The following is a 72,089-nucleotide window of genomic DNA, read 5'->3' on the forward strand; positions in this document are numbered from 1 at the left end:
AAATTCTTAGGAATCATTGTTGATGAAAAATTATCCTGGCTTCCACATATAATATATATCCAGTCAAAAATCACCAAAATAATAGGTTTGATGTATCGAGTTCGCTCCTACGTCAATAAAAATAGTCTTAAATTAATCTACTTTGGGCTAATTCATAGCTTCATCAGCTATGCAAACATTTCATGGGCAAGTACTCAAGCGGCAAAGATTAAAAAAATTTATAGTCTACAAAAACATGCCTGCAGAATCATTTACTCAAAAAATAAGCGTGAACACGCTAAGCCCTTAATGAAAGATATGAAAATGATGAATGTGTTTGAAATTAATATCTACCAGCATTTAATTTTCATGTATCGTTATAATCACAATATCTCTCCTATAAGCTTTAATAACAAGTTTAAAATAAATAAAAATGATAGCTATAATCTTAGAGCGAATATGTCCAACACATATAAACTGCCTCGGATAATAAACAAATATTCAGAGTACAGCATTCTATATCGAGGTCCAAAAGTATGGAATACTTTTCAAAAAGGATTCAAAGGCACGGTAAATTCGTTAAGTTCCTTCAAGTTTTTAACAAAAAAAGAAATTTTTAAAATATAAGAAATGTTTTTGGTTAATCATACTTTGAATAATTTCTCATAAATCTGTTTTTGTTTTATTTCTACTTTTGTTGGTTGCTTATCAATTTTATTAGCGAATTACGCGTTTTATTACGATATTTTATTGAAATTTTATTACGCATTAACATATTACGATATTTTTTTGAAATCTTGTTATAGGGGCTCTATGAAAAGATTGCGATAACGTACTGTCATCCTCATCTTCTTTGAGCCCCTATCTGTTTTACTTATTTTATTTATTGAAATTTTATATTACGAAGTTGTAAAATCTTATATTATATTAAAACAGAGAAAGAAAAAAAAAAAAAAAAAAAAAAAAAAAAAAAAAAAAAAAAGTCACGGGGCAGCAGATATGCTTTATCTTGTCAAAAAGACAGAGATGCACGGCATCAACATCACTGGTTGACGAGGGCACTTGTATGATAACGTCTCCAATATGTCTGAGGTTTACACTGAGTTGCAAACCCGTATCAAGGAGTTAATTCCACTAAATGAAAACGAAAAAGTGTACACAAAAGTCAATATGACGGATTGACTTCTATTGAGGCATAAAAGATTGCTGGAAGAGGAAAAATAATAACTGAGTTTAATATCATCATGGATTTACATTTAGCTGAGCTTAATAGGTAAAAGAAAGCTTATCTCTCGTTTTAGATTTCTTGTCTGTCTTCCAAATATGGATGTTGTTGCAATCACATCGCACACCCAAGAACTTTTAAAAATCTACCCAAACGATGCGGACATTTATTTTCCAAATGAATGTCTGCATTTTAACAAGCTCATTCCCAATTCAATTGAAATTGGTACCGGTGAAACTAAAAAACTAAATCATTTAGATTTACTTTCATTTATTCAAGGAATCTTGTATCCACATTCCCTAATGCCGACGTTGTTCTAAGGGTGTTTTTTTCTGATGCTGTTACAAATTGTACCGGAGATTTTTTTCAATTTTAAAAAGGGTAAAAAATTGCTACAGAGTAATAGTAGACAGAAACACTCGTCAGCCCTGTACGTTCTTCAAATTAAAATTGTCAATCAAAAAGATATCAACGTCGAAGGTGCGATTGATCATTTTGTTGATTTAAAAAGCCTCCGCAAAACATAAAAATAGTTTATCAACTTATAAGTGTAAAAATGCGACGCAAATAAAAATTAAGTATAATTTAGAAATGTTTCATTTTACTTTGCTGAAGTGATTTAATTATATGCAGAAAACAAAGATCAAATTATCCAATGCTTAATCATTGATTACCTTATTGAAACTCCCGCATTGACAATCGATCTTATAGGAGTATTTATTACGCAAAGCATAAAAAAATGCTAAAGTACGGATTTATATATATATATATATATATATATATATATATATATATAAATCTTATATATATATATATATATATATATATATATATATATATATAAGATATATATATATATATATATATATATATATATATATATATATATATATATATATATATATATATATATATATATATATATATATATATATACACACACACTTGCTATACGTCTATGCGTTCCATATATCAACTTCGATATTTATTTCTAATTAAAACAACATTTTTTTTAGTTTTATAATTTATTTGTAGCCGTTGCATCTACATATATAAATAAAAAAAAACGGTAAAATTTTTAAAATTTATAAAAATATGACACAAAAACTTTAAACAGGATAAAATATGTATAAGTCTAACCGTTATTGTTAATAAAAAAATATATACAATGAACGAAATCTTTTTATTTCTGTGATAGTGACGTGAGGATTTTTTCAAAATTTTTTTTACAATAATTTTGAAATTTTTTTACTGTTATAAAATACGAATAAAAAGTTTTTTTTTTTAAGAAAAAATAATATTTATATATATATATAAAATGATAGAGCTAAGAATTTATCAATTACAATAAAGCTAAAAAAGTTGAAAAACTATTTTGTGCGATCGCCGAATGTGTTTAAATATTCCTGTACAACCAAGTAGATAAACCTATATTGATCCTAAACAAAATAATGTTATGTGTATATAAAATGTTAAAAATGACAACTGCAACTTTTTCTTAAAAGAAGTTTTTATTTACAAAACCATTTTGCTGTAACTTCTACAAAATAATTTTATAAATAAAACAATTAAATATTTTTTTCTTAGGAAACACATTGCAGGTTTTTTTACGACGTAAAAACGATGACGTAAATAAGATTTTTACGACACATAAATAAATGAATTTATAAAAGACTGTTACCATATACTTTACGAGATGTGGACGATGCATTCTCATTCTTTTTACTGCTTGAAATACATCAACTACTTGCTCTACTTTCAGTTGCTCCAATGTATACAGTATAGCTGCAAGAGTACCACTGCGACCAACACCATCACTACATAAAATAATGATGGGACTGTCCTTACTCTGTTGTATCCATTTCTGAATAATAACAAGAAGACTGATCATTGTTTTATAATTTGTTGGAACTCGAGTCTCTGTCCAACCGGTATACTGCAACAATTTTACGGTTAACAACATGTTGGATTGCTAAAATAAATTAAAATAAAATTTGATGTAGAAAATTGTTTAATAGTCTAAAAAATTATACTATTAAACAATTTGAGTAAAATCATATCAAAAAAGCACTTTGTTTTTTATGTAAATTTAAAATCTACTTTTCCTAACATAATTTTTCCGGTTTTGTACAGAAAAATTGTCAAATGCTTTTCATCATGTAGATTTTTAGTTTTTTAATAAAAATGTAAAACAATCTTTTACTGAAAATATTTAAATTTATTCAAAATGTATCTAATTGAATATGATTTGACTCTATATACCAGGTCTATAAGCATGAAGTGAGCGTCGAGTTACAAATGTATCAATAAAGAACATTTGTTGTGAACGAGCCTTAATTTTTTTTAATTTTGTTGCTATGACATCTGTTAAACATATTTAGTAAACATCAAGTCATTGTATAAACAACATCATATTTTTTAATGTTGTTAAAAATGTCAAATTTTGTACCAGAAAATGATAATTTGCGAACAGCACTAATTTTTTGTTTTCATTTGAAGAAAAGTGCTGCAGAACCGCATCAAATGCTTGTCGAAGCTTATGGTGATCATGCTCTATCGGAAGCAACATGCAAAAGATGGTTTCAACGGTTCAGAGATAATGATTTTGATATGCGAAATGAAAAACGTGGAAGACCATCAAAAAAGTTTGAAGACACAGAATTGCAAGCAATACTGGGTGAAGATGACACTTCAAGTCAAAAACAAATGGCAGAAATGTTAAATGTTTCACAACCAGCAATTTCTGACCGTTTAAAAGCTATGGGAAAGATCCAAAAGTGCGGAAATGGGTGCCACATGAATTGAATGACAGGCAGATGGAAAAGCGAAAAACCACATGTGAAATGTTGCTGTTACGACACGAAAGGAAGTCAGTATTGCATCGAATTGTGACTGGTGATGAAAAATAGATTTATTTTAAGAATCCCAAACGCAAAAAATCATGGGTAAATCCAGGAGAAGCATCAACATCGACTGCAAAGCCTAATCGGTTCGGAAAAAAGACAATACTCTGTGTTTGGTGGGACCAGAAGGGAGTGGTGTATCATGAACTTCTAAAACCTGGCAAAACTGTTGATATGCAGGCTACCGATAACAAATGATCAAATTGAACCATGCATTGATCAAAAAACGACCAGAATGGGCCAGAAGACACAGAAAGGTAATTTTGTTGCATGATAATGCTCTGAGTCATACAGCAAAAGCGGTCAAGGAAACAATAACATCACTTGGCTGGGAAGAGTTACATCACCCGCCGTATTCACCAGACTTGGCTCCTTCCGACTACCATTTGTTTTCATCGATAAGACACGAATTGAATGAGCAACACTTCAATTCATATAAAGAAGTTAAAAAATGGGTCTCCGAATGGTTTGCCTCAAAAAACGATCAGTTTTATTGGTGTGGTATCCATAAATTGCCAGAAAAGTGGTCAAAATGTGTAGAAAGCAATGGCAAATACTTTGAATAAAATATTTTTTACTTTTCCATTAGAAAATAGTGTTTTATTTTGAAAAAAAAAACGCTCATTTCATATATATAGACCTGGTATTATATATGTGTATGTATATATATATATATATATATATATATATATATATATATATATATATATATATATATATATATATATATATATCAGGGTGTCTGCCAATATTTTAAGGTGGATTTTCCTGACTTCTGCCTGTTTCCCTGATTTAATTTAAAGTTACCTAAACTCAACTTCACAAAAATTGACTTAGATTCGTTTAGAAAAATGCTCTTTACCTGCAAAAATATAAACAATAATACAACCTCCATTAAATGTATCAAAAAGAAGTTAAATGTATCAAGAAAAAGTTCATAAAATTATCTGCCAAATATACTTTTATATTACATGTACCATATAAAACTTATTTAAGTCATGCAAGTTTGATGAACAGCCATTTTCCCTGATTTCTCTTTGATTTTTCTAAAATTTAACTTAATTTCCCTGATAATCCCCTGATTTTTTGCAGATATTTGAATTCCCTGACTTTTCCTGTTTTCCCTGATCTGGCAGACACCCAGTATATTATATATAGCTTTTTATAAATAATTTTTGTTGTTATAAACAATTTAAATTATAATCAAGTCGAAATTTAAAATAATTTGAAAATATAAATATAATGATTGGCTTCATAATCAAAAAACACGAATTTAAGTACATATTTAAAGCAAATTTAAAAAATGGTGTTGCGCAAAATGAAAATTTTTATACTTTGATACTTACCCGAACGTCTGATACTTTGAAGTTTCTAACATTCAACTCAACAGGTAGTTTTAAAACGCCATTTAAATTTATATCATCACTTTTAGAAGATTCAAGACTTGCTACAGTGATCTTTCCATAGTTAAAAGAACCTTTTTCTGGCCAGAAATTTGCATAATCCTAATAAAAGTTAGTTTATATTTGAAAAAAAATAAAATAAAGTAAATACACAAAAACAAACAAACAAAACAACAACAAAAAAAGACACTCACATCACCCTCATCAAGAGTATTTAGCATAACTATGGTTGATGAACCATGTTCACAAACCATTCTCCAAAAATCTGCCACTGTTTTAGGTAATGGGCATTGTGAAAGTATAAAAGCATTTTTTTGCTTATAACTATCTATATACACTGCATTAATATATGTGGTTTCTTCACTTCCATCAATTGGCAACAGTAAAACTCGACTACTATCTGTGGGAAGGATTGTTGAAAATCTATTTTTAGAGTTGTTTTGTAATGCCATTGCTACTTCAGATGCGGGTTGAATTGGATTACCATGATTTAAAATCTAAAAAGAATATTGAAAATAATATTGAAAAAGATGACTTTCTTAAAAAAACTCTCCTTAATAACTTCAGATATGAATTATAATATTTAAAAAGATGACTCTCACAAGCAAAACGCTATTTAAAAAGATGACTCTCACAAGTAAAAAGTCATTTAAAAAGATGACTCTCACAAGCAAAAAGCCATTTAAAAAGATGACTCTCACAAACAAAACCGCTTTGTGTTTATTATTGTGAACATAACTTTATAATAACCAAATCAAATACCTTCCATTGTTTTTCAAAACCAGATACTTTAGAATCATTATCTATTTGATTAAGCTTTTTAATAGTGTTTCTAAGTGAAGCAATTGGTATGGCTGTATCTGCAGATAATATTTCTTCAACAATAGCATCATGTAGAAATATGTATTGGTCCTAAAAAGAATTAAAAAAAAAAAAAAAAAATCTATTATTACATTAGGATACCATCCAAATTAATTTAAACTGATTTTAATGATTCTATCTTCAATAGCATGGGTTCTTTTTATTGCTACTTGAGTCCAAATTTCTATAATTTACAGAAATTTGCTTTCTTCTTTAAATTCAGAACATTTTTTGCTACTTCATAACTCTACCCACACAATTGCTACAGTGTGAATAAAGTTATTTTCATAACTCTACCCACACAATTGCTACAGTGTGAATAAAGTTATTTTCAAATCTAAAGCATTTGTTCTGCGGGTAGAAACTTGTAAAATTTTGAAAATTATTTTATAATAAATAAGATACTTACAATTAAATAATTTATACAAATATTAATTATATATGAATATATATTAAAAAATATTAGGGTTTTTTAAAAAAAAGAGATTTTATATAAAAAGAAATTTTTGATAAAAAACAAACCTCAGTTTGTACCATTGCAATTCTTCTCATTCTCATAGCTGTTATGAAATTAAATGTGTCTACAGTTCCCTCTTCGTTTATTCTGTCTAACATTGCATCTAGTGCAATATAAACACCTGTCCTTCCTACTCCAGCACTTAAAAAAAATTTTTTTTTACTTATGTTTGCAAGTCATATAAAAGAGTGAGCGTAGAACAAAATCAAATAAAAAATTAAAAAACCTACACCCCAAAAACTACAACCTAAGACCCACATCATATAAAAAACATTCTAAAACATTACACCCTAGAACCTACATTATAGAACTTAAACCCAACGTTCTGTAATCATAACTTTAAACAAATTTGAAATTTAAAAATTACTAAAATGTTTTCATATTATAAATTCAAAAATTAGTGTATAAATATTTATCTATTTTTATGTTAGTGTAGTCTATGAAACCTATATCATTTATTTGAATCCAAAATTTTCAAGACAATTCATATTACCATTGAATTTAATGCAAAAAAGTTTTCTCATTCATGTGTCAATAAAAAGACAAGTATTATTTAAATACTCTAAATATTTTATTTTTATAAAAACAAAATTTACTCATTAAAGTAATTCTGTCAGAAAAAAAAAAAAAAAAAAAATTCATTAAATAAAAAAAAAAAATCTAAGATATTCAATAAACATGAATTTTAAATAATTTAACAAAAACATTTTTCAGTAGCTGGCAACATGTTAATTTTTCCTTTTTTTTTTTAAGTATTAACACACAAAGACATTCAGTCAGAATGCTAATGTTTATTTAAACATTTCTTAAAGTTCTGTTACTCTTGTGACTAAAATTAGAAGAGACATACCCTACTGACTTATGAACATTTACTAATAATAGACAAACAAAAATTACAAATTTCATCTAAGTTCACAACAAACACAAAAATTAGATTTAAAAAAAATACTCACGAACAATGAACAATAATTGGGCCACTTTTAGGTCTCTCATATGCTCGGACTTTCCTCCAAAATGATAATAAAGCAGTTGGTTGAGTAGGGACGCCATGATCTGGCCAGGAAGTAAAATGAAACTGTTTAACCTCATGAAACTCTTGTGCAAAGTTCTGTTTTATAAAAATATTTTGTAAAACCATTTTAAAATCAAAATAACTAATACGAAACTTAAAACTTCAACATGGTGTCATATAAACATGGTATTATATATAAAAATAGATACAATATTGTGTTCCTAAATAGTTAGCTATTCTATTTCCGATAAATACAATTTTGTAAAAAATAGAACAATTATGTAACAGATTTCAGAAAGTTGGTTTGCGGTAGCGATAAACAATATTTTATATTCGTTCATCAAAAAGAATTTGAATTTTACCTTGTGCGCAATTTTGAATGATCTTATTGTATAGTCAGCAAATATTTCTTCAGCCAGTAAACTAACAATCACTTGCCCATATTCGTTGCTAGTATCAGGCCAGTACTTGTGACATTTAAGCTAATGTTATGATATATTATACAAATAATATAATAAAATATTATATCAACAAAGTAAAACATTAGGAAAAAAAATTGTGTATGAAAAAACAAACAAAAATAATAATAAATAAAAAGAAACAGAAAAAGTATGAAAAATAATAACTTTGTTTTTCTCTTGCAGATTTGTTAGCATTACAATACAAGTTGAGGTTACTTCCCAAACCATTCGCCAAAAATCATTGAATGTGTTAGGCAATGGCCCTTAAAAAAATATTGAAGAGTATGTTTATAAAATCTTATAACTTGCTATGTTTAAATTAGGCTTGTTTATACTTTCACAGAATTCTGATTCCTGTCTGCTTATGGTGTTAGCTATTTATGCGCATTGCTTCTAATATTTAAATCAAAAATTGAAAGAAAAAATTAATGAAACTATCAAAAAAGTTAACAATTACTATTCTAACAACAACAAGAAAATGATCCAACGTTATTTATTTCAAGATTTCATTTTATATGAAAATAAAAAGTTCAAATTAATTTGTTTTTCATTTTAAAGCAAACTATTTAAAAACTAAATAAAGTTACAAAACAATTTCAAAACTATTGCTAATAACTTATCTGTATCAATTTTTATTATGTGAGGTGATTTCAAAAAAAAAAAAAATTTTATTTTAGTTATGCTTGGTCTTAGGAATAATCAGTAATTCTATACTTAACTCTGACCCAGCTCTGCAGGTTTAAAGGTTTTATGTTATATAAATGTAATACTAACTTAAAAATATTTGTTAAGATTTCTCACTTTAACTAAAATATTATTCTTTGTCTCATTTTTTTTTTAATTTAATTTTTACTTCTAATTATTTTAACATCATTTTATTATTATAACTTTTAATAATACTAAAAACAATTTTTAACACAAACTTTTTTATATAAGGTTTTAACATAGTGAAAATTATTTTTTTGTTGTGCTTTTTATGTCAAATTACACATAAATCTTTTTTACTTTCATGTTTAAAAGCATTGAAAACAATTTTTACATAACAATATTGTTTCTTTTTTAAAAAAATTTTATAATATAATGTTTCTTTTAACAAAAGTCAGAATACCTTGAGTAGCAATCGCAGAGTTAGCTTTTTTATAGGTCTATAAAGAAAAACAAATGTTTATATTTATGTTCAGAAGTATATGTCTTTACATATACATCTGAACATAATTATATATAATAAACACACATATATTTATATATATACACACATATATACCACCCTTAATTAAGAATTAGGGTTGGCATTTGGCATTTCTATGGTTTATGATAAAACCTTTCTACCAAATTTTTTGCCAATCTAATGCTGACCTCTAAAAGATTAAGGTTGGCAAATTATTGCAGACCTCATTTTTACTAAGTATGAGGGCTCCATATATATTCACATATATATATATACGCATATATATATATATGTATATATACATATGTATACATATCTAAATATATATATATATATATATATATATATATATATATATATATATATATATATATATATATATATATATAAATATACATATATATATATATATATATATATATATAAAATGTTTGAACTTACATCCAAGTATGAAGCATTAATATAGTCTGAACCAGGCTCATTTTCAATCTTCGATAATATAACACGAGAATGATCATCTAAAAGAAGTTACACCATATGAATATAGCTGCACCAGAAATATTAACATATAAATGATTATTTCCCTTCAAAACTCTAACAAATCTTTATTTATTGTTTAATTACACCAAAAACACTTAATTTTTACAAGTTTTCTCACCAATAAAAGTATAATAAGATTTAAATAAGAATGAAATCCAAAAAATTTAATGAACAATGAAATGTTACAAAAGATATTTTAAAACAGTTTTAATAGTTACAAAATTTTTCTAAACTTTTTGTTTGTTTGTCGCAAAATCAATAATAAGACAGAAATACTCTTTTTTTTAAAAAATTACTTTTAGATGGATGAATGAAACTTAGATCAAAGTACTTCAGCAACAGCTTGATATGAGAAAAAAATTTTGTTTCGTTTTTTTTAACAGCTAAGTGCTTCTCTGTTATGATATAATCAGTAATGATTGATTGAAGCAACAGTTTGAATTGTGACATGATTTATATTGTTAATTTTTTTTTAATGATTTCCTGTTGTTTTAAATTTTTTTTTTAATTCACACTTCTTTTTTATAAAAACTAATTTACTTCTTACAAGGCCATAAGCAAATCTATTTATGTTGGGAGCTATCAGAAAGAAACTGGAAAATTGCAAATTGTATGAGTCGAGAAAACATGTAGATGGGAGAGAGCTCCAAAGCATTGATGTGCAAGGAAAAATACAGTAAAAGGGTGTGAAGTTGCTGAATGAGGAGTAATGTAAGTTGATGAAACAAGAGATAAAAGCTCATTTGAGCAGCGACCATGATAGCAATATACCTTGTCTAGCAGAGAACAGTATTCCACACAGGGACAAATAATAGAAAGAGGTAGAAAATGTAACTAAGAATAAAGAAATGGGAGCCCTATTAAGCAACCTTAGCAAATGATAACTTAGCAATCAATTGTATATATAGTTACCATGGTTTCCATGAAAGGTCAGTAGTAATCAGGTTTCAATGAAAGGTCAGTAGTATTCAGGTTTCTATGAAAGGTCAGTAGTAATCAGGTTTCCATGAAAGGTCAGTGATAATCAGAGTAGACTCGAATATAATTCTGCAATATTTGTTAACAGCAAACAGCTGAGCTTTGTATGGATTAAAATTCACAGGCTACAGCAAGCCCTAAGCAGTCACAGAAGAGAGATCACATTTAACATTGACTGCTTGTTCTAAGCATTCAAAAATTAATAACTTTTCATAAAAGCCATTATTTTTATTTTCTCGCTTCCATGCCAGCTTGAACCCTTGAGATTATGTAAGAGGCACAATTAGGCAGAGAGACAAAAGATATCAGTCCAATGAACATCACAAAGAAAACCACAAAAGTTAACTATAAGTTAGTAGTATGATGAACTATGAGAGTTTTAGTGAGATCAAGGTCCAATTAAAGGAAAACAAGGAGAAGCTGAGCACAAGTTAAGGTCAGAAACAAATCAAGGAGTGAATGTAAGTGATTAGGTCTGGAAAATGAGTTAATAAGTTAAATATTTGAGTAAGAGGTTAAGAAAGTCAAAAATTTTTTGTGAATAGAGTCAAGAAGAGTGTTTATCATAGGAAACAATTTAACATAGGTTAACATCTATGCCAGCCTATTAGATAAAGAGGGGATGTGAGGCTGGTGGATAAAACTTTTAGTAGTATGTTTTTGTATGTAACTACAAAACATGTCAAGATTAATAGATATCATGTTTTTCTTAAATAGAAATTAGAAACATATTAATGATTAGAACTAAAAACAAAATTAGTACACTTTAATACATTGGAAATTTCTACCAACTGGTAATGAAATAAAAATTCTTGATATTTAGAAAACTGTTTCATTTAGCTATGAATATTTAGCTAGTGCAAATATTCATTGCTAAAGAAACATTAACAGCAGCTTCTTTACCTTTTGGAGCTAAATATAACTTAACGAGCTACACCAGGAAAACTAGGAGCTAAAAAAACTTGCAAAATTAAAAGATAATGAAAAAATTATATATATATATAAGGGTGGTCCAGATTTTTTTTTTTTTTTTTTTTAATAATTCACCTTCCCAAGGCCGAGAAGGCCACTACAGATGAAGAGGCTACTTGTGGTTTTAACCCTCTCTCCACCCTTTAACTCCGAAACACGAACCTTGACGAACAAGGCCGCTGCGCAGAGAAACAAGTTAAGCGCGGTACTACCAGGGACGTGGCGGGAATTGAACTCGGAACCTCTCGCTCATGAAGCGAGCGCTCTACCACTACACCACTACCGCATTTTACCGCACTACACCACTACCGCATTTGTGTGGTAAAAATTCAAAATAAGTCTACATTCTCTCCACAAGCCTAATTTTGTTCGACTATGCTTAGAGAAGAACCATACAAAAAATTGGACCAATCTGAACAGTTTTAGAGGTATGTGATTTCATCATTTTTTTGATAATACTCAATTTTTAAGAATTTATACAAACTTTTGTGTAATTTTTGCATAATTGAACATCTATCTCAACACTGGTAAATAAATTTATGCTTGCTAAAAAGCAGAAGCTATATGAATTCACTTAAATATCTAATATTTTTTAGTTGTCTATAATTTGGTGCCCAATTTGTAATAGGCACATATCTGCAGTATTTCAATAAACAATTTATAATGATTATATTTTTATTTCCGGTAACAAATATTTTTATTTTCTTATACTTAATATTCTTATATCAACAGATTCATCACCACTCATGGCAGTTACTAGAAGAAGCTCTGCAGAGGTATGACTCATTGGGAAGGCATTTAAGCAGCTTTCATCATCAAGATTGGCAACAGATGGAGATGTCCTCCGTTGCCTCCTCTTTCATCATCTGGAAGAGCATCTCACAATAAAGGAGAGCATTCATCATACTATTCAAGAGCTGATTGTTGTGTGGAATAAGGCAAGAATCCCAACACAAAGAATTGATTCTGGAGAAAGAAAACTTCGGAAATAATAAGATTCCTATCAGCTTCTAAAAAAGAATCGAGCTACAGACCTAGAAAGCTGTAGAATTAAAGAACAGATGTTCAAGGACACACTTTGTGAGCTTTTTGACTTAGCAACTAAAACCGCAATGGAGACAATAACCATTGCTGAAGATAGGCAATTTCTTGCAATGCAGCGAGAAGATTTTACCAGCTGCAGCATGGCCGGAGTTGATATGAACCTACTGGCAAAGGAAACCAGAAAGAGAGCTTGAGATCAAGCATTTGATGCAAGGTTATCAAAACAGCAACACTCCAGTGGTCCTGTCTCAGCCAACATCAGCAGCTCAGAAGACAGTCTAGACAGCGATGATGACCCGAGTTTTGAGATTCTGTCTTCTGCATTGCAATCTATTTCTTCTACACCAATGCCAAAGCGTCTGAAAAGTATTGTGTCAAGCCCAGAAGTTGCTGGAGCTTTGGACAGAATTAACCTTCCAGATCGCAAAGCTATGTTTGTTATTGCTTCAGTGGTTAAAGTACTAGGACATCCTCTTGCAAACTTAAGTCTGTCTCGAAGTACAATCAGGAGATCTCGAATGTCTACTCGTAAACACATTACTCAGAATGAGAACTTTTCCATTGAATTTCCGTTGCTTCTACACTGGGATGGGAAACTACTTCCAGATATTACTGGTTCAAAAGAAACTGTGGACTGCGTTGCAGTGATTGTAAACTGGAAATGGTTTGGAGAAATTGCTAGCGGTTCCAAAAATTGGAAGAGAAACAGGAGTGGAACAAGCAGCAACTTGCTTAAAGATCTTGAATTATTGGAAAATTCGAGACAAACTTTAGGGTTTAGTCTTTGACACAATATCATCCAACACAGGTATTCACAAAGGAGCATGTGTTCTAATCAAGGAAGCAGTTGGTCGTGAGCTTGTAAGTATTGGATGCTGCCACCATGTTCTGGAGGTTGTTCTGAGCAATGTCTTTACAGCTCTCTTTGGTGAAACAGGGGGACCTGTGGTTGGCTTGTTCAAACAGTTTCAAAAAAAGTGGCCATATATTCAGCAAGCCAGATTCTCTCCGGCTAAAGATGAGCTCTTTATTGGAGATATGGAAGTCTTTTGAAAGGAAATGGTAGCATTCTACACCAAAGCCATCGACGAAAAGCAACCTAGGGAAGATTACCTTGAACTACTTTGGTTATGTCTGGTCTTCCTTGGGGGAGGCTCTGTTGGTGCTGAGATAGCATTTCGCGCTCCAGGAGTAATGCATCATGCTTGATGGATGTCAAAGGCCATCTATGCTCTGAAAATGGTACTATTTCAAGATCAGCTTACTCTGACTGTTCAAGAGAAAAAAGATCTAGTAAAGCTTGTATTGTTTGTGGCATTAATTTATGGACGTTTTTGGTATGAAGCTCCTCTGGCTGCAAATGCTCCGTTTAATGATGTTCAAATGCTGAAACAGTTCCAAAAGCATCCAAACCGCACAATCGCTGTTGCAGCTTTTACTGCATTTTCTTGACACCTTTGGTTCTTCTCAGAACATCTTATAGGTCTGGCATTTTTTGATAGTCGGGTTGATCTGGATGTGAAGAGGGCCATGGTAGTTAACCTCCAACTGCCCAAAACAACTTTAGCACTGAAGAGAGTAGATTCCAAGAATACCGACTTCAACAGACTAGAGACAATTGTGACATGAGAACGTTTAGTTTATTCGAGTTGTTGAGCAGTACAGGTAGAGAAGAGGCCAAAAACTTCATTTCAAAAGATCCAAAATATTGGGAAGACAATGAATCATATCAGAAGTTGGCACAAAGAGTCCAAAGAATGAAAGTTGTTAATGACCGCACGGAACGTGGAATTGCATTAATTCGACAGTACAACAAATCGATTACAAAGGATGAAGAATAAAATCAGTTCCTACTTCGTTTTGTTCAACGTCACCGCCAGCTATACCCTATTTCATCCAAGGCAGCCATGTTGGCGAAAGATGACAAAATTGTTGATTAATAAACATACATTTTTCAACATATTCACAATATTCTTGCTTGATATTACATTTTTGTTTAAAAATTACGAAACATTGAAATACTTTAATGAAAATTGATCAGTTGATCTATATTCATTAGATACTTTGCAAGCATTTATATTTACCTGATTTAAATTGTTAGTTTCTTTAATTTTTAAATTTGATATTAAATAATAGTGAAAACTTAAACTTTTTGATTTTTTATCATAGTGTTCAAAAAGTCAAAATTTATAGCAACCCTTAAATATTATCAGATTTGCTTCAAATTTGGCTACAATATTGCGAATATTAATAGGAACAAAGGCAGCCTTGTGGAGAAATGAATTTCAATAATTTATAATTTTGTACCACCCTAATATATATATATATATATATATATATATATATATATATATATATATATATATATATATATATATATATATATATATATATATATATGTATATATATATATCACTGATCTCAAAATATAACTGGATAGCGTATGCGGCAAATTTTTTGAAGCCAGCTTTGGCCTCCCAAGATGGCGATGGTTTCGGTTGATTACAAATGAAGAAATTTTTGTTACGAACTTATATGTCAATTACATATATAAATATTATGAAATGTACATGCCTCAAATATAATTTTTATTTTTACATAACAATAATTAAAAAAAAAAGGCAATATTACATATTTACGTAAATTTCTCTATTGTTTAACAAAATATATTCTAAACAATAAGTTTGTATAATATCTTGCTTTTTAAAAGATAAATAAAAGTTATTAAATAAGATAAAAAATTTTAGTTTTTTTTAATTAAGAATTAGTTTATTTAACATTAGTAAAGAACAAATAAGGAACTAGTAGTTATACAAGTTAACAATTTCCAAACAACTTTCGAATAATTATTTTAAGTTTGAAAAACTGAAATAATTTTATTCATATTTTGTTTATTTTTCATTTAACTACTTTCTTTTAATTTTAGTTTTACTATAAATTATTTGTTTAATATTGTTTATAATACAATTTATGCACCTTTTAGTTCTTGACTACCCAATGCTGTGTGGTAGAAGGTTAATAACATAACTGCATGGTAGGCAGCTAAATATCTATTCAAAATAAACTATTATGAAATTAGTTTTTCAAATAGATATCACAAATTTACAAATGCTGCATGAACTATTAGCTGAGCTCTGTGAGTACACACAACTCAGGGGTTCCTTCTAGAATTTTTTTATATAGTTATTTGTGTCATTTTATTATATATATATATATATATATATATATATATATATTATATATATATATATATATATATATATATATATATGTATATATATATATATCCTTATTTATTTTTCTAGTTAATTTGGCAGCCAAACTGCCAAATGAACTAAAACAAGGAAAATATATTGTTATCACTTATAGTTGAGTCAAACATGAGGAGCTAGATCAATTATTATTTTCAAGAAATCGACTGATCTCAAAGCAGCACTTGCTAATGCATTTTGAATTCCAATTTCGTTTGGAAAGAGGCAATCTATTAAAACAACCAATTAATTTGGAAACACCTTTCTGTTTCTTTGCATATAACACTTATGGTCAGTTTAATCAAACCTCCTGTCTTTGAATTTTAAAAAGCTATTTTGTTTTAAATGAAAAGGGAGTACTAGTGCATTCTGACATTTAATGAGGATATTTTTTTTTGAAGTCATTTTATCTATGTATCCAGCAATATATGGGATCAAAGTTTTTTTGTATTCAAATAGATTGTTGCAATTTGGAATATCTGCATTATCGCGATCACTAACTGTTGGTTCTCTCTCCAACAAATCATATTTTCTTATTAATTCAATTTCAGTAAAAGATATTTTAGTACTAAAATCACCAAAAGAATCGTCTAAAACATATATATGAGTTTTATCTCTGATAATGCAGTTTTCATTTGAAAATTGAACGGTACTTTGCATAAAAAGTTATTTATATGTGAATTGTTGGCAATTGATATTGCTGTTAAACATTTCTGCAGATCTCACAGCACCAAAAAAGAGCTCTAGATGGTTTTGAATGAGTTTATATGATAATAAATAATTTAATGGTGAACCTTCTTTTTCAACCCAGTCAAGAAATACCTTGAGCAGATTTAATTGATGCCAAATATCCAATGAAATCAGTTTTTCGATTATACAAGATCATTTGTGTAGCAGTAATCTCTTTAAGACTAATGATATTCTTTAGCAAATCATTTTCTTGAATTTAATGTCATATAATCAATCTATTATGCAAATAAACTCAACAACATATTTATAAAATTATTTAACAGCTATTTACAGTTCATTAATATAAAAAAAAGTCAGCAAGCTGTAATATATAACCATAATACTTAACAGCAGGTTAGCAGGATATTTAATTAAAGTTAAGGAAATATTTCAAAGAGGAGGAAATGTTTTGAACATTTCTATATAAAGATACAAATAAATTTTTTTCAAACAAATGTATTTTTATATACATTTGTTTCTTCAATTGTATTGAGTGATTATCCTTCAAACTATAAGAAACTATTATTTACTTTTTATTTGTTTTAAAAGTTGTTATAAATAACTATAATTCAGACCTGGTTTTTTTTTACCAGTATAAGTGACACTTAATAATATTTTACTCAAATAATTTATGCAATAATAGAATTCAAGTATAATATAATTCTAGAAGGAACCCATAAGTTTTTGTATACTCACAGCACTCAGTTAACAAATTATGTAGAATTTGTACAAAATGGCATCTTACTACAAAAAAATAGAGAATATAGAGGGTAGAAATGATTGCTGTTTATCATACTGTTATGTTATTAACCTTCTAGCATACAGCATTGGGAACTAAAAACTATAAGACTTATAGTTTTTAGTTCCCAATACTTATACATAAGACTTAACTAAATTTGTAAATGCCATTTAATAATAAATTCAATTATACAAAAAATAATTTCTTTTTTTCTCTAATATTTATAAAAATTCATTTGTTTTCTTTTATTTTTAACAAATTTATAAGCTTATTTAATTATTTTTTTTAGTAATTTGATATAGCCATTTAAATTGTATATCGGCTTCACCGCTAGGAACTAAAATCGCCGTCATCTTGGGAGGCCAATTTTAGCTTCAACTTTTTTTCGGAAAAAACAATAGAACCAGCTATCCAGTTATATTTTGAGATCAGTTATATATATATATATATATATATATATATATATATATATATATATATATATATATATAAAATAGAACTGCAGACTAAAAAGAAAAAATGTACTATTTACTTCACAGATGCATTTATGTAGAAGTAGATGAAAATAAAATATTTGACTTGATTGTAGTTATTATTAACAATAAAACCTATTTATCAACTGGTTCAAATTTCATTCATTTGAAGATTTATTTGAGTAATTTTAGGATTTTGCATCTTGAAGATTCATTTTTAGTAATTTTAGCATCTTAAATTAATATAATTGGATTCATTTCTAATAGCAAACTTTTTAAAAATACCATACCCCACCAAAACCTTTTACATATTATTAAAAATATACATTATTACAATCTATAAAAATAAAACATTTAAATAGATTAATAAAATAAAAACACTCACATGCTACAATGTTAGCATACCGATTTTTTGGCTTGTTTTCTGGCAGATGAGCAACATCATAAGGAAACTCTTTTCCAATTTTTAGTTCCTGAATATATTTTATAAAAAATAAATTATTTAGCAATATAAAAATTTAAAACAGAACTTATATTTATAAAAACAAAACAAAATATAAAAAAACAAACAAAAAAAAAACCTTGTAATCTTCCTTAAATCCAATGTTATCATTTTTATGTAACTTAGCAACGACCTTTGGAAAAGCAGTGACTTCTATTGGAGGATAATTTGGATTTATGTTGTTGACATTTACTGATGTACCATCCTTGTCTAAATAAACCAAAATTTGAATGAGAAGAAAATTTTGAAAATAAAAATAATAGATAATATTAAACATACTATCTGATCCTTGTCTTTGAATTGGAACAAGACTGATTTTTACAGGGTCATTGTAGTTTTTACGATGACGCCTTTTCCAAAACCTTGATAATACAAGTCTGAAACTTATTATAGCAGCAAATTAATAAAAATAAAAAAAAGCAAACACAAAAAGTACACGATACTTTACATAATGTTTCATCATTTGATAACTTCACACTTTATTATATATGTAAAAAAAAAAAAGAAAACTGGTTAAATTAAGAAAATGTTTGAGGTAATTTATTAAATTGTTATTATTTGAAAAAATTTGTTAGAAAAAATAAATATATAAAGTTTTGAATTTTTTTAACTTTTATTTCTTTATTATCAACCATTACATTTATTTAAAATTTTTTAAATATAAACATTTATGGTATTTATATATTTAATATTAGCTATTTTTAGTATTTATAAGCTACATGCTTTTTTAATATATAAACCAGTACTGTATTCTCTTGTTATATTTAGCATTGGTGTAAGCCAAAAAAAAGTTCTTTTTTGCTTTGTTAAATTGACTGAGGGTTTAAGAGAGTTGCTGCTCCATTAACTGAGTGTTTGAGTTGGGGCAGCAATTGTTATTTTCAACATACTTCATTTTTTTTGTTTTGTTAGGTAAGCAAAAAATGTCACCAAATGTATATTTATATAGAATATAGTAGATATATATATCTTATATAATCTAATAAGAAAAATGTCTTTCAGCCTTTTTTTATAAGAAAGTTTAAAAGTAAATGTACCTAAATCTAACTTATGCAAATTTAAAATAATGTAAATGTTAAAGTATATTTTAAGTTTTACATTTTTACTTTTTAAGTTTTTTACTCATTTTAAGTTACAAAATTTTCACAGTTAAGTTAGCGTAAGGAAAAAGGGTATATAGGTATGTATATAATATAGTATAATATAACTATAGAATTATTTTGAATTTAAAAAAATTGGCAAGATTTTAAAAAAAAAAAAACTATTGAGCAAGCGGAGTATTTGAGCCCTCTGATGCACCTGCCTTATCAGCAGTGGCATAGTGAGCTAACCAATTAGGTTTTAATAGAGTTTCTTCTGAATCTGCAGCAAAAGCAGCATTTAAAAAACAGACATAAATAGATTAACTATAAGCAGAATAAGAGTAACATTAAATGCATGGCCTTACATTCAAAGCCTTTTTTAACCTCGCAGAAATGTATTTCAACAAGATTTTATTTTATGTATGTAAAATAAGTTTTTAAATCTAAACCTGTTTATATTATAATACATTTTTATATAAAGATGAATCAATGTATCAGATAAACTGTTAACCTAAATTTAATAAATACATAAAAATTTTAAAATCTTTTTTTAGAATTCTAACATACACTGGAAAATGTCAAGTAATACATTACTTTAATCCTTTTTGTATATATTTGTATTGAATATTAAAAATATACTAACCCATCTGTTAAATTTTTAGAACACGATAATAATATTCTCTTAAAGTAGGAAGTTGCACTCTATTTTAGTAAAATTTTATGTTATGTTATTCTAAGTAATAGTCAATTATGTTATAAATTGATTAAACTATATAGTTCATTATATAATTTAGATAAAAAACTTAAAGAAAACATAGGTTAGTTTTTCACGCTAATTTTTACTTTATTATAACTTGATAAACTTGATATTTGTTTATATTTAAACAAATAATCATTTATTTAAAACATAAAGAGTTTAAAAACAATGTTTTTATCTGTTCGTATAATTTATGTAGCACAGGCAGTTAAAGATTCAATTATTTTTAAATTTTGTATATATATATATATATATATATATATATATATTATATATATATATATATATATATATATATGTATATATATATACATATACAAACTAGATTAGAATAAAAAAAAGTAATAAAACATACCATATGCAAAGAATAATAAATCCAATCAAGAAAAGAATACAACAGATAAGGATTATTAAAGTATTTTTTGGGAAAGGGAATTTTGAATGCTCTGCATCTTCTCCTAAAAATTTATTAAAACTTAATTTTTAAAAAGTTAAAAATATATGCTAAAAATTTAAAAAAAAATTTTTTATTTTAAACACAAATGAGTGAGAATAATTATATAATATAAAAGAAAAAAAGGTAAAATTATTTATTAAAACAAGTCATTTTTGTAACTAAAAATTAACATTCTAAAATCTGAAAAAATAATATAAAATAGTTATTTTTAAATAAATAAATGGTTATAAATATAATTAATTAATTTTTCTTTTTTTATTTTATACCTGTTTTAACAAGTACAAAATAAATAAAAGAATTATAATATTAGTTTCAATAAAACTAAAACACGTTTTAAAAATCTAAATATTTAAATATTTTATACAAATGGTTATACAAATGGTTTTTACACACATTTTAAAACACATTTTAAAAATCTATATATTTAAATATTTTATACAAATGGTATCTATAAACAACTATTACAACAACTCTATTTAAAGATGACTCCAATTATAGGAGATAAATTTTTTATTATGAAATACAAAGACATAAGCATTTTTTAAAACTTTAGGTTTAAATTATTTAGAATATTTATAAGTATTATTTAGACTATTTATAGTCTCTTGATGGAGACTTATACAAGATAAAATAAATAAAATCTTAAGTATTTTTCTATTAGCATGAATTGTGCTTGTATAATAACTTAAATTATGGCTTTACTTTTAACTAAAGATTTAAGTGATTCATATTGTTACTCTGTGAAAAGTAATTTTAAAATTCAAAGGTCATATTTTGATTCTATTTGCAAACATAAAATAGAAATGTTACAGTAATGGTGGAGGCTCCTCACTAAAATCTAATTTGAGCAAAGAAAGATTTTGAAAACTTTGCTTTGAGTTAACTTAATCATAAAAAAATCAGGAAAAAACTTATAAAGATTTCACAAATCATTTGCATGAAGAAGTTTCTGTTTATAATTGTTGTGGTATACTGTTAAAATTTTACTTTGGTACCCTTCCTCATACTCATTATAAATTTTGATTTCATCTGTAATTTTTTCCTTGCCTTGGACAATTATGGCCAGGGTTACCCTGGTCATACATCGTTTAAACATGTCAAATTTCCAAATTATCTTTTCTCTAAATCATTATACACTAAGTCTAAAAAATTATTTTATTAGTATTCTATATTCCTTTTTTTTCTTTTTTTCTTTTCCCCTTCAATTTTTTATTACTTGGCCATAAGCAACAACCACTAAAAAGTAAAGAAATAAAATTATGATAAGTGAATGGATAAAATTATGATAAGCGATCAAATAAAATTATGATAGGTGAATGGAATTACACCATAACACTATTATGAGTATTCCTAGGTATGACTTACGTTGCCATACTTGTCTCAACATACTGAAAGCACTTGATAAAGAGATCAATAAAGAAATACCATGTATTAGACATAAGACAAAAAGAATTAAAGTTGCCATTATATTCAGAAGTACATATTATATATATTTATATTCCAATAATAAGCTTTCATAAAACTATTCACATACAAGATGTAGTGCGTTACAAGGTGTATACAGTATCGTACAAGGTGTTATTGTATGTTAACACAAGACAAATACAATATGCAATATCATTACATACTAAGGTCTGCACAAGTTGTCACTGATGATAGCCATTGTATGGGACTTCAGTAAAGAAGGTGATCATGGTAAAATAGGGATTTTAGTAAAGAAGGTGGTCATGACAAAAAAAAGGCTTTAGTACGTACAAAGTGCAAGCCTAATTTATTACAAAAAAAATTTTTTTAAAATTCTTTTACTTCTCAAAAAAAATGTAAGGATTTTATGCACATTTGCTTTGGTTAATGTTAAATAAATTGATCAATATATGAACAGCCCCACAGTTTTACTTTAAAAGTATAATAAGGAAGTACACATTACATAGTTTGACTTTGATGATTGATTGTAAAATTAACTTTAATTTGCTCCTGTAATTCTGAATAAAAACTTTGTAACATCAAAATTAAAAGTTAAAAAACTTACTTGTTAAAGGAAGACTCAATGTAGTTGCTGGTCCATAAAGATCTAGTCCCTTTAAATATAAATAAAAAAAATAAAAAAAATTAAATAAATGAAAATAAATTTTTTTTAAAAAAACATCCTAGAATTAAATTTTCCATTAATTGTTCTCAAAATAACTGGATTTTACTTTTTTTAAATTAACTGAATATAGGGAGTTCAGTCACATGATTTTTCAAAAAAAGAAATCTGATGTTATCACATAAATAAATGTTCTTTTTGAAAAAGTTATTCTCTTTTAAATGAATTAATTTTTTGTAAATATAAATAAATTTAGATAATTCATCTGTCATCTCATACAAATAAGTTCTGCAGCTATTTATTTGTTATGTACATGAGTTTTTCAATTTTTTTGTCAAGTTTATATAGGGTGGGTTTTTTGTTTTGTTTAAAGTGATTTGTAGAATTTCCCCTATTTTATTTACATAAGTAAGCGTAGAGAAAACAATCTGAAGATTTCTTTTCAAGTCTAAACTCACTCTTCTATATGGAAAAAAAAATCTGCTATTTTTATTGAACATTATTATTGAACAAGCACATTTTTATTTTTTTATTTTAATATTGATATAGTATGACTTTAGTTAATATATCTAGCTAAATTTTTTTGATTTCTTTTAATAACATTTAAAACAAAATTTACTAAAGATATTTATTTCTAATTTAATATTTAGATATAAACTTGGAGTTAGTAAATATATAAAACTATTTTAAATACAAAAGTAAATAAATAGTTTTACATAGTTGTTAATTAAATCATCTGTATATTTATCATTAAGTTTTATTATTTTGTAACTTCACTGTAAGTTTCATATATAACATTCATACGTAACATTGCATATATAACATTCATACATAACATTGTATATATAACATTCATACATAACATTGTATATAGAGATTGTTAGAGAGGTTAAGATTGATTTAAATTTATAAATTTTCTTGACTTGATTTATTAAAATTTTTTTTAGATAAAATGTTTAATGAAGCAAGTTATGATTGGTATTTAACATTACCTCTTACAATTAAAGATACCTCTTACAATGCAGTATATTTTAGATTTTGTGTTGGTATTAATGTTCAGCTCCATCTGCTATAAAAAACAACTAGCCATAAAGATAACTAGATTAGTTGATGTCAGAAAATTAGAAAAAAAGTTAAGAAATAACGCAAAAATAAAAAGTTGGTTTTGTTATTAGATGAAGCCTTTGTTCCACCTGTGGCAATTATTCCTAATAACACATCAAATAGTTCTGAAGTTCCTAAAGAAACAATCCCTATCAAAGAAAACAAAATGCTCAAAAAAGAAAACAAAAATTTAAAAAGAAACTTGAATTGATGATGAATCTAAAATTGGATTATTTTAAGCATCTAAAGGATCTTGAAATTATGTCAAACAATATGCAAATACTTATTTCAAAAAACCCTCTAATCAAAAGTGAATTAAACCATATTAAAAAACTTTATTGTGAAAAAGAAGAAAGCCATTATTGAGAGTAAATTAGAGTTAGATCCAAAAACATAGAAAAATAATAAATAAAATACCATAATATTCAGTTGGAAATAAAAAAGACTAAAATTATTCCTTACAAAATGAAACAAATTGTAAAACATCACAATTAAAAAAAGAAATAGTATTTATTATTTAAATTCTTGAAACTTCTGATATAAACATTTCTAAATTAGAAAAAAAGTAATTTAAAAATTGTTTAATATAATAAAAACAGCTACATTAATGAAAAAAACATGAAGTCTTAAGTTTAGAAGAAAAAGTTGCAGCATTATATACTAAAACAAATGTTTTGAAAGAAGATAACCAAAAACTCCAAGTTGGTTTCTTTGTTAGATGATGAAGAAATAATAACTTTTGAAGATGGCAGATTTTGTGACATTCGGGAAACCATCATGAAATTGCTTTCAATAAATGTAAGTATGAATAGTGTCAACAATATCATTAAAGTAGTAATAAAAAAACAAGCAAAAAAGAATCTAGACTGCCATCAGTTGCTATAAAATGCAGGTTAATGCAGGAAGCTGCAATTTTAGGTCAGTTTCAAGTTGCTTTACAAACAATTTATTAAAGGCTATAAAGGAAGATATTACAAATCTTGTAATTGAAGTTCATGCATTAGGAATCATTGATAAACTACTTACAGCCCCTTTGTGGTGAATTATCAATTCACTTGATAGCATTTTGCTAATGAATCCCTACCTACTCTGTTTAAAAATCAGATTTTCAACTCTTTGTAAGGATGCTTATTTATTGTTTGAAATGGAAGAATTTTCGAGGATGCTAATCTTTTTCATCAAGATATGGTTTACTGCAAGCTGTTTGAAAACATACAAAATGATGAGATTGATTCTTTGACTGTGCAATCACTTGAAGTGATTTTTCATGCTATTCTTGTTATTTTGGAAGGTCAGTGTGCTGATCAGTTACCTGGTGATAAATATTGGAATCCATCTGATTCAGTTGCTGAGACAGCTTCTAATGTCCTTGTTACTAATAAAGCATCAGAAAAAGACTTTGCTATTTTGGATTTAATGATATGTACAAAACCAAATGCAAATGATGAAATACAAGTATGATAAAAGCAAAGAAGCTCTTAAAAAAGTTGAAGCTATCTGCCTTCTATATTTTTTTCTTCTTTCTAACAAAGCAAGAAGAAAAAAATATAGAAGAAATCAAGCCACACCAAAAAAAAATTGTAGCTAGTAATAACTTAATAAATTTAAATGCAAAAGCATGGATTTCATTGCAAGAAGCAGAAGAATGTGTTAGAAATATTGAAGAATCATTAAAATCAAAAGTACTCCTTGCTCAACTTGACTTTTATCGTGTCAAACTTTTTTGTAAAACAAAGGTAGAAGGAACCAAAAGAAGAAATTTCCCGGAAAAAATTATATTTATGAATTGTTCAAATAATTTTGATTTATGATTTAATATCAATAAAATTTTATCTAAACTTTGTCAACGCAACTTTTTACACAACAAAAACAAAAAAGATATAAAAGTATTTTTTTTTTAATTTTCGGTGCCAAAAATTTAACAAGATACTTTAAGAAAATATTTCATAAAAAGTCGATGTATTGATAACATTAAACCTCTTGGTTGTTCATACAGTAGTGCCAGTGGTTTAGGGCGCTGCATCACACTCCAGCAATTCAAGATTTGCCATGTATATGGATTAAATTTCAGCATAGGAATTTTTCTTCATTTTTTTCTTCATCATTCTTTATAATTGCTAAGTGTTCTACCACTAGAAGTGCTGCATTCATTTTAAAAAGCATCAACAAAAAAAGTATTTTTTGAGCAAACAAAAAAGAAAATTATTAGTAATTAATTTGTAAACTTTTTTTACGTATGCCACGACTATTTTGTAATGACTACTATGTTCTTTGCTTCTTGTGTTATAGTAAGATAAACTTAAGTATGAATATTCCTCATATTTTAAATCCTGCATCAAGAATGAGAAAATATCAATCTATATTAAATTCTGAATATATAACATTAAATACTCAATAGCAAAACAATATTTCAATTTACTTGTGTTTTTTAATAATGTATATTAGGAAATACTTTTTGGAAATTATATAACTTTTTGTGACATTTTTAATGACTGTTACTTCAAATTAAATTGTAAGTTAATATGTTTGTAATAACAGTGTTTTCTTTATTTTGTTTTTTATTTACATACTATCTAAACATTTTAAGTGAATGAATTTTAGTTTCACCAATCATTGAAAGCACACATTTTTTGACAACCAAGAGAAAGTTTTAAAAAATTTCATAAGCATGTATAAAAATAAAACTTTTCATGTATTCATATATATTAAGAATTCTTTGAATTTACAAGTTTAATTCAAAATAAACATTTTGTGTAAGAAATTTTTTTGCGAGAAGAAGCAGAAACCGAAACTCCAGCTTCTTAATCTGTATATATTTTTTGTTGATATAGAAACTTCCATTATATTCAATTCATTACAGTAATAATATAATAGTAATAACATAATTACCTAACTTCAATAATTCAATTTTTAGTAAATATTTTTTAATTAAATTTCTTTTTTTTTAATTTTTAGTTTATTCAATTTACTATATTTTCAAACATGTTTCTATATCAAACTATTATATTTTTTGTATTTTTACTATTTTATATGAATATAGATTTATATATTTACTATAAATGTATATACATACTATATATAAATTATTATACTACAATATATACTATAATTAACTTTATTTTTAACTTAACACTTCTCCTTAAAAATTTTTTGCCTCTAGTGTATCTGCTTTTGCCTCAAATGCCTCAAAAAATTGATCATTACTTTTATCTTTTCCAAAAAAATAGTTAACACCCCAAAAAAATCAATTGAAACTGGTAAAAAAAAGTTTTGTTAATTACTGTTATTCTCGGATAATCTTGAATAACATCTCAGATTAAACCAAAATTAGTTTATATAGATTGGAAAGAAAGAAAAATGTATTGTTGAAGAGGCAACTTCTCTTTTAATTTATTTAATAGTTATAATAACAACTCTAACATCTCTGCCGAACAGTAAATCTATTGCTTGATTTGTTAATTGAAAGAAACTTCAAAGACCCATTGCTTGATTTCTTATTGCAAATAAAATTTTTTTTTTTTTTTTTTTTTTTTTTTAGATTATTCACCTCCCCAAGGCCTGAAGGGGGCCACTACAGTCGAGGAGGCTACTCATTTTTTTGTGTTTTTTTTTTTTTTAATTTTTTTTTAGATATTATTCGTGGTGCAACCCTCTCTCAACTCTTTAACTCCGAAACACGAACCTTGCCGAGCAAGGCCGCTGCGCGCAGAAACTAAGGCCGCTGCGCGGAGAAACTAAGTAATCCTAAAAAAAAATTAATAATACTTATTAATGACCTCTCTGGCAACTTTATCTCTGAAGCCCAAGGTTTTTTTTTTTGTGCGACTTGTTATTAAGTTTCTAACTTTTATAGTTGATCCTCCTACTTATCATATGCTTAAATAAATTTTTTAAAATTATTTTATCATAGTAATTTTAAATAATTAATTTTAGTGGTTGTCTGCATTTGGGGTGAATATTTTTTTTTACATATTTTGTTTAACTATTTAAAAAAACACTTCCTATATATTTCACTAAATAAAAAAATATATCACTTATGAAACAAATAATTTTTTAAACAATTTTATTTTAAACAGTTACTTTATTACTTTACAATTATTAATAACAATTATTATTACAATTATCAATTAAAATGTTACTTTAAGTTAAACAAAAATGGCATTACCTCAGGTGATTTAATTTTCCCTCTAACATGAAGCTGGTACTTTGTTTTTGGCTGCAACGGGGCATTTAAATAACCATTGTAAATAACACCATCACCAACTTCAAACTTAGACGGTACTTGATTTGCATTAATCTCAGCTGTAATATAAAGCTTGTGTCCCAGACTCTTTGCAGTCTGATAGTCATGTAATTCTTGAGGAAGTTCCTGACTTCTACGTTTTCTTGATACTCTATTCAATAAACTATTCTCTGATTCTTCAATAATAACTTGATATGCACTACATTAAAAAATTTTTAATTACATTTCTTATATTATAATTATATTATAATATAAAAATAATATATTTCATTTATAATATAAAAACATTCTAATACTTTATTTATAATATACTTATACTATTAAAAAAAAAAACGTTCAAAAGTTATTAAATATACAAAAAATAAAAAAATTGAAACAAACAACCTGATTGGTCCATTAACATCAGCAGATGGTGATAAATGAATAACTATTGAGCTCGAAGATACTTTTTCAGTAATTGGTATGGGAGGTGGAGGAGGCGCTATATAAAAAAATGTTTTTAAAATTTATATAAAAAAAGTTAAATAAATTTATGATCTAATAAAACTAATAAACTGTCACCTTTTACAGGAGTATTAATATAACGAGATAAACTTGCTTCACCATATCCTTTAATAGTTCTTGCTAAAACTTGTACTTTATATGTAGTACCTGGTTGTAACATGCTTATTCTAACAACATTAATATTAAAATCAACCTCTACTGCATTGTTGGAAGTAAAAGAAGGATTGTAGCTCTTTGTGCCAATATAAATAACCTATAATTAGTAATAAAAAATAAATAATAATCATAACCCACTATAACCAGAACTTAATGAAAATTTTTTTAATTCAACATTTGATTTGATTTTTTAACAAAAAAATAAATGTTAAACTATTATTATAAATTAGTTATTTGGTATTTAAGTGATTATACAACCTTTAAAAAAGTATCAAAACAATGAAATATTGAAATAATGAAGTATTGAAGAAAAAAAGTATTGAAGTATTTAATTCCAATAAAAAAAAAGCAGAAGAACATTAGCAACATATAATAATCTTTAACATTCTCAAAAATTTTTAAAAAGCATGAACATGAACTTATTGCTTTATATTTAACCAGCAATAGTAAATGTGTATGAACTAGCTTTATTTTCCTGTTTAGCGAAATCAAATACACCTTCATGACTTTATAGTCCTTCGCCTTATGACTTTATACTCCTTTACCTTATGACTTTATAGTCCTTCGCCTTATGAAAATTTTTCTTTAATTTCCTAATATTTTACACAAAAATGTGTCACATAAAATCTGATATCTGTAAAACCCAGAAACTCAGACCTCAACTTCTGCCAACAGTTTTCCTGATAGATCTCACTTGATTGTATGCCACAATGTTTAAACTTTCAAGAACTTTAAATACAATTTTATTCAGTAAGTTTTAAGGTCACCTTACACAATATAAGTTTTAAATTCATATAACACACTGCTTTAAGTTTAACTTACTTTTGCTTTCTATGCAAATTGTATATTATAAACTTGAGTAGGATTTATAGTTTATTTACTTTTTTATTAATAGCTTCATATTTAGTTTATTTAAGCATGCACAAGTTACATCTATTTCATTATGTGAAAAACAAAGATGTATAATAAATATAACAAATGTATAATAAATAGCTAGACATCTAACTCCAGCTTTTTTATTGTCTGTAAGTGAAGTAAAATTTTTCTTTACTATTTGAATATTATTATTATTATTGTTGTTATTATTATATCAGATAAAAACAGTCAATATCATATAATACAAATAAACTGCTAAAAATATTTACTTTACTGGGCTGAAGCTTTCACTTAAGTTAGCTTTTTCCTTTGTTAGCTTTTTCTATAAAATGATTAATTCTTGTGTTGCATATGTTCTACAATCATGTAAAAGGAAACACAAAATCCCTCCATTAAGTCTGAATTATATAAAAGACAAACCATTTCTTTAAATTAGGAACATTTTTTTTATTAAAACACACATGTATATGTAGCAACCATTTTTTAGAATTAGACTACAATAACTGCATTCCAGATTTTAAAAAATGCAAGTGCTGATCATACCAAAAAGAAAAAACTTTGAACAATCCAAACACTACCCTACCAGTGAACCCACTACCATTGTTTGATCCTTTATCAAACTAAACTTAACTTTTTTGTTTTGTTTCTGTCACAACATCGAATTTTGCACTGTAAATGAAGATTATACTTCGGTATATATTTCTGTCAATACAGTTTGAAATTAATTTATCAAAAATGATATTGAGCATTTATTGAAAGCAAAACACATTAAAACAATTAATAAATTATTATTTAAAGTTTAATATAATTGATATACTAAAATATTATATACTAAATATATTGTTATTTTATTTAATCAATTGATTTTATTATAAAATATTTAATCATATACTGCAATTAAATAACTTTTCAATTAAGTAACTCCAAAATTGCAAGTAAATAACTCCAGGTGAGAGAGCAACTAACTATAAAGGGTTTTGTAGTTAAAACTTAGCAAGTTCAATACTTTTAATTAATTTTTGTTTTTTTGCTATGTAACTTAAATTTTAGGAAATAAGTTTTATGACTGTTTATTACAAACAGATTTTATTCAAATTATTAAATAAATGTGTATTTATTATTTTTGTTTTGGTTAGTTCCATTATTTTAATTCTAAAATGAATTGCAACTCTAACGATTTGGTGTTTTTGTCATTGTTTGAATTATCTATGTCTAGATGTAAGTAGCCATGTTAAATGTAAGCAGCCATTTAAAAGACTGTGTGGAAAATATATCATAAATGTTTACAATTTCTTATCAAAAAATATATCATAAATAAAAATATATATAAGAAAGTATATCATAAATAAATGTGAACAATTTCTTATCATAATCTAAAAGTTTTTTTAAAAGCATTTTTAAAATTATTTGAAAAATTTTTTTCTCACTTTAAATTTTGTTATCACTCCATTGGGCTTGAGTGGAGAATTCCACGTAGCAGACATTAGATCATCCTTTAAAAGAATTGCTTTAAAATTTAATGGTGCAGTTGGCACACCCTCAGGACTTCTAAATGTTTTGTTCACAGCAGGACCAACAAGTGCAGTCATTGCTTTTACTCTAACAATAAAGTCAGTATAATAGGGTAAATCATGATACTTCATTGTGCTAGTAGTGTTGTCTGGGAAATCTGTAGAGATTATTTTGTTTGTTAGTGGATCAATTAATTCAACCATGTAACCTCGTAGTATACCTTTAACATGCATTGGCGGCTCCCAGCTAACATATATATCATCTAGTGTTTCTTGAACATGAAGATTTAAAACATGTGAAGGTGCATCTTCCATAGTTGTAATAAACATCTCATCGGAAGCAGGACTACAAGTATCACGAATGCAAGACTTAAGAGTAATAGCAAATGATGTAAATGGAGGCACAGCAATTAGTCGTGAAAAACTTCTTTGATCATAAGCATCACTATCAGTATAATGGAAAGTAGTGTTTTCTTGAAGACTTTTTCTGTCTCTTAAAGTTATAATAAATAAAGAAATTGGAACTCTGGAATTTGAGCGAGACTCCCAGTTTATCTTGATTTTTCCAGGCTTTTTCTCTACTTCTGTAATTATAGGTGATAATGGAGCTTTTACTAAAAAAATAATACAAAAAAAATTAAAAAATGTTAAGAGATTTTTTTTACAAGATTATTTTAAATTTTAAACATTTTTATTGTAACATACTTGGCAATGTTGAAAGAGAAAGAACTTCAGAAAAAGGACCAAACTGCTTATTAGAGATAGCTGTGACTTTAAACTTGTATGATGATGCTGGTGCAAGATTTCGTACTGTATATTGTGTACTCATTATAAACTCACTTGCAGAATAAAAAGATTCATTATCCAATGCAGCCCATACTTGATACCCGTTAAATACTTTTGGAATGAAAACAGGTTCAACACTCTCCCAGACTAAGCTTATTGTTGATTCTTCAACTGATGTTGCATACAAGTTCTTAGGAGCAGAACCAGGTGCTAAAAAAAGAGCACTTTTATATATTATTATAAAAAATAATCCATTTGCTGTAGGTTTTTTTTTTAATACCAAATTTTGACAAACTACAATTTTAGTATTAATTATTCTGCTACTTATAATTTAACTTGTTAAATAAATGAAATGAGTATTGTAAATTTGAAAATTTTCAGCTTGTAAAATCATAGAATAGCAAAAGAATATGTTCAAATTTATCTTTAAAAGGTACTACACTTAATAAAAACTATAATACAAATAAGCTATTATAGAATTCAAAAAAGCATTTAGCAAGAACTGTTTAAAAGGTAAAAAATTTTACTAAAATTTACCTTCTCCAATAACTAAGACCTTTTTTATATCAGAAGTTGCTTTTCTTCCAAAGCTGTCGAGTTCAACTTGAACTTCGTATTCTACCCATGACTCAAGTTGAGCAATGGTGTTGTTTTTACCATTCAAAATAACTTTGGAAGACCAAACATCTGAGCCAAGAATTTTATAACTAACTGTTAAACTAGACATAAAAACATCTTCAGCCTAGGCAAAACAAATAATTAAATGTTTAAAAAGAAACTACACTTTATACTTAATTTATAATATTTTATGATAAACTTTTTAAAGAAACCATTTAACAAAAATCTTCTATAAAGTATTTAAAAAAACAATCTTGACTCACAAGAAACCACTCCACAAAAATGGTGTTTGCATAATTTGAGATGGCATTAATTTTTGGAGGGCTTAATTGTCCTACTAAAAAAAAAGTATAAAATAAAAATAATATAATAAGAATAATGAAACAAAAAACTACTTTTAGATTCTTATTAAATTGCTTTATTGCAAGATTAAAATCTTATTGAAATATTTGAATAATAAAAACTGAAAAATATATACTCCACCACCCCACCAGATCAGCATTGGTGTTTAACCAACTACTATCAATATTTTTTTGTAGTTAAAAATATATTTTTGTGGTTAAAAGAGAACTAAAGTTTAAAAATGCCTAATAAAGTCAAGGTTACATGATATAGAGGCTAAAAGAGATAAATAAAAAAAAAAAAAAAAGAATTCACATGAGGTAGAAAATAAAAAGTAGAAAATCAGGTAGAGATCATAGAGAAGATAAAGATCCAATAAAATAAAAGCTACATAAAGGTAGAGGTCACATGATAAGGTTAGATAAGGTAAAGACTTAAACAAAAAAAAACTACATAATTTTCTCATAAAATCACTTTATAACAACACTTAATAGTAGTAGTAGTAGTTGTAATAGTTGTAATAGTAGTAATAGTAGTAGTAGTAGTAGTAGTAGTAGTAGTAGTAGTAGTAGTAGTAGTAGTAGTAGTAGTAGTAGTAGTAGTAGTAGTAGTAGTAGTGCATGCTTGACATAGGACTCTATGTAGCCATTAAAACTGAGGTAATGTCAAAAAAAAGTTTCTCAGCATGTTGTTATAAGGAAGTATATGAAATTTATAAACAGATATGTAAATATATATCGTCGGAGATAGTACAAATTCATGTAACTAGCATTCGATAATAACGTGTATATCTTTTTATTTTAACAGATTTTGGACTCATTTCAGCATAGAGAGTTTTATTTATGTTCTTTGTAATGGACTATATATATTGTTTTGCTATATATACACCAAGATTGAAAAAATTGAAAAATGTATCATGCTTTGAACACTCAAAAATAACCACTGAACTATTGAAGATATAGGTTTAAGAAAAAAATAAATCGTTTTATAAATTTTTTATTAATGAAAATCAATATACCTTAACCAGCTCTAAACAGACTAACCAGAAGAGCATCAAAAAAGTCAAGGGAGTAGCATTTATCAAAGCAATTTCCATTAACAATAAACATTTTATGACTTAAACAAATAATAAATTTTAGACTCACGTTAAATTTTTTGTTTCTCATAACACAAACTCCTTTAAAAAATATTTTTGGTTAGGACTACCACATTAGGATTGGATGCACATAAAACGTTAACAATTATTGTCTAACATATGTGCTTTTTGATAAGAAAATATTTTTACATTTAATTAATTATACAATTTATTTTGTATAAACAAAGCAAACTTTTTTCAAATAAAACTATTAAAAATAACATGCAAAAAATAATGACTACCATGATTAGTTCGAACTTCTAAAATATCTGAATATGGCCCAAGTAAATTGTTAGAAACAGCTGCAACTGCAAAACGATATAATGTACCAGGTTTTAAATTTTGCATGACACGCTGTGTTTCCATAGATGGATATACATGCGCTTTGATTAAAGTTTCATTTCCTTCAGCATAAAACATTTGGTAACCTTGAAATATTTCTGGTAGATACTCCATTGAAACAGATTCCCAACGCAAACTGATTTTTGTTTCTAATTTAATATCAGCCACCAGATTTAATGGTGCAAGCCCAGGAGCTAAAAATATTATTTATAATATCAATATATAATAAATTGTTTCTAATTTATTTATACAGACAAAAAATATGTTAATATGTTGAAAACAAAATCTTGCAACCTTTTCCCTTAACTAAGACCTCTTCAATTGTTGAGTCAAGCTTATGACGAATATTGTACAAGGATATATACACCTGATATGTCTTCCATGGTTCTAACATTTTTGCTGTCGGCGAAATACGTATGGAGGTTGCTGTGCTTGGAAGTCCAATATGTTCCCATTCAAGTGGAGGAACACTTTTGACACGAAAGTATACTGAATAACCATTTACTTTTTCAACAGGTGGATTCTAAAATAGTTAGCATTATTTACCAGATAAAACTAATTTTTATTAAAAATGTTATAAGTTTGTTAATTTGATTTAAATGTTTTATTTACAGCTTAAATTACTAATAACAGCTGAAATATGGTAACCTAACAACATGATAGTCCGAGTTGTAACCTAACAACATGATAGACTGGGTATGTAATGAAGTAGCAAAAATATCAATATTCTTGTAATAATGATTGGTACAGATTTATTTGGATTAATGTTCATAATATTCATAATTATGTGGTATTAGACCAGCAGTAGAATGTTCAGTACATTCAAGAGGTTTGAGGTTCAAATATATCCTCACCTCTGGTAGTTCTGTTCTCAATCTTTTTCTCTGCGCAGAGGCCTTTTTTAACAAGATTCGATATGTTTCAATATGTTTCGATAGTATTTCTGCACTTTACCGTTACAAAAAGAGCTCAATCTTAAAGCCCTAAAATCAGCTTATTTAAAAATATAGTGTAATTAAAGTCTTTATCATTTAGATTTACTCAATAAAATATATTATAAAAAATAAAACATTTAAAAACCTTTAATTTAATCCTTTTAAATTTGCTTTCTTTATTTACACCATTTAATAGGTCAAAATTTAACTTTTATTTGAAATTAATTAAATTGAAAAAAATGCTTCTATTCAATGTAGTTAAAGAAGAGGCAAGATGATTGACTATAATAAAACATCACAAAACCAACCTGCCACTTAACAAGTATAGTTCGAGGTTCTTCAGAAACTAAAGTTGTTATAATAATTTGCTGATCAGGAACTAAAAAATATAACAAAAAAGAAAATCATCAAAAGATGTAGACAGTTAAACAACATAAAATGCATATTTTATTGTTTAATGTTTTATTTTCTTATACAAACCTTTTCCTTCAACACTTATAGTGTATGTGATATATTCACTTTCACCGTAAGTTCCAATGGATTGAATGCGGATATCATACTTCTGCCATCCCTGCAATCCAGTGAGATTATAAAAACTTGCTGAACCAGGAACCTGTACAATAGCATATGAACTGCTGGTTGAATGCAGCCGATACTCAATTTTAAAATTAGTTATAAATTGTGCGCAATTGTAACCAATTCTACTTTTCTAGATAACATAATATAAACATTTATAATATAAAGATTTATTTAAATTAGTATTTAAAAAAAAAAATTGAATCTATATTTTCTAGATATCACTATAAATATATAATATTTTTCTAAATAAATATTTAAAAGAAAAAAATTCAATTAAAAATTTTTTTAAATCTAAAAAATAAATAACTAAACAAGAAAGTGAACTTGAAAAAAAATTAACTAAAAATGTTATTTCATCGTAAATATACAATATACCTGCCATCTTAAAAAAACTGTTTCTGGCTGAAGAATTTCATATTCAACTCTTTGAGGTGGTATAGGCTCTAAAAAACAAATAAAAATAATAACAATCTTGAACAATTTTCTCATATTATTGGATTACAATAGAACAAAGATGAAATAAATTTAAAAAAATTTAATCCATAAAATTGAATATGTATGCTCTATATGTATGTATACAGACGTGTTCAGGAACAACAAATAATACTAAACTTAGATGTGCTAAATTTTACTATTTTAATAACAAGCCTAAAAATAATTTAGAAACATGCCTTCCACACATCTTAATAATTTAGAAACATGCCTTTCACACATCTAAATAATTTAGAAACATGCCTTCCACACATCTTAGAACTTCTCATTTGACATTTTGAAGATTCTTTGAGCAAAAAAAAAAGAAGTAACAAATCAAAAATAGAAAAATTTAATTATTTAGTTTTGAAATTTTGTAAAATTAAAAACAATTCAGCGGTAACTAGGCCAATGAGCAGAATGAATTTGTTAGAATCCAGACTGCAGGCTGAATATATATTTTTACTATAACTATGTTGGATGGTTTATTACTATAAAGTTCATTTCTATCCATACAATTGCAGTTTGTTCAATTAAACTTTGTCACTTATGGCATCAAATCTTTAGATATGCCAAGAAAAACTAATCCTACTGTCTGTTAGTAAAATTAAAATTGTAAAATAAAATCAGCAAAAGCAGATTTTACTGATTCACAATAAAATCTAGAAACAATATAGAAATTTAGTATTCAATGTTTTTGCAATACTAGAAAAATATGAACTGAAAACATTTCCTTTCAATATTTTGTTTTGGTCTTTTATAACATGACTGATATCAATTTAGATTTCATACATAGAACTGATATTATTATTTTCCAAATTTTTGTGGGTTTGAAGAATTTTTTGCAGTAAATTTTGCTGTATTTGAAAGAGCCAAAAATGGTGTCCAAAATTTTGTTGACACAATGTAAGAAATTGTGTCACATATTGACACATTGTGTCACACATTGACACAATTATGTGTCAATGTGTGAAATAATGTGTGACAATATGACACACAATGTGTGACAATGTGTCACACAATGTGTGACAATGTGTCAACAAAATTTTGGACACCATTTTTGGCGCACTTATGCCAGAAAAATATAAAACCATTCCATTGACATAAAATAGAACTGCCATTTAAAAAATAAAATATATTCAAAAACAAACAAAAAACTTTTAAGCCAAAAGACGCTGGTCACAAAAATCAAGCCAAAATTTCTTTTAAAAAATAAATTTAGTATCGAGAGAAATTCCTAATTATTGATGTTTCTAAAATAATAGTTTAAATAATGTAGTTACCTTGCAAAAGATAGGTAATAGGTATAAATGATACATAAAAGTCATTTTTGGCATTATATAAGAAAAAATGTCACTATATAGGTAGTGCTAATATAGGGAGTGCTAATGTATGTTGAAACAATCTTAGACTGCAATTGGTGCCAACATAGCACTTTTAAACAAAAAAAGTAAAAGAATGACCCTACGCCTTTAGTTTAAATTTTTGTAAAACATATTAAAAAATGTTAATGCAAATAGTTTTACATTATTTTGTACATATTTTTTAAAAGGGAAGATGTGTTCGGTAAAAGTGTCTAGAAATTAAAAAAAGGATTAAGATCAATTTTTGACCAACACCTCCAACCCCCCCTCCTCCTTGCTATCTTTTTCATTGAACTTTTATTTTTGACCAAATTTAATCTAGTTGGTACAACCATTAATGAAAAAAAATTATTGCAGCATTTAAATCTGTTTTAAAATGAACAAATTGCAAGAGTTAAAATCAAAACTGAGGGCTTTGTGATGTATATAGTAACAGTATAATATATTTAATGACTTGGAAACATCTCAGAAAACAATCTGAAGTAACACCAATTATTATGAACTATCTTCAACCTTATTCTGGTGTTAACTTCAGTCTATTTTGGGCTATTAAAGTGACGATGCAAAGGACATTGGAGAATATTATTTTAGGTATAAACATTGAAATATATTAATAAAAGTTTGGATTTGATGGTAGTGTAAGCTATGCAATATTTAATTAAAAAGATAATATTACCCCTAGCAATATCATACTGACAATGTTCTGTCCATTTTCACTTGAAACAGAAGCAGATTTGCTAATATGGTTGCAAAAGTCACAAAATGCCCCACTGAGTCACAAAGCGCTGAGTCTTCAAATAGGAAAAAAATTAAGAGAAACCCTTCAATTATTGTCTGTCTTTAATTCTGACATTGAAGAGTTAAAAAAAAAAGGTTTCCTTATGTATAAAGAGGGAAAATAATTTAATTTAAAGGTGACAGTGCAGTCATATATGATGGATATGAAAACAACAAATCTTTTTTTAGGAGTTGGAGGTGCATATTGTGATCTAGGCACACACTCAAAAGATAAGTGTTTAAATATTGAAAGAATTAAAAATGGTTTTGTAATCAATTGAGATGCTATAACAATGAACGAAATATTTAATCAATTTGAACATGAAGACGGTTCTTTACTTACAAAAAACCCTGATTATATCACAAGGGTTGGACAAACCTTCAAACCAATTCAACCTGTGATGTAAAACTAATACAAGTAAATTGGTATCTTGTAATAGTGTTTATATTATTTTATATTTTTAATATGTGAACATACTTGATATTTAAAATTATTATATTTAAAAATTAATGATATTTTTATATGTTCTTCATGCTTTATTGGGTACATTTGACCATTTCATGAAGAGTGTTGTACATGTGAAAGCTGGTATTTTTGATTAATCTGAGTCTCCTTTGAGTGCTTCAAATAGATTTATGAAGCAAGCAGATACTTCATTACAAACTGAGATATTAAAATCAACAGGTATAAAATGGGACTACCCTGATACAATTGGAAAAAGAGGAACAACAACAACAGCTGTTATATAGCTGGAAAACTATTGCACAAAAAATCATATAGGGATTTAATTATTGCACAACTCCCTGTTTTATATCATGCAACATTTCAAAAGTGAATTGGTCAGTAATTCTATGAGTATTTTCCTCAAAAAGAAAAATGGATGTGGATCAATATAAAAGCTATTGTACAGATTTTTATTTATTCCTATTTAAAGAGTTTCCACCTGTTACAAAAATAAATTTACCTGGACCATGGATCAGCATAACACCATCACTTCACAAACTGATTGGTCATTCTTGAGTGCTAATTTTGAATAATGAGGAAAGTGTTTTGGGAAATCTTTATGATTCAGGGTTAAAAAGTAATTAAAAAAATATTAAGATTGATACATACTAGACTCTCAAGAAAAAAAACTCCTAAATTTTTAATTTAACACACACCATTAACCAAATGTGGATTATCATCTGATCAAATTATTTTTGACAAGAGATACAAGTCAAAAACCATTTTGCAAATTTTGGTATGAAAAAGAATATGCTTATAAATATTGTCATAAACAAAATGTCTCTAATAACATGTTATCTGAAGCTGACACAAAATGTTAACATATGAATAAACTATGAATTTTAGTACTTCGTTTAATAACTTTTATTGTTTTTGTCATTGATGTACCTATGTTATCTTTGTATTACAAAATATTTACAAAAATTTATACATATTTTTGTTATAACCAATGAAAAAGCAAATTTTATGAAACTTTCAATATTTTGTCCTTTTAAATTATGACCTAAATATCCTGCAGCAAAATTTTTTTTTTAGTTTTTCGAAAATTTACACATAATAACCTTTCCAAAAAGTCTTTAATCAATCTCATAACACTTTCTGTTCAAAAGTTATGAACCAATGTCCAAGAAAACAGCTGTATAGCCCACTGTGTTGTCTGGAAAAAGTTTCAAAGTTAATTATCTGTTAGCAATAGATTGAGAAAGCTTGTTTAATATCATCAGAAATAACATTAAAAAAAAAAAAATGCTGACTTGGGAAGAAGGAAAACAATAGAAAACAATTAAGAGAAAAGCAATTGATTATAAAGAAACAAAAGCACATAAAAGAATAGTACGAGGATTCAAACCTGATTTCATAACAAACACGTAAATTGCACAATTACTTGTGCAATTTACGTGCACAAAACAAGCATGTGATTATTAGAGTCAAACTGAAGAATAATAACCATAAAGACTGAGACCGAAAGGTGAAACAGCTGAAATTAAGTCTCTCAAAAAGCAAATAGGTCTGGTGAATTTTTCAAGATATAGAGTTCAAGAGATAAAAAACTATTTTGAGTATACCACAAATACCGTGGTCTTGACAATGCACAGCTAAAGGACTAACACGGACATCTTCGATGCACAACAGCAAAGTTAATACTCTGATTTTTTATTAGTGTTGATGAAATCAGCCTCTTTTTGAGAGCTACAACAGGATTCAGGAAACCTTATTGCCAGAGGGCCTCAAAATCAATACACTGAGTTTTAGAGCTGTACCCTCCTTAAGATAAAGAAAAAATTGCATAGCCACTACAAAGGAGGCACAAGCTAAAACCTATGCGTAAACGATTTTTTTTTTTGAGATTTAATCATGATAAACTCTAAAAAATTCTAAATTCTTAATTCCTGTTGTAATTATTTTGGATGAATTTTACATGCTGGAAATTTTTTTTTCAATCAATAAAGTATTTTTTAATGTGATAGTGGTAGAGCAATCACTGCGAGAAGTTCAAAGTTTGATTCCCATCACGCCCCTGGTAGTACCGCGCTTAACTTGTTTCTCTGCACAGCGGGCTTGTTCGTCAAGGCTCGTGTTTCCGGGTTATAGAGTTGAGAGAGGGTTGTAACCACAAATAAAGTAGCCTCCTTGACTGTGGTGGCCTTTGTTGTCTTGAGAAGGTGAATTGAAATTAAAAAAAAAAAATTAAATTTTGACTCAAACCTACTAGAAGGCAAAGTGGATGTTGTAATTGAGTAAACTCGTGGTACACCACAACCAATTTTATTGTAAACACTTAAACGAATTTGATAATCTGTACAGCTGAAGAGACCAGACAAACTTTGTGTATACTTTTTTTTATCAGCTCCTTTATTATTTTGTGGATTAACAGGATATTTTATTAAAGAAGCAGAATCCCCAATTGGATGGTATGCAATGTAAAAAAACTCTATATCAAGCAAATTTTGAGTCCAAGATATCTCAGCACCATTTGTGGTGACACGTTCTACTTTGTAATCTTCAACTTGGTTATCTAAACAAATAACAAAAAATGAGAACCAATTAACAACGTATAAATATAAGCAAAAATAAATATATAAAGATCAAGAAATTTATCAAAAATCACAAAGTTTAAATTAAAACTTGAAAAATGTTCAATTTAAATGAATAAAAAACTATTTTATTAACCAAAATAAAAATAACTTGAAAATAAAAAACTTCTTTGTTTATTTCAAGTGCTTATAAATACTGCTTTTGTTGCTGTCGTTGTTATCAAAGTTTTATAACTCAGCAAAATGTTCAATGCACTATTATCATTTTTTAATAATAAAAAAAAAGAAATATCTACTATGGCACCATTTTTTTGAATAGTATAGACAGAAAACTAAAAATAATAGATATTGATTGTAATCTTGTAATTTCATTTTTGCTGCTTTTATGTTCTTTTTAAACAATAAACTTGATTAAACAAGTAGAAATAAAAATATCTTTTAATTAAAGAAAAAACGAAATGATATAAAAAAAGTACATTTCATATTTCGTGCTGTTACTTTTTCTAACACATAACCTATGTATTTCAACTACTTTTTTAGAATACCTGCAATGGAAATATTGATGCTAATATAATATTAACAAGTAAACAGTAGTACAATTTGTAGCAAAACAAGAATCGCCTTTTTGTGAAGATACAGAGTTAAAGATTGCGCAACAATGAAAACTATTAAAACTTATTGAAACTTAAAATTTGATGACTTTCTATCAAAACAAAACATAACACTCTTTAACAGTTTGAAATGAATACATACAATTATCAGTTAAATAACACAAACATTAAAAAATTTAAAAAGTAAGGTAAAATGTAATAAATGAAAACTATATAGTAGAGCATCTGATTAATAAAGAGATGCAAATGATAAAATTGAAATTGGTTTTTTGAAACTCTAGATATTAGCCTAATGATAACACCAGAAATATGGCTGGTTAATACATTGGTTATGAGTTTAGACCATACATTGTTCTACAAGCTTGAATGTTGGAAGTAAATTTGTTTTTAAACTATGTTTGATGTCCAGTTTAAATCCAGTTAGATCATTATAAGTTAACCATCTAAAACTGGTCAAAAATTTGGTTGAAGAAGTGAACATAACTTGTTAGCCAAATGAAAAAATACTTTTTCTTTATGACTTTGGTCTTTAAATACAAATTGTTGGTATGAAGACCATCACAGTTTAGTCAGAACAATTTATGTCAAACAACTAATTTTTACTTTCAAATAAATAAACTTACTATAACATTTAAACATAGCCTTAGTAAACTTAAAAATAAAATTGACAAATATTTTTGTAATAATAAACCTTTTTCTTCTGTAAAACCACAGCCAAAAACATCCACTTTTAAAGCTATGCCATTTGCAAAATCTAGTGGCACAAACTGAATATACTTTGCTAGAACTGAGCATGGCAATTTTTGAACAACAACTCCAGATGTATCTACATTTCCTTCAAAGATCTAAATCAATTTAAGGAGATTTATAAGAATTCTAAAATTTGATAGGTATTTAAAAGTTACTAAAAAAAAAAAAAAAACATCTTCAAAAATTTTTTAGCAATAAGCAGCTGTAAAAATAAATGTGATAATGAAAAATCTTCACGCGATAATGAAAAATCTTCACGCGATAATGAAAAATCTTCACGCGATAATGAAAAATCTTCACGCGATAATGAAAAATCTTCACGCAATAATGAAAAATCTTCACGCGATAATGAAAAATCTTCACGCGATAATGAAGAATCTTCACGCAATAATGAAAAATCTTCACGCGATAATGAAAAATATTAAAACAATAATGGAAATTATTATGATGAATTTAGAAATTTATATGATGATAAATTAGGTGTTTGCAAATTGAGATATACAGCGCATATCTTTATTTAAAACTAAAGACACGTTCAAAAACATTTAAATTATTTATAGCAATTATAAAACAAAACAAAATATTTTATTAACATATTTTAAAAAACTTAAATTATTATTATTACCAATTTATGTTTAACTTAAAACATTAAAACTTTTAAATCAACAATTTTTCAAAATTTCCCCCTAACAAAAATGAGATTTTAATACTTCATACAATGGGCAAATAGTGGGCACAACTTTAATATAATTTTTATTGGTTGATTATCAAATTACTGCGGATGTATATATATTTTTGGATCTTTATTAAATTATTATTGTTTTGAGTACAAGTACTGCAAACTGAACACTCTACACAAAAAGCTAGGGGTAATTCCGCATCAAATCACCCAAAATTTAGAAAATTTTGAACCATGGGTTTTCAAATTTTTTAAAAACCTCTTTGGCTGTTGCATCTTAAAAAGAAAAGTTAACATATAAAATTTTAGCTAAAAATGTTGAGAGGTTGACAAGATACTGCAATTTTAATACTGACCTGGTTTCCTAAAATGACCCGGTTTTCATAACACTCTGAAAAAACATTTTTCTTAAAATAATAGGAAATAAAAATGGCAAAAACATGAAAATAAACATATATAATGTTTTTTTGATGCTGAATTCAATAAATGTACTTAAAATGCTAAAATATAAAAGGAACATGCTTAAAAATTAATAAAACAACTAGTTTCTATAAAACAACTTTGGGGCCCAATATCTCAAAACACCCCCATCAAAAAAACTTTTTTTTTGCTGTTAATATTTTCAGCTGTTTATAATCTTATTAGGCACAAAAAATCTAACTGGAAAAATGACTGAAACATACGGAACTTTAATTTCAAAGATGTATCAAATTTTCAATAAGCTATTTTAAAAAACTTTCAAATAGAATTCTGTAAAATATTATATTTAGTTAAAAGACTCCTTAAAAAAACAAAACAATTTTGTTATATTTAAGGAAGTCTTAATTATATGATAACTTAGTTATTTGAACTTAACAACTGAAAAAAACATCCTGTTTTGTTTTATATAAAAACTGAATTAGTGTGATAAGGATATGCATTTGTTTTTAAAATTTTGACAACTTTCGTAAAAGTTTATTATTACAAGTTATTAAAATTGTGCAGATAAGCTATATACAACTATACAAACAATTATACTATATACAAAATACATAAAGCTATATGCAATTATATATACAATTCAATTACTTTTAGAAAATCTTAGAGTAGTTACGATAAATGAGTCATAAGACATGATGAGAAGTAGCTTAAATATTGCTCCTGGGAAGAAACTTTGCAAACCCTGTAAGCAAAAGATTGCCAAAAAAGCAGATCTTAAAGAAGAGAAGCAAAGCCAGGGTGAACAAGATGAAGATTTTCTAATATCATCATTCAAATCAAAAAGACAGGAGATCAATGAAGAACTTGAAAATTTTAACATATCTCTTCTAAAATCTCATTCAAAGTCATCAAAACATATACTCTCAGAAGGAAAGCGAAAAGTTGCGCGCATCAACAAAATGGTAAGTAACCTTACTAGAAAAACTGAAAGTCAATTTAATGTTCCCTCAAAACTGTGTTATGAACCAAATGACATTAAAAAGAAGGCTGAAAACTTTGATGAAATTATGAGCTTGATAAAAGAAAAAATTCTATGTTCTGACAAAAGAACTATTGTTCAACTTCTAACATTGGCACCCCCAAGTTGGTCAATATTAGAAGTACAAAATAACTTTGCAGTTACAGAATACCAAGCAAAAAAGGCTAGACAACTTTTTAATAAAAAAGGATTGTTGGCTATCTCACCTTTGTATAAAGGGAAAGTCTTACAAAAAGAAATAGAAGACTCTGTTAAACTTTTTTATGATTCAAGTGATTTATGTAGAACTATGCCTGGAAAAAAAGATTATGTTAGCATTCAAAAGAACGTCCATAAACAAAAAAAACTGCTTTTGTGTAATTTAAAGGAACTATATTTATTATACAAAGAAAACAATCCAGAAATACAAATAAGTTACTCAAAATTTGCTTCACTTAGACCAAAGTGGTGCATGTTGCCAGGTGCAAGTGGTACACATTCTGTTTGTGTTTGTTCTTATCACCAAAATGCCATATTGCTAGTAGATGCTTTAAATATTGGACTAAAGTATAAGGACTTACTTTCAAAAACTGTTTGCTCAGTAGAAAACAAAGAATGCATGTTTGCACAGTGTGATGATTGTCCTGGTAAAGAACCCCTCACCAAATATTTGTATGAGATTTTTGGAGAATACGAAGATGATTTTGAGATACACTACAAGCAATGGCAAACTACTGACCGTGCAACACTATTAAGTTTAACAGCTGATGTTCCAACTATATGTTGAACTATTAGCATCTTGTTTTGAAAAGCTACAAGCTCATTCTTTTAATGCTCACTCTCAATCACAGTACCTTAACCAACTGAAACAATATATGGATCAATCAAACATTATCATTATTGGCGACTTTGCTGAAAATTATGCTTTTGTTGTCCAAGATGAAATACAGAGCTATCATTGGAACACCCAACAATGTTCTTTACATCCATTAGTCATATACTATAAAGATGATAAAGGTGAACTAAAACATATTTCTTACTGTTTTATATCAGATGACATTATACATGATGTAACTGATGTAACTTTATATTACAAAATATTCCAACTAATCATACCAATATTAAAAATAAAATTTTCCAATCTGTCCAAATTACATTTATTCACTGATGGTTGCGCAGGACAGTACAAAAATTGTAAAAGCTTTTACAATCTATGTCAACTAGAGAGCGAATTTTGCCTTAAAATTGAATGGAACTTTTTTGCCACATCCCACGGAAAGTCACCATGCGATGGGATTGGTGGTACTGTAAAAAGATTAACAGCACAAGAAAGTTTAAAACGACCGTACAGAAACCAAATTCTCACATCAGAAGCTATGTATGAATTTTGTATTGATAAAATCAAAGTTGTTAACTTCATTTACATAAAGAGATTGGACTTACAGAGCAACTTGAAGAGCAAAAAGAAAGGTACACTGGTGTAACAACTCTACCTGGTACTCGTAGCTTTCATCAATTTATACATCTTGGAGATAACAAGGTTGGGGCAAAGAGGTGTAGTACAGACACTAATTATACAATAATCCACAATCTTAAAAAGAAACAAGACATATCTTAACTTGATACTGTCACTTTAGGTTGTTATGTCGCTGTAGTCTGTGATAATAAGTGGTGGATCGGCATTGTAACTAAAACCAACTTAGAAGAAGTTGATGCTAAAGTTAAGTTTCTTCATCCAAATGGTCCATCAATCTGTTTTAACTGGCCTGAAAGAGACGACTACTGTTTTATTCCAAACACCAACATATTGAAAAAACTATCTGTTCCACAAGCTTGCTTTAGTTCTGGTAGAAACTATGTGTTTGAAAATGCTGAAATAGAGGAAGTACAAGTAAAATGGGAGCAATATTGTAAACTATTACAAACACAGTCAAAATAACTTTCATCTTTGATACCTTTTCAAATCTTGTATATTTAAGTAACTTTTTAAATTACGATTAACTTTATTTTATTTACAAATATTTTTTGGGAATTTCTTGAAAAAGTAGTACATCTTTGAAATTAAAGTTCCGTATGTTTTAGTTGTTTTTCCAATTAGATTTTTTGTGCCTAGTAAGATTATAAACAGCTGAAAATATTACCAGCAAAAAAAAAAAATTTTTTGATGGGGGTGTTTTGAAATATTGGGCCCAAAATTTGGTTTATAGAAACTAGTTGTTTTATTAATTTTTATGCATGTTCTTTTTATATTTGAGCATTTTAAGTACATTTATTGAATTCAGCATCAAAAAAAAATTATATATGTTCATTTTCATGTTTTTGCCATTTTTATTACTTATTATTTTAAAGAAAATGCTTTTTCAGAGTGTTATGAAAACCGGGTCATTTTGGGAAACCAGGTCAGTATTAAAATTGCAATATCTTGTCAACCGCTAAACTTTTTTAGCTGAAATTTTGCATGCAACATTTTTTTATAATTAGGAATAATGTGTCAAAATATAACACAAAAGGAAGACACATGGCTCAATGGACTGGGTGATTTGATGTGTAATTGCCCCTAAATAACTTTTTTAATATTGAGGTTGTAGTAAAAAAATATATATAAAAGTAGAAGAAAAAAAAATTTTTTTTAGACTTAATTAAATTAAATTATTTGACTCAACATTTTTTAAATACTTTTTATTTATTACTTAATAATAAATTTGTCTGCAACTTTTGCTTTTAGTGTCTGCGTCTTTGTGATTTAATGATGTGAAAATAAAATATATAAAAAGCAATAGGTGCTCCAGTACACATATTGAAATTAGGGTTAGGATGTGGGCAAAATAAACTGGAAAACAAACCACACACACTCACAAAAAAGCAAAACAAACCACACACACACACGTCAGTGGCAGATTAAGTACACAAGGGGCCTTACGTACTTAATCTGCCACTTAACTCTGCAGGCCCCTTATAAAACTAATTGGTTTAACCCCGCATGCTAAAACAATTGTTGTTATTTTTTCACAAAGTTAAGAATATCAAGTTTGGTTATCTTAAATTTTTACGTTTAACATTTTTACATTTTATGTTTTAATACATTTTCTTATCTTTCACTTTTTTCTGAAGCTTTTTTTCGCTTTGCAGTGCGACTTTCATTTAGTCCAACCAGAACCAGACATTATTTATCCACCAAAAATAAGCAATAAAAAGAAACACTAACTAAACCTAAATACTGACAAATTTAATAATTTTATCTGTTACACAAAAATACATCAAACAAACAAAATGTATGTCAAACAAAACTCATTTTATGCATGTTAGGATTGTTTTACTTCAAATGACTTTTGTAATTACTTAAATAAAATACTTACACACTTCCTTTGCATGAATATTTCATAGAGAAAATGCTAACACCAGTTTATTTTTAAACAAAATCAAAAATTAATTTTTGATTGGAATGGTTTTTATGAAAATTAATAACTTTGTAAGGTGATAACTAGGTATAATTAGACAATATGGTTCATATTTTAGAAGATTGTTGAGAATTATTTTTATTAAGAAAATAATGTTCTGAAATTTTTTTTCTTCTTAAAAATTAAAATTTTGGGCCCTTGTTATATTGTGGAGCCTAAGATCATGGCCTTATTTGCCTCAATGATAATCCACTACTGACTGCTACACACAATACAATCAAATGCTCTCACTTTCTATTATTATGTAACTTATTTAGCTAATTACCTTCAGAACCTTTGTATGTAAGTAATCATCAAATATTTCTCCATCAGTACTAAACTTGAGAAAAAACGTTTTTACAAAGAAAATTCCCGAAGTGAAACCCTGCGTCGCAATACCAGTAATTGTGAACATTTTTTGAAAATTAATTTGGAGAAATTCATCATACAAATCTGTAATTGGTTGAAAATTTTTAGGTATCCACGCACGTGGAGCGTTCCCTAAACGACCATGTGATGCTTTGTAAAAAAAATCATTTTCTGAAGAAGCTGTAAATGCTGAGCTTGGAAGCGTTCCGTTTTCTGATGCTCCAAGTGATGTAAAACATAATTCTAAACAGATTAAAAAAATGTAATAATAATGTATAATATTTTCAACAGTAAGGTTGTTATATATAAACAAAAAAATATATAATAACATTATGTATTATAAAAAATCTGTTGATCATTGATTTTTCAAACAGCATTTATAAATACTACTAGCATATATAAAAATATATTACACATACACTAAAAATACAGTAAAATTAGGTTAATCTTGTTAGATTATGATAGGGTGTTTGCACTTGCAAAGCTTTGATAAGAAAAGATTTTTTTCATTTTCATAAAAATTGCAAGAATGTACTAATTCAGTTTTAAATATTAATTCTTTGCTTAAACTAATTTTTTATTACATTGCAGTCAAATCAATTTACATAGTCCCACAAGCACAAAACAAAATCCACCAAATGCTATGTTTTTAGCTCTTGAGACAGAGAGTTGTTACTAGCTAAAATGTTTTAGATTTAAATAAAGTAAAACATCCTTCAAGGTTTTGTACTGATTTTGTTGCTTTTTATTATATTCATCAATGACCTTCCCAAAGCAAGTCACACATTGTTAATCTCTATGGAGATAACTGAAAACTAATAGGAATCACCAAAAGTTGGAGTAATCGAATAAAACTGTCAAAAAATATCTAACTTTTTGATTATCGTTGGTAATGAAAAAGTTATCAACAACAAATAAATTTCCTATTCTTGACAACATAATCCTTCATCCACCTTCTAAAAACGTTTAATGTCTGAACAACACCTGTTGTTATCAGATCACAAAAATCTGAATTGAAAAGACTAATCAAAATTTGCTTCCATGAGTCAAAACTTTGTACTTGACTTTTTGAGGCATTCAGGCCACAAAACTGTTTTAATTTGTTTATTTGCATTAAAAACTCACTTTAAAACCTATATCACAAATCTGATATCAAGCTGCTTGAGCTGGTTCCTGAACTAAAAAACTTGATGTACTGACATAGACTTCAAAAAATTGGTTTAACAACATTAAAAGATACACACAATTACTTTTGCAAATTTATGTTAGCACTGTCCTTATATATTTTGCACACTTTAAATTATAAAATGCAAACTTAAATCCAAACAGATTTTTAAGGAAAAAAAACAACAAAGAATAATAAAACAACAGTTTTGAAAATTGATTAGGATTATTATTTTTTTTTTTTCATATTTATTGAAATTAAATCATATTTATCACATTGAAAAAGAAAAAAAACTATGACGCCAAAAATTCTGTTAGGCAAATACATTAAGTAATTTTTATTCATCACAAGGCCTGTATATATATATATAATGGTATATATCAGGCAAAAGTTTGTGCGGTTTTGCAGATCCATATATAAATACACATAAAAACAGTTTTAATAAAGTTTATTCTGAAAAATAGTCTCCTTCAGCTAGAATAACTTTCTCCCATTGTAAAACAAGCTGGTATATTCCATTTTTATAAAAGTTTTGAGTTTGGTAGCTAAAAAATTGAATTAACTCATTTTCGAGATCTTCTCTATTTCAAAACTGTCGATTCCTCATATGATTATCCAGGGCCAAAAACAAGTGATAGTCGCTTGGCGCAAGGTATTGTGAATACGGAGGGTGAGGTAGAATCTCCCATTGTAAATGTGCTAGAGTTTCCCGCGTGATTTTTGCGATGTGTGGTCTGGCGTTGTCCTGGTGGAATACAACACCTTTTCTGTTTGCCAAAGCTGCTTGTTTTTGGTGAAGAGCAACCAAAACTCTGTCCGATTGGGCTGAGTATATCTCAGCAATAATGGTTTGTTCACTTGGTAGCAACTCATAGTGAACGATACCTGCTGTAGTCAACCATACACACAGTAAAACCTTTTGTTGGTGAATGCTTGGTTTAGGAGTCATCGGTACTGGATCATTACTGGCTAGCCAATGATATGTTTGTTTTTTGTTGCAGTACATAATCCATTTTTCATCGCACGTCAACAAAATGGCACTAAATTGTGACGGAAAACCAATGAAGAATAAATGGTTAAGGGCTGTAGCTTGTTTGTTTCACTCAACTCATAAGGTACCCATTTGCTCAACTTCCAACATTTTCCAAGTTGGTGCAAATGTAAACGAATAGTTTCATCACTCACATTAAATCTTAAGGCAAGGTCCTGACATGTTTGACTGGAGTCCTGCTCAATTGCCAGCTTGATAGCCATACTCCACTTAAGACTTTTAAATTTAAAACACACTAATAAAACTTATGAAACACACTGATTGATTCTCCTTAAAACAAGCTTTAATTTATATGCAAAATCATCCCCCCACCACAACCAGTTTTCTTAATACATTTCTTAGAAATAGGCAATTAGGATAAACCACATGAACTTTTTTGGTTGCCTGATATTTAAAATTTAAGTTTATTTTTTTTAATTTTATTTTTATTTCATGCTAAATTTTTCTATACAATTAACTTAAATTCAAAGAGATTGTTAGCTTAACATAAGAACAGCCACAAATAGTAATAAAACTAACCCAAAATAGCATCTATAATTGACCAACATTTTGCATACATTATATACATATATATCTCCTAGTGAAGATACTAGAAAGTAATATAAGTGCAGCCATAGCGCAGTGGTTAAAGTTTGGTTCAGAACAAAAAGGTCTGAGCCAAACTTTAATATAATTGTTTTTTTTTTTTTTTTTTCATTTATTCTTTTTATTCAAAAACTCTTTATTTACATTTTTACTGCTGTTTATCTTAAGTTAGGAAAGTTACAAAAATCTTTCCATAATAATAAACAATATACTTTAAAATGTTATTGACGTTTTTATATTAAGGAAATTAAAAGTACTGCCAGTAAACTAAACTTGCTGATAAAGTACACCGAAAAAAACAACCAAAAAATTGAAAATGAAACTTGCAATGAAATATATTATTTATGGTATATAAAGAAAACCTTCCTTGCAATATGGTGTTTTTATTGACAGTTGTCAATTAAAATTTAATACTATTAAGCATATTTTTTTTTAAATTTATAATATAAAAATTAAAATAAATATAAAAGAAGACAATATATGTTAACCATACAGAAGGATTTTTTTTATTGATGTAATTATAAATAATTAACATGGTTGTATAGAACTGAAAAATACTTAAAAAATTTTAAGACAAAACCCATCTTACTTAAGTACAGAAAATCTAATGTGGCACCAAAATAAATAAGAAAACATCAAAAATCAAAACAAAAGATACCCGAAGGAAAAAAAGCTTGATATTTATAATTTCTACACAAAAATTTTAGGCATCATTTTTTCAAGAAAACATATATAAATATTTGATTTGAATAGAGAAAAGGCTATACTTTTTTTTTAATAAACCGACCTTTAAGTTTTTAAATGCTGAAATTATGTATAAAATTAAGAAATTATGTATAAATGTTAAAAAAGAAATTATGTATAAATGTAAGAAATTATGTATAAATGTTAAAAAGGTTCCCCATTCCATTAGATTCCTTGTCCCAAGATAATCTATATAAAAATTTTCAAAAAAACATTTTATACTATTAAGCGTATTTTTAAAAATATGCTCAATAGTATAAAATTTTAATTGACAACTGTCAATAAAAACACTATTTGATGTATTTTTGTACTAAGGAATCTTTGCCTTCAAAAACTTCTTTTGAAAAACTGTTGTTGCTTTTTTTTTTATCAATAATGGAATGTATGCAATTAAAACAGATAAAAGTATCAACCACTCATTCAAAGTTTGATTTTGAAATTATCTTTTATTTTTGTTTTGTTTGATTGCAAACAATTGTCTTTTGTTTGTTTGATTGCAAACAATTGTCTTTTGTTTGTTTGATTGCAAACAATTGTCTTTTGTTTGTTTGATTGCAAACAATTGTCTTTTGTTTGTTTGATTGCAAACAATTGTCTTTTGTTTGTTTGATTGCAAACAATTGTCTTTTGTTTGTTTGATTGCAAACAATTGTCTTTTGCTCTTGTTTTCTTTCTACTATATCACACAAAGAGACGCAAACATGAAAAAGCTCAAGAGAATTGCTCATAATGAAACAAGTTAAAAAATTAAAACTTTAACATTTATAAAGCATAACGTAGAATTTTTATTTACTAAATGACCTTGGTTTGTTACGAATGAATTTAAAAAAACATGAAAAATAAATTGAAAAAAAAAGACCAACTTTTTTTCAATTTATTTTTCATGTATTGGCAATGTGTTGGCATTGCCAAATACCTAGACAAAATTATAAATTGATGATTTATTCTAAAGCCTAATTCAAACATCTAGAAAAAAAGACACACAGAAAAAAAAAGATATTTTATTAAATCCACACCAAATAAATACTTTATTTGCAAAGTATTAAAAATACTTGAAACAAAAAGATAAAACTATTATTAATAAATTAGGAATTAAAAAAGTACAAAAATAATGAATCTTTTTTACTATGTTGTTAGACATTAAAAGTATTTTATTTTTATTATGAATTTATTTATTGCTTATTTATATATTGTCTATATATTGAAATTTGTTGTTTGTTTAAATTTTGTTTGAAAAAAGAAGAAAAATAATTTAAGTGTTAATTTATGTTAATTTAGTTATTTATATTAATTTAGTCATTATTTTTAGTTTATTTTTTACTTATTGCCATATTATTCTGATGTTTAATTGAATTGAATTCAAACTCACCTGTACTTAAGCTCACCTGTACTCAAGCCCTCAAAAAGATACATACATAGAAGCAATATATATTAATTTTGTTAAAATAAGTTTCTACAAAATTTTTTTAATTTTTTAAAATTTGAGGTAGAAATTAAAAAATGTTTACTGAAAAATATGACTAACCTTCAGCTAACACAAGTAATGATGTTTCAAAGATAAAAACCAATACTAAAAAAAAAATTAATAAGTAAATTTTATTTTATTGAAGTTATATTTGAATATGTATAACTAATTTTTGATTTTATTTCCATATAACTATTTTTTGAGCTCACTTAATTTTATAGTTTTTTAAAAGAAGCTTATTTTGATGCCTGTATTCATAAATTAATTCTGATTTTTTGTTTAATAAATATTCTTGGTTTGCATGTGTAATTATTTTAAATTTTTCTGTAAGCATAACATGCATTTTTAAAAAATATTATTATATGCAGGTGCTCTTATAAAGATGGTATAATTCAATATATAAATTTTATGTTGATAAATTATATATATATATATATATATATATATATATATATATATATATATATATATATATATATATATATATATATATATATATATATATATACATACATACATATACAGTTATGGCCAAAATGATCTGACCACTCAATAAATATAGAAAACATTTTTCTACTGTCTAGTGTACACATTTATTACTAGAAAATATTTGATTCAAAAAACATAGACATTTTGTGCTGAAAAATTTTAAACTTTAAATTTGTCTCAAAACATGACATTTTAAAACTCCAATACTTAAGTTTTTTTTTTTTAATTTGAAGCAATCACAAATGTTTTTTGAAAAACTCGTGGTGATCACAAATTTTTCTTTGAGAAAGTCCCAGCTTTAATGCACCACAATACAATTGAAGATTAAAGAACTTGACAAGGCATCTTTGAACTATTTGGGCACTAACATTTGCACTAAAAGGCAGCTCAGTAAGTATTTGTAATTTTCAAATCTGTATGTCCTTCACAGCATGATATATTTTGGGGATTTCACAAATTTTGTGAAGGGTGGCTAAAAATATTTTTTTCATGCAATTAAGATTTTATCGTTCTAGCTTTTATTTTTTTTATTTTAATCTAAAATAATAATAAAACTATATTTTTAAAGTGACAGTATTAAAATTTGTTTTCCGCATTTTATATTATTAATTAAAACATAAGAAAACTGTACAAGAGTTTAAACGTATTTAATAAAATATTTCCTTAATAAAAACTAAAGTTTTATTGTTAAACTAAATTTTTTTTATATTTTACAAATTTTATTTAAGGATTTAGAGATAAAGCCACAAAAATAATACTTTGACAGATCTTGTTAAGAAGCGCTACGCAGCTCACTTTTTTTGTAAATATTGAAAGCGTTAAGTGAAAACGTTTTTGTTGGAATACTTAAATTATTTTTTAATATCATTTATGTGACATTAATTCAGAAAATATAAAGTCATAAAAAAAAGCATTTAACCGCAACTGAGAATTTAAAAAAAAAAATTATCTTATAAAAAAATTTTTTAATTATGAAAGACTTTAAAGGAATCCTAAACCTCCGAGACATATTGTGTTTATATTAAAGAGAATGATAAAAAAAAATGTTCGGGCTTTTTTTGATTAAAACAAAAGAATAAATGACCAAGAAAAACTTTTTTGTTTTAGTTAAAGCTCACCTTTTGATCATTTCAATTAGTTCCACTATTGAGTTACATATTAACAAACTATAGTGATTTAAACTCTGCATATGCATGAACACAAGATTGTTTAGTTTACACAAGGCTGTTTAGTTTTAATATTGACATATGTTTAGTTATGCACTATGGGCATAAAAATAAGAGATATCCTATTTATATGGTTGTAAACTCAATACATCAGATTTAGAAAGGGACCTATGAGTAATTTTTTCATATAGCTTGAAGTAGAAAATTTAAGTATTACCAAGTGCAAGCAAATCAAAGTTCATGTTGTGCATAATAAGGAAATCTTTTATTAGATTTGATGAAGAACTGGTAAAATCTCTATCTTTCATTTATTTGACCACTTATTGAGTTAGCTGTACCAGAATGGTATAGATATTGCCATTTTAGAAAGAGTACAACACTGCGCTCTAAATTAATACCTTCAATCAGTAAATTATGCTATAAAGATTAACTTGCTTGTCTTAGAATGCCCTTGTTAAAAGAAGACATATATATATATATATATATATATATATATATATATATATATATATATATATATATATATATATATATATATATATATATATATATATATATGTATATATATACATATATATATATACATATATATATATATATATATATATATATGCATATATATATATATATATATATATATATATAGTACATCAAAGTCAACAATTGGTGAAGTTTTAAAAAACTATTAAAAACAAATAAACTTACAGAATACATAACTTGAACTCATTTTAGGTATACATTGTAAGGTTCTTTAATTTTAATGCAACTAAAAAAAAGTTTTAAATAAACTTATTTTATTAGTTATAAACACATTCACAAATACATATATAATCATATTCACTATAAAAAAGGGGTAATATGTTCACAAGCTATGCAGTCATATCAATTATGTGCATATATACATAGTGTAACACAATACCATTGCGTTTCAAAAAAAAGTAATAATAAGTGTTACAATATGATTTTTAAATATTTTTTACATAAATTTTCACTTGTTACTTAAAAAGAAAAGTAGTGATATATTTAATAATAATTACTTTAAATATTTTTTCAATTTTATTTATTTACTCATGTCATGAATCATCTGATCAAAAATGAAAAAAATATTTAAAGACGCTAAATAAATCTACTACTATAATATTATATAATGCTTTTTGTATAATAATGTATATATATATATATATATATATATATATATATATATATATATATATATATATTTATATATACATATATATATATATATATATATATATTATATAATGCTTTTTGTATAATAATGTACAAAAAATTCTCTTGTTCGTTTAACAGTGATCATCATTATAAAAACAAATGTTTTATATAATAGATCTGATATATATATATATATATATATATATATATATATATATATATATATATATATATATATATATATATATATATATATATATATATATTATATAATGTTTTTTGTATAATAATGTACAAAAAAATCTCTTGTTCGTTTAACAGTGATCATCATTATAAAAACAAATGTTTTATATAATAGATCTGATATATATATATATATATATATATATATATATATATATATATATATATATATATATATATATATATATATATATATATATATATATATATTATATAATGTTTTTTGTATAATAATGTACAAAAAAATCTCTTGTTCGTTTAACAGTGATCATCATTATAAAAACAAATGTTTCATATAATAGATCTGATATATATATATATATATATATATATATATATATATATATATATATATATATATATATATATATATATATATATATAATATATATATATATATATATATATATATATATATAATATATATATATATATATATATATATATATATATATATATATATATATATATATATATATATATTATATATATATATATATATATACAATTTGTTGTTGCAATATAATTTTGTAAGTATTTAATTTATATCACTTCATACACTTGTATTAATTTATATTAATTTATGAAGAATTACCTATAAATTTTTTTCCCACAATAAAATATCTTTTATTTATTTCGATGTGTCTTCAGTAACTATAATTAAAAAATAATATACTATATGTTGTAACTCTATATGCATCATAAATCACTATTTTTTCACACACGAAAAATAGTAATCTTATTTGATGTAATGGCATGCTAAATAATAATTTACAACAAACTTAACATTTAATTATGTGGTTAACACAGTGAACTCTTTTAATAACAATATAGAATGAAAGAATCCTTTTATAAATATTGATTTAAGAAAATAAAGATTTTTTTTTTTTTGTAATAAGCTCAAACGCAGTTGAAAACAAACATACGTTTGAAAAATTTTAAATCTTGCAATTTTTTTACTGTTATATAACAATAATATTTTATATATTTATAGTTGATGGCTCTTAGCTCTTACCAAGTCAGATCTGCGAAAAAACCTTATTTTGTCTTTAATCATCGGACAACTTGCACTTTTATTAATTTCAATATCTTAAGACATTGCAATTTTAAAACTTTACATAGTTTGTTAAAGAAAAAAATATTATAAAAATTCAACTTATAAAGAAAAACTGCCTAAACTTGGCTTGGCCGAGATTATTTCCAGCGTGAGACAAAAGTCTGGTTTTTAATAAATAAAACATTTAGTTAATTGTTTCTAATGGCGTTGTTTGAGTGCTTGTCTGGTGCATTTTGGAGGCTTTATTAAAATTCGAGAGTGTTGCGAGCATAAAGTAGAATAAGAGGCAAGAAAAACGGTCTCATCTGCTGTGTAACTTATTGTTCATGTAAACATATAAAGTTTTTGTATCGTTAAAAAATGTTAATTCAATTAAATCTTGAATTTGTCGGAAGTTAAGCAAACGAGCGTTAAAATCGACTTGTTTGACACGATACTTTTATGAGTAATTATCTATTTATTGATCGTTAACTTTTGTTTAAGATCTTTAAGAACATTACAACTTTGAATGGACTGTATCGGACTGATTACATTTAAAAGAATATAGGGATTTTTAGAGAGATAAAAAAATACGGAGTTTCTTTTTTTAATTATTATTGTGGAAAAAAATAAGACCTCAACATATTTGATTTCTCTTTCAGATTTCGGATAACAGACAATATTACTATTGATGGCGTAATGAAACAAATTATTTTTGTAGTGATTTTAGAATATATTTAAAGTGTGGTTCAATGTCTTATTAGTGTTTTTTGAATTTATTTAATCAAATTTAAAAAAATTTTAATCATGCATGTTTTTAATATTAAATATAGTATTCTGAATCGAAAAAGAGTTAAGATAAAGTATTGATAGCTCATCTTAATATCATATTGTCATAGATAGGTCATCCTATATTATATGTTTTTGCATCTACAATTTAGTTTTCTACATTTTGGTTTAAATGGCCATAGAAAGTTGCATAAAAATAACTTATGATGTCTGCAGGTCTACAAAATAGTTTCACAAAAGCTTATGATGCAACCAAGTAGACACCCGACGTTAAATTGATGTTATTTTCCTACCTAATTATCATTTAATGTCAAAACAATTTTGATTTGAGGTCGGATATCCATAGGGAAAATTATTATTTATATTAACGATGACACAATTTAAAATAAATACAATAGGCAAAAACTATTTTGAATATATATATATATATATATATATATATATATATATATATATATATATATATATATATATATATATATATATATATATATATATATATCAGGGCCGTACCGTGAAATTTTTTAGGGGGGAGTCGTTTTTTAAAAAAAAAAGCACTTTTAAAACACCAAACAAATATCTTACTAAATATACTTAATAAAACTTTCGTAAAACATAGCTATATTTATGTAAACAATGTTTACATAAACGAATTTATTGTTCTCCGAATATTTTTTCTATTTTTATACTGCATAGGCGTATAAACAAGCTCCTTGTTACAAAATAGGTATCGATACATAGATTAATAATTCTTTGATAAATGGTTTAAATTTTTATTCAAAAACTAAACTTTTTTTATACAATTTTCTAGGATGTAAAGTAAAAAATAATTTTGAGACTTGTTTATAATCAACAATTTCATTGTAGCAGATATTAATGATGGCTAATGAACCAAGTCTATCTGAAGTCATACTGGCTCTTAACCATATTCCTAATCTTTGTATTGCTGAAAAACTGCGTTCACATTCTACGGATGTTATCCGATCTTTCGAAGCTCAAAGAAATTAGGATATTGATTTTCCATATGGATTACTTTTAAAAACATCATTGAATGCAGAGGAATCCTCATCTCCCAAATATTATTTATAAATCAAATCATTTTTTTCTACAAAACGATTAAATATCTTTACAACTGAGATTTTAATGGCTTTAGCTAGAGTATTTGGCTTATCTTCAGGTTTAATAACAGACCATTTCCTTTTCCAAAGTATGAATTCTTGATCTACAGCTTCTGAGTTTGGAAAATCACTTTTATACACTTCAACTATCTCCTGGAAAGCAGTTATCTCTTCACTGCAAATTATCGACGGAACCAAGCATCAAACCTTAGCAGCAATGCAGTTTGTCTTTTGGAATCGTATTTTGATTTCTGAAATGATGGTTTTGAGAAAAGGTATAATCAAGGCCCGTTTGTGATATTCATGGTGACTCTCTGCAGCTACGTTATTTTTCTGTAGGCCTGTCTCATAGTGATTCTGGGATTGGTTGGTTCTACAAATAATTTACTTGCCATACGAGTAGCTTGTTGGTAAATTGCGTAAGTTTCTTTTTCAACATTTTTCCGTAGATGGTTCAAATCGTCGATTTCTTGAATGTTACTGTATGCATACACAATATCAGTTGTGCACCCTTGTAACCTTTCTGTTATGTAAGACTATGGGTGAAGTAAGCGGTACAAAGTTATAATACCAATTATGAATTCGAACTTAGTGAGTGCATTAAGGAGTGAGTTGGCCTCTCTTTTTCCTTGTGCGTCCCAATCCATACTAAACTCTATATTGAACTGTTCTATATTAGAGTGTATTCCTAAAATAATCTCTAATTCCTCTGCCATAAATGGTATAGCTAAATAAAAGTGTTCATAACGGCATCTCTTTCTGACCATCTTGTTTTGCACATCCCTATCATTTTCTTTCAGTTGATTTAGATAATCTTTTTTCTTTCAGTTGATTTACAACGGATCTCTGCAACATGCTCCAGGAAGCGCTCTCTATTCGGAGAGGTATTGAAATAAATGGATATATTTCTGTATACCTCTAAAATGTTATCAATGAATGATATTTTTGATGCTGCAGCAATTAATAAATTCAAATTATGTGAGCTACAATGTGTTACAATTGCTTTTGGTGATACTTTTAAAATATAGCCGGCAGCACCTTTTTTTACTGATTGCATGTTTGGTACGCCATCGTAACTCTGGCCTCTACAAGAACTAAGATCAATTCAACTTTCGCTATAAAATTTCATCAAGCTTTCCCCAATATGTTTGCCTGTTATCCTGTCAAGATTCAAAAAGTCAAGAAATACTTCTCTAATTTCTTTTTCTCCGTTTACGTATCTCATTCATACTGATAGAATTTGTTGGTTTGCAGTTGTTACCTCGTCTGCTGAAATTGAATGGTAATTTGCAGCTTTGATTTCATTAATTAGCCGCTCTTGTATACATTTCTTTCCAATTATATCAATTAATTCATTATGACTCTTGGAGCCAAGTTAGCTGACATCTTTGCGTAATGGTGTTTGTATATGTACATTAAGTTCAGCGTTATGGCAAGCTATTTCTTGCACAATTGCAAGAAGGTTTCTAGGATTACCTTTTCCATACACTTTTAATAAGTTCCACGAAATGCAACTCCTTGTTTCCCCATCAAATGCACTATTCTACCTAATTTTTCAACAATGTACGGGTACATTTGTTGTCGGTTTTTTAAAGTGCTATCGCTTTGTAATGGAATGGTTTGTCTTGGATCTTCAACACGACAACAAATGCCATTAGCTTGTTCGATAGCTTCTTTATGGTATCTATTGCTTATATGTAGTTTTTGTTTCTCTAAAACATTGTGACATTCCATATTTACACGGTTAACAAAAGCTCCTAAAGATTTTTTTTATCTTGCTTTAGAAATAAAGTGCAGTATATACAGTAGACTGCGTCTTCACTTTTGCTGTAGACAAATCCATTTTGTAAATATTCTTCTTTACAAGCGCGTTTGCAACCATGTTTTAATGTTTTGGGAAATTGAAAATGTATCTTCTGTTTTAAGTTATTCGTAAACATTTTGTATATTTCATGTGGTGATAATTCTTGATTTCCGCGAAAGAGTTCGTCAATATCATATTGTTTTTCTTTTTCTTTAAAATCGTATTCTTTTAAATTTGTTTGCTCTACTTCGCTTGACAAGCTTTTGTTAACATTATTATCATCTTTAATGACTTCCTCCTTTTCTTCTACTTTGGTTAATGTTTTATCAGTTACATTTTGAGAACTGTCGATAATGAAAAACACTTGAAAAGTAAGTAATTAATAATAAATTTTCAGATCTTAAACTATACCAAAATTAAAAAAACTCGCGTAAACATTACAATAAAAAACAAGTAATAACAAAAGTACTATCATAAAAAAGTTTAACCTATAGATAATATCTATATCTATCCTACCTAATACCTATATCTATATCTAGTTAATATCTATATCTAGTTAATATCAAACTAATAAAACTAATTATTATTATATACTAATTATTAGTGAATTAGTATTGGTAGAGAATTATAATTACAGTATAAACTCTGGAGAGACTATTTTTCATTTTTCATTTACAAAAGATTCCACAATGCAATGACTTGTAATGGCGCCTTACGTTTGGGAAACAATAAAGTAAAAATTTTTTAATGAGAATGATTCATAGAAATCAAATAATTATCATAAAAATCTTGATTAAATATTTTGACATCAAAAAGAGTCTAGAAATAATTTTTGGCGCCAAATTAAAAAAGACACTTTGCATAAAAAGGGGGGTCGATCGCACTTAACGACCCCCTTCCCCCCCCCCCCCCTCTCACGGTACGGGCCTGCATATATACATATATATATATATATATATATATATATATATATATATATATATATATATATATATATATATATATATATATATATATATATTTAAACAATTTTAAAATGTATTCAACAAAATGTTCTTAAAAAAGCAGAGCGATTATAAAGTAGTAGAAAATTACTTAACAAAAAATTTTTTCATTTAACGCTGTGAAAAAAAAATTTGTTAAGTGATTTTCTACTACTACTATTTTCTGCTACTTCTACTTTATATATATATATATATATATATATATATATATATATATATTTATATATATATACATGCAGTTTTCTAATTGTTAAGAATTAAAAGATCAAATTTAACCTGAATGGTAGTCAAAACAAAATAGTTTTTTTTCATCCTATTAATATCAATAAGTTGTTGTTTTAAATAAAATATAATATTCAATACACTTTGTATTGAATGTGGTAGCAATAAAAGCTAATCTTTTTAGTTGAAGAATACTGCTGATACTAAATATTTTGGATTAATGCATTGACTTTAGCTCATCACGTTTGTTCTTCGCATGACAATTATTTTGGAAGTTGTTTATAAATTCTATTTTCATATTATTTTTTTTTTGAGACTCTATTGAAACGTTGCTATAGTGAGTTTTAAAAAGTTTTGATTAATGATCTGTTATGATTTTTCTTTCTATATTTACCTACCACATATTTGTTTATAACAGGTTATTTGACAAAAAAAAAAAAAAAAAATGGAAACGGACAAAAACTGAAAAAAAATAGTGTATGCAAAATGAAATGTTAACCAAGTTGACTTTTTTGTGATTGAACACTTGACTGGGGAGAATCCAGCATTTTTTAGTATTTGAGATTTCAAACGTTTAAAAATTATGACCACATAAAATTTGTAACTCCCTCGAATTTAGGAGGGAGGAGGAGGGGGGGTTAACTTTTTTCGGTCATAATTTTTAAACGTTAAGCGGTTATTTTATTAAAAAGATAAATTATTATTTAGTAGAAAAAAATATTTTCCCGACTTGCTGCTCGTTTTGGATAGTGGGGTAAAAAATTTAGGGCTTTTTGGTTACAAGGCTCCTATCATTGGATTTTTTTCCCAAGCATTCTTATTTGATATGAGTATAAACAAATTAGTGTTCTGAGTTTGCTCTCATTTTCATTAATATCATTGTCATAGGCGCCATTAAAGTCTCTCCATCATGTTTTTTCTCATAAAGCGTATCACATACTCCAAAATGTAGACCACGATTAAGATAAAATTGACCGATGCACAGTGGTTAAGAATTGTCATTTTGGAGGCAAAAGTTATTTCTTTGTCAATTTTGAAGTTAACAGTTTTCAGTGAATATTCATTATACCCAGGCCTATTATAGTTATTATTGTAATGTCTCTTAGGGACACACAAATGACACAAATCCAAGGACAAATTACAGAGCAAATAATACATATGCAACTAATGTTTCATATTGATTTTAAATGTTCTATTAGTTATGCATAGTTACCAGCATGTATGGTACATTTTTATTCAATTGGATAATGATCATATATGTGTAGAACACCAAGAAGATATAGCATAACAAAACATATGACACAATTATTTTTATATAATTATTATAACAGACCGATTATTTTAAGCAATTTAATAGTATCTAGAATTCTTAGCACATTTAAGAACATTAGTGTAAAGAATTAAAATAACACACCAAGGACCATGATTTAACATGAGACATTTTTTGCATGTACATCTATATTTTTAGATCTATATCATAAAGTTTATTACTTTAACACAAGTTTAACTTCATGGTTGAGTAACTAAAAAAATCATCCAGGAAACCAAATAAAAGACACATATATATACATAAATACTTAGACATATTTTTTTTTTGGCGCTTATACGTGCTTGGGCAGCAAGAACATACAACAACATAAAATGTATATAATATAGGTTTCACACCAAGATTTTAAAGAACAATAATTTTTATCAATATTTATATAAAACAATTATACTAAACTAAACTTTTTAAACAATATAATTATAAAGATATAATAACAGCAAAAATAGTAATTAAAAAAAGTACATTTTTTTTATTTTCATTTTTATATATATTAAGCACGGGGTTTTTACAAATTTCTCCAAATTAAGTAATCTATTTAGGAACTATATCATCAATACAGCAATCAGTTAGATTGAAGAGTATAACTTTATTAGGAAATTTACAATAGATGGTCAAACATTCTTCTGAAAGAGTAAGCTCCTTATTTGATTCTGAACTTTGCCTCATAGAAGTAAAAAAGGGTATTATAAGCAGAGCCATCTTCTCATAACATCCTCATTTGTATGTTTCCGAGAAAAATTTCTTGTAAAATGTTCTCAAAAAGTTTTGACATCTTTATTTCTGATCTTCTGAGCTTCTTCAGATAAGAGATTAGAACCGACTTGTCTCTTAAAACCTGTCTCTCAAAATCTTAATCAACTCCAAGTATTTCAGCAATGGTTTTGTGGCTTCCAAAAGCCTTTCTTGTTGGGTTTCTATTATTGTATGTACCAGAGCCTCCACTTCTTGGAACATCAATACAAATTATTTTTTATTTTTTTCTAAACTTCTCTTTGTCTACATGCCACTAATTGTTTCTTGCAGCTGTGCTTGCATGAAAGAATTCAGAATCGTTATATCCTGGTCTTCTTCTCTATACAATATGTATGAGACATTTAAAACAACGAATTCATGGAACCTGTTGATTTCCAAGTCCAAAGACATCTGATTTGCCTGTCTACTGTAAACAATTTCAAAGTCATTCAATTTTTGGGATATAATCCATAAATATTGCAAACTTTATAAAATTGCTTAATAGAGAAAGAAGAGTATAAAATTTGCAACCAAACATAACACTCTCCGTTGCTTAATCCAAGAAGGCGGGGGAGGGGGGAAATAGAAGGATGGGTAGGAATTTACTCCAGATCTAATTAACGTGTTAATGAAAGGGTGGGTGGGAATTTTTTACAGAAATGAATAAAATAACTTTTATGTGACTTGCGGTACAAAGGCACATTTTTAGACAGCTGTTACATCATAATTTAAATATGAGTTAATATGCTTATATTAGTTTTATACTATGGTGAGAAATAAAAAAAAAATATTTTTGACAAATCGATGATTTTTAAAGTCTTATTACACTAAAAGTTTTTAGTGTAACAAGACTTTAAAATTTGACTGATTATTCTAGTTGCAACTAGAATAAATGAGCACCTTAAAAGTGATAAACAATCTCATATATTTAAACACTTAAATTTATCTCTTAATTGCAAAAATTTGGCTAACTGTGATTCTTTTGAGATTTTGGATAATGCCCCAAACAAACACAAATTAGAGATAAAAGAAACCCTCCACATTAAGTGGGAAAGTCCCTCACTTAATAAACAAGCTTTACATTATACTATAAACTTATCTATTTAATTTTACTGTCAGTTTATTTATATATATATATATTTTTTTTTGACAGTTGGTTATTTTTATTGGTTATTTACCGAGTTATTTTGTAATAAATATATTGGTTTATTATGTATAATTTTTTGTCCGTTAATATTTCTCTGTAAAGACTTCTATTTTTTAATATATATTTCAGAGTTTTTTATTATTGTAAAATAATCTTTTGAAAATGTAAATAAAATTTTACGAAACATGTCAAGAATAAAAAACATCGTGTTATTTTTGAAAATAATTACTTATTTTATGCTATTACGACGTTCATATATATATATATATATATATATATATATATATATATATATATATATATATATATATATATATATATATATATATATATATATATATATATATGCACACATGCATATATATGCAAATTTCCAAAATATAATAAATATTCCCTCCCGTGTCTTAAGCACCTAAGAGTACATTCTAACTTGTGTTTTACTTGAAATAAGTCTATTGTTGAGCTCAGTTGACATTAAAAAAAATTAGATTCTGCTTTAACAATTTGTAGATTTACTTTAACATATTGCATTTGAACAGGCGGCAATATTGGGTTGAGGATGTTTTGGGGTTAGTTCATAGACAACATCAGTTTCCAGTACTTCAAGTTACACATGTACTGTAAACAAAAAGAAACAAAGATTATTTAACTGGAACTGGTAATCCTCTAGATCTTAAAATTTTTAGTTAAATTAATAGGATTGTACTTTTGATATAATTGATCAATATACAAGTTTCGATTTTCGATTCTTCGCTAATTAAATTTACATATTTAGTTGCATATTTTTATATAAACAAGTAACCAAAAATCTATTTGTTCTTCATATTAAAACTTGGTCTCGAAACTTTTTATTATAACGATTTTTTCATTTTAATTATACAAATTCTTATCAAAGCTTAAAACTAATAGCGCTGTTAGGAAGTGTAAATATACATTAACAATACTAATAATGAAAAGTTATGTGTATCGCTTAACGTGGTTAAAGCGAATTAATAAATCTTATATCGAAAGTTTTTATAAAATCTCATCTTTGACATTCTATAACTTAGGTTTTCGGAGAAACAAAATAAATCAAATTTATTTTTGTTTGATTCAACTACTTCGACTAGTGTTTTGAAAAGAAAAGTTTTTTCCTTAAGTTTTTTTATTATAATAGATGATAAAGACTTCCTAAAGTTTTTTCATTTTAATAGACGCTAAAGACTTCCTAAAGTTTTTTTATTATCATAGATGATAAAGACTTCCTAAAGTTTTTTTTATTATATTAGATGATAAAGACTTCCTAAAGTTTTTTTATTATAATAGATGCTAAGACTTCTCATATTTTTTTATATCTTTATAATTTAAAACTTTTACAAAGTCTCTTTTTGAATTTCATTGATATTTTGAGCAGTCGGTTCACATTTTTTAAAGTAAAGTTTAAAAATGTTTTTAATCTGGACATGACTATAGATCAAAAGAGCGAGAACATTTAAAAAGTTTTTATACCCATTAATTTCTTTAAAAACATGTTTTTTTTCACTCAAAGTTTTAATGGTCTTTACTTAATAAGTAAAAGTAAACAGAAAAAATTATATGCTGGTAGTTTTACCTCTTTTTCTTCTGGAATCTCCTTGATTCTGGATTTTCCTTGAGGAATTTTTTATTGCCTAAATGTCTTTGCAATAGTTAAAATCATTTCAACACCGAGTAAAGTCCTCACCTAAAAAATAGCATTCAAGAACTTGAGATTTCAACTGTCTGGAAATTAAAGCTAAAGTTGGGATTCCATAATATGCGCCTGTTATATTATATTTTATAACATATAAAATCTTAATAAATATACTAAATTTTGAATAAATTTTGAAATATTGCTTGTAATCCACTGTAAGATCTTTAAAAAGTTCTTTTTGTGTCAACAATGTGTAAAATAAAAATTTGTAAATTAAGATAAATACTTCTCTAGCAATCACAAATTTCAAAATTAAATACTTTAACCATTTATGTGGCTATTGACTTATTTTGAAAATTTTAAACTATTGTCTATTGACTATTGGCAAAATTCGAAACTATTGGCTATTAACTTGCACGCAAAAATCTGTATCGTAAAACGGGTAAATAGGGACAGAAACCAGAAAAGTTTTTGGAATGCCTAAAAAGTGTCAGAGACAGCTGATTGACCTATGAAACTTTTCTTTACCATTAAGTATGACTCAGAACCATATAATGGAAAAGATTTTGATTTGACTGTAACAAATTTACTTATAGCAGTAAACTATGTTAAAAATAACTTTTGAAAATAAGTAAGCATAAAAAACTTTTTTTGGCAAAAGCACAGAAGGTGTAATTGTGAAACTTTACCAAATTACTGCATAAGCAATTTGAGAAAACTGTGAAAATTACAGAACATACACCAAATGTTACTAATAAATTTAGCGTTCAAAATAAATTGGATTTTTCCCCGGTGATTTGAACTTTAAAAAGAACTCTTCCATTTTTGGTTTTCAATAATGGTTTCAGTTTTTAAGGTTTGCTTAACATTTTTAAAAATTTTACTATGCAAAACTAATACTTTCACATTTTTTCATTTGTATTTATTTTTTAAAGTTTAATTTGTTACAACAGCATGCTTCCTAAAAATCATTTACAAAAAAAGCTTTAACTCAAACACCCCACAGATGGAGTGTTTCTTTGATATATAAAGAATGTAAATTGTTGTTAACATATTTTAAAGAATTGAAAAGTTTATTTCCTAAATACTATTGCAAATTTCAAAAGCACATGTTAACGTATCTACAGCTAAAGGTTTGTATAACTGGGTAATAGAATTTGGAAAACCAGATTTCTGATTAAGTTAGAGTTTGAACAGCTTTAAAATTATATATTCAATCAATATTTAAACAATTTAGTAAAGTAAAATAAGATATCTCATGTCCAGGTGTTTCAATTTATTGTGTTTTGATTCAACTACTCTCTGGTGCTTAGTTCAAGGAGTGGGGGGAGGGGTTTAGAAATAAAAAGATGGGGGAATTTTAGTCCAAATCTAATGAAATGGGGTCGGGGGTGAAACGTTATAAAAGGTTTGGGGGAATTTTTTTCAAAAAACGAATAGATAACTTAATTTTAGTGCGGTTTGCGGTTAAATGTGCATTTTTTAACAGCTGTTTTATTTTCAGATCCAAGACAGATCCAATATCAGTATTTATCGTCGTATTTCTGTTCTTTCTATATTTTCTAAAATTTTAGAAATAATTATCTTCAACAGGGTATGCAATTTATTTAATTACAACAACTTACTACATAACTATCATTATGGTTTCAGTAAAGGGAGTTCAACTAAACATGCCATTATTCAATTTATACATAACATCTCCGAATCTTTTGAAAAATCTCAATATACACAAGTTATTTTTATTGACCAATCAAAAGATTTTGATAGGTCGATTATCATATTTTAATCTAAAAAGTTAAATATTACAATTTAAACAAAAGAACTTTAAAATGGTTTGAAGGTTCTATTTTCTCACCACTACTATTTTTAATCTATGCATACGAGCTAAACAAAACTTCTAAATTGAAAACTTCTAGATTAAAAGATTAGTATCATCAGCGAGCATTATAATTCGCTGATGGTACTAATCTTTTCTTATCCCATACTGATATTTATAAACTTTTTTGAACTATAAACAAAGAGCTCAATCACATTTCTAATTGGTTTAAATCTAATAAATTATCTTTAAATATTAATAAAACAAAATGGATAATTTTTCACTACAGCGAAAAAAAAAGTTTTTTACCAAATAATATATCTCAATGTTATATTGATAAAACTATAATAAAAAGATATACTGTTACAAAATTCGTTGGTGTTTATCTCGATGAGATTATTACTTGGAGAAAACATATTGATCGTGTAAGCACCAAAGTTTCCAAAAATATTTGAATTTTATACAAAGCCCGAAATTATCTAAACAAAAAAAAATCTCAACATAACTCTATTATTCATTTATACACTATTATATAAGTTATGCAATCATCGTATGTACGGAGAAAAGTAAATTACAACATCCTTATCGTCGTCAAGAACATGCATTCCGTATAGTTAATTATGCGGATCTCTTTTCACATTCAAAATATTTTTTTGATTATACGAAGGTACCAGGGCCGACGACCCGAATTTCGAAGTGGGGGAGGGGGCACAATTCTTAAAAAAAGTCTTCTATATCGAGATTTTTCTTATCAAAAAAAAATAAAGAAAAAAAAAAGTCCTTTAGAAAAAAAGTGTGTGTGGGTGGGGGAGAGGAAGGCACGTGCCCCACTGGCCCCCGTATTGTCGGCCCTGGAAGTAGAAGATTATAAACATAACATATTTAATGTTTTAGGTTTTTTCTTTAAAATCAATAAATATATACACATAAAGAAATAGTCTTTTAAATAAACCTTTTTGTCGAACAAAGTTCAGTCAACTTTTGTCAAACAAAGTTCAGTCAACAAATATCATGCAACCCATCTTTGGAATAATATAGTATTACCAAATTTTGATTCTTCTATTACTCTTCCTGTTTTTAAAACTAAATTAAAAAAATTCATTCTCTCAATTAACAACATTCTAAAATTCTACTAAAAATGTATGTAAAATGTATTTGTTAAACCATCAGCTTATTATATATTAAAATGTTAGTATGTTGAATCTTTGCATTATGCTAAATCTTTAATGTATTATAAATAATATTTACCTTTTAAGATTCCGATGATAAGACCTTTATGATCTTCTTTCGAAAACCTAGCTTTATAATGTTAGTACGCTGAATTATATATTTTTTGTAAAGTTTTTTTTTCTTATCAGTGACTGATATTTTTTCTGATTTTTTTCTTTCTGGTTTTTGAGTTGTTTTTTGTTATTATGTATCACGACTTATATTATTATATATCGCGACTTATATTATTATGTATTAGACTAACATTGTGAACTGAAAAAAAAAGTATATATATAAAACTTTAACAGGGTTTAATATAAGTTATATTATATATGTATAATAGGGTTTAATATAAGTTTTATACTATGGTGAGAACTAAACGAAAACCTAAATTTTACAAATCAAAATTTATTAAATTTTTTTTTAAAGATTAATGATTTTTTAAAGCCTGATTACACTGAAAGTTTTTATTCTTATCAGTGACTGATACTTATTTTTTCTAATTTTTTTTTACTTATAGTTGTTTTTTTGTTGATAACAAGTAAAATAATAAATAAATAAATGCCCCCTCATCGTCCCCTCCCATGTATAAAGCACAGAGTACTTAAAGTTAAAATAAATTTAACTAAAATCCATCAACGAACAACTAAAATAACTAAAGCCAATATATAAAGATGGCGATTTGAGAAATGTAAAAGACTATCGCCCAATCTTCATTTTTTTCTGTTTTTTCAAAAATTTTTAAAATTTTTTATAAAACAGAATTAACAATATCTGTAAATTTTTTATTATTTAATAATCAAGATGGCTTTAATCAAGATAATTTAATAATCAAGATGGCAAATTGTACAACACAATGCATATCTTTTCATTATACATTGACGATTGTGCAACTATATCTTAACAACGTTTTAAATAAAACGTATTTATTAGGCCCCTTTCCCTCT

General features: G+C 26.6%; 1 protein-coding gene across 8 annotated transcripts; it reads right to left on the minus strand.

Annotated features, from left to right (window-relative positions):
• Nucleotides 1–2,210: 2,210 nt before the first annotated feature.
• Nucleotides 2,211–58,699, minus strand: LOC100213005 (receptor-type tyrosine-protein phosphatase F). 8 transcript variants are annotated; one of them, XM_065814128.1, is made up of 35 exons: nucleotides 58,444–58,699; nucleotides 57,883–57,941; nucleotides 56,577–56,637; nucleotides 54,277–54,321; nucleotides 49,124–49,449; nucleotides 43,225–43,378; nucleotides 41,598–41,903; nucleotides 36,647–36,714; nucleotides 36,173–36,401; nucleotides 36,001–36,071; nucleotides 35,052–35,280; nucleotides 34,658–34,951; nucleotides 33,202–33,275; nucleotides 32,858–33,062; nucleotides 32,240–32,530; nucleotides 31,451–32,148; nucleotides 29,049–29,244; nucleotides 28,872–28,968; nucleotides 28,410–28,686; nucleotides 23,084–23,132; nucleotides 20,953–21,055; nucleotides 19,038–19,120; nucleotides 18,838–18,968; nucleotides 18,642–18,729; nucleotides 9,971–10,047; nucleotides 9,470–9,506; nucleotides 8,527–8,624; nucleotides 8,263–8,382; nucleotides 7,842–7,996; nucleotides 6,894–7,029; nucleotides 6,273–6,422; nucleotides 5,705–6,007; nucleotides 5,454–5,612; nucleotides 2,886–3,176; nucleotides 2,211–2,643 (listed from the first exon to the last, which is right to left on the minus strand). In XM_065814128.1, the coding sequence occupies exons 3-35, from the start codon at nucleotides 56,596–56,598 to the stop codon at nucleotides 2,575–2,577; spliced, it is 5,631 nt and encodes a 1,876-aa protein (XP_065670200.1). In that variant the 5' UTR covers nucleotides 56,599–56,637; nucleotides 57,883–57,941; nucleotides 58,444–58,699; the 3' UTR covers nucleotides 2,211–2,574. The 8 variants fall into 8 exon arrangements, with proteins under 8 accessions (XP_065670200.1, XP_065670201.1, XP_065670199.1 ...); XM_065814129.1 differs by having other exon boundaries at nucleotides 58,467–58,674; XM_065814127.1 differs by having other exon boundaries at nucleotides 58,303–58,654.
• Nucleotides 58,700–72,089: the final 13,390 nt, after the last annotated feature.

Source organism: Hydra vulgaris, chromosome 12 (genome assembly GCF_038396675.1).
Source record: "Hydra vulgaris chromosome 12, alternate assembly HydraT2T_AEP".
Classification (NCBI taxonomy): Eukaryota; Metazoa; Cnidaria; class Hydrozoa; order Anthoathecata; family Hydridae; genus Hydra; species Hydra vulgaris.

Bases quoted from the DNA above. Each gene is read 5' to 3' on its own strand.
- LOC100213005 (XM_065814124.1), bottom strand. From the start codon at position 56,598: ATGAGTTCAAGTTATGTATTCT. The intron at 21,056-23,083 runs GTAAGTTTTTTA...ATAAATTTTTAG, and splicing joins ATTGAGTCTTCCTTTAACAA to GAGAAGATGCAGAGCATTCA. The intron at 7,030-7,841 runs GTGAGTATTTTT...ATTTTTTTTAAG, and splicing joins CCAATTATTGTTCATTGTTC to TGCTGGAGTAGGAAGGACAG.